General features: G+C 44.5%; 3 protein-coding genes across 5 annotated transcripts; all 3 read left to right on the top strand.

Moving 5' to 3' along the window:
- The first annotated feature begins 1,575 nt into the window (after nucleotides 1-1,575).
- Nucleotides 1,576-2,391, top strand: LOC121560250 (gastrula zinc finger protein XlCGF49.1-like). The gene has a single exon (XM_041873269.2). It carries the CDS (start codon nucleotides 1,595-1,597, stop codon nucleotides 2,060-2,062), a length of 468 nt encoding a protein of 155 aa, XP_041729203.2. The 5' UTR covers nucleotides 1,576-1,594; the 3' UTR covers nucleotides 2,063-2,391.
- A 9,147-nt stretch (nucleotides 2,392-11,538) lies between these two features.
- On the top strand, nucleotides 11,539-14,815 carry LOC121560259 (zinc finger protein 271-like). 2 transcript variants are annotated; one of them, XM_041873276.2, is made up of 3 exons: nucleotides 11,539-12,016; nucleotides 12,396-12,526; nucleotides 12,699-14,810. In XM_041873276.2, exons 1-3 carry the CDS (start codon nucleotides 11,758-11,760, stop codon nucleotides 13,974-13,976), a joined length of 1,668 nt encoding a protein of 555 aa, XP_041729210.2. In that variant the 5' UTR covers nucleotides 11,539-11,757; the 3' UTR covers nucleotides 13,977-14,810. The 2 variants fall into 2 exon arrangements, with proteins under 2 accessions (XP_041729210.2, XP_045070362.1); XM_045214427.1 differs by lacking the exon at nucleotides 11,539-12,016 and adding an exon at nucleotides 12,030-12,100 and having other exon boundaries at nucleotides 12,699-14,815.
- A 686-nt stretch (nucleotides 14,816-15,501) lies between these two features.
- LOC121560243 (zinc finger protein with KRAB and SCAN domains 8-like) lies at nucleotides 15,502-26,808 on the top strand. Of its 2 annotated transcripts, none has more exons than XM_045214430.1 (3): nucleotides 15,502-15,738; nucleotides 24,900-25,030; nucleotides 25,404-26,808. In XM_045214430.1, the coding sequence occupies exons 1-3, from the start codon at nucleotides 15,558-15,560 to the stop codon at nucleotides 26,583-26,585; spliced, it is 1,494 nt and encodes a 497-aa protein (XP_045070365.1). In that variant the 5' UTR covers nucleotides 15,502-15,557; the 3' UTR covers nucleotides 26,586-26,808. The 2 variants fall into 2 exon arrangements, with proteins under 2 accessions (XP_045070365.1, XP_045070367.1); XM_045214432.1 differs by lacking the exon at nucleotides 15,502-15,738 and adding an exon at nucleotides 22,953-23,136.
- Nucleotides 26,809-62,161: the final 35,353 nt, after the last annotated feature.

The raw sequence follows: 62,161 nt of genomic DNA, 5'->3' as shown, positions 1-62,161 counted from the left end.
AATAGCTAATCGCAATGAGGCATTGCCACCTTTGGACTCTCAACACACTCATCACTACCGTTTTTTAAAGGTAGACTGTCAACGTCTATCAAGGTGATATGCGCTCCAAAGGGATAACTTGAAATAACACAATGTAGGTTATTGAAATAATCAAAAGAAAATGTTTAATATTTATTAGCCTACTGGTTAAAACAATTTAGGCATATCATGTGAAATCATTGTCAAAAGCGCAAGAGATACTGTTGCAGGTAGGTCTAGATCATTTATGGGTTGATCATATACAAATATAAACACATTCTTTCAACAACTCCGAAGCAATTTCATGTCTATGGTGCAGGAACCACTGACTCACTGCCTTTTTCTATTATCAAGACACTTGCTGGTAACTCAACTAGTTAGGACAGCTCATGAGGTGTCCTAAATATCTGTAGACTAGGTAGGACCCTTATTACTAAAGAGGCTTCATGCATAGCTTTTATTTTTACCCATAAGAGTAGGAGTAAATTGTAGCTTCTCAGAACTTACGACCAATGTTCTACTCTGAGACACTTTGTGGATACGGGCCCTGGTCTTGATTAATTTTGTCTTAAGTGTGGGACCATGCTTTTCATTTATTAAACCATTAAAGAGTATCAAATAATAAAATAAACTAACATGTTTGCATAGTACTCATAGCAATCCCTCATTTCCCAATCAGAAGATGCTCCGTAGCAGGGTGCTCATATCAGATTTCTTGATCCAACATCCTCTCACTCTGTATCTCTTACAGTCAGTAGACATGGAGGATGGGAAGCCTGATCTGCTGCTAGTCAAAGAGGAGACAATAGAAGACGGACCAGAGAGCATTGACCTGCTGAGTGGACTAAAGATGGGGGAGCAAGGTAAGGGAGACATACATATAGCCTTCAATGGGAATAGTAATGCGCCTGGCTATTATTTTTTCAGAAAATGAAATCAATACAACTTATGTTTACATACAAAAACACACAATGTATGAACTTGACCAGGTAATTTACAAAAAAAAACTTCATATGTAGAGTTTTCTCTGCCATGATTTTTTAAGTCTATTTTGTAACTGTAAGTCGCTCTGGATAAGAGCGTCTGCTAAATGACTTAAATGTAAATGTAAATGTAACCTCTTCCTTCAGGTGGTTGGCTGGAGGTTAAAAGAGGAGACTGGGCGGTCATCTTGGATTCCCAGACCGGAGCAGCCAAGGGTCCAGGGGATGACATCACTGAGCAGGCCAGGGCCAGAGGCGACATAGTGGAGGTCAGTGGATGGGACAGCTTCCTTAATGCCGGGCTGGGGAACAACACTGTTAACCACAACCCGAAACACACAGTGGAACACAAAACAACAACCAAACTTAGTTTCCATGACAACAGACTGGGTGAGACCAGGGCGAGGCGTAGATTTGTTCTGCAGGGACAGGGAGCTGTCGGTGTGAGTCGGGAGAGAACAGACACAGACTCGGCTAGCGATGATCCGTCCTGCTCCTATAGTTGTGATTCAGAGAGACTGATGGCGCCTCAGGTTAACCCCCTAACAGGTGCTGCCTTCAGCCTGCCTTCTATAGGATCTATCAACTGGAACATGGACCCTGCGACAACACAGACACTCCCTGGCCTTCATCCTCCTCACACTCTCCTAAGGTTAAACCAGACCTCAGACAATGCCAGTAGTAGTAATTCTATCACTAGATCCAGTGGCAAAGAGAAGCGCTTCCCGTGTTCGTTCTGTGGAAAAGTCTTCAGTTTCCCCCAACAGGTGGAGATCCACCAGAGGATGCACACGGGGGAGAAACCGTTCGGCTGCAACTTGTGCCGGGCCAGTTTCTCCCACTCATCCAGCCTGAAGAGGCACCAGAGGGTCCACACGGGGGAGAAACCGTTTGGCTGCCACCTGTGCCGGGTCAGTTTCTCCCACACGTCCAGCCTGAAGAGGCACCTGAAGGTCCACACAGGAGAGAGGCCGTTCACCTGTACGCACTGTGAGAAGAGGTTCTCAGAGAGGAGCTACCTCAGGTTACACCAGCAGAAAATGCACACGGCCCATGTATAGAGTATAGTGACATGTAATGTAGTACTAGTTAGTTTATAGTTAATTATGTTTGTTTTGGATGTAGTAGGGAACTGGATGAGGTGAACTGAGGAAATAATGAGTATGGTGAAGCAGAGTAGATGATATTGTGATGGTGTCTGTAAAAATGCTTTACTGATGAAAAGTGACAACCTTGTCCTGTTGTTTGATGCTGGTGTTTATAATGAGGAAATGATAGTGCCTTAATTCATGTTTACTTGACATGAAATAGTGAAGCTGTATGCACAACTTTGGCCCTCCTGTAGCTCAGTTGGTAGAGCATGGCGCTTGCAATGCAAGGGTTGTGGGTTCGATTCCCATGGGGGGCCAGTATGAAAAATTTATGCACTCACTAATTGTAAGTCGCTCTGGATAATAGCGTCTGCTAAATGACTAAAATGTCAATTGGATCACTAAAAAATACAACTTTATAGTCCCCTGTAGCTCAGTTGGTAGAGCATGGCGCTTGCAACGCCAGGGTTGTGGGTGCGTTTCCCACGGGGGGCCAGTATGAAAATGTATGCACTCACTAACTGTAAGTCGCTCTGGATAAGAGCGTCTGCTAAATGACTAAAATGTAAATGTAATGTAATGACATTAAGTAGTGAAGCTGTGTGTAATGTTGAACCTTTTCCAAAGTATTCTCGAATTAATTTGATTTTAAAAAACTGATTTCAGATATTTTTGGTACAAAATTGGTAGCCTAAATTAAACAAATTAAGAGTCTACATTATAGTGAAGTTTTATTTGATTTTGAATAGCCTAGTAATAGGCTGACATTACCTTCAGCTACAGAATATTTCACCACCTTGCGTTTCCAGCTCCTCCCCTCTCTCCTTAATGCCTTTCTCCAGGGCGCAGATAGAAGGGCTGTCAACAGTTTAATGAAATACAGTATGTTTCGTTGTGAAAACATGTTACTATCGATGTTCCCGAACAGATTTCACTTGGTTTCCCAAATGAAGCACTGGGTAGCTGCAGGAACAGGGTTGGAGAGCCCATGGCATACAGAGTTTGGGCGGAATATCTATAACGTTGCGCGGCGACATAACCGAAGTAGTTTACCCGACATGGGACGAACCTGCAGGAAAGTGGCCTCCATTCGCTACTCGAGTGCGGATGATGTGTCTTTTTCCTCTTGCCCATTTGATAATGGCCCATTCTAAATCATTAGTGAAGATAAGATTAAATTGAGAATAGTCTGATGGGTGAAATAATGATCACTTGATGAGAGCTGGAGAGAAAAGGCATAAGCTTTTTTTGCAACTTTCTCAAATCATCAATAGCCTATAGTCGCATCATGCAGCCCATATATCTTTTGATTTCGAAGGCATTCTAAGGTTTGTATCATTCACAACTAAAGTTGCCAAATAACTGAAAATCTAGCATATAGGACCTGTTATGCTCAACATAGCCACTTCATATGCACACTCCTCTTGAATGGGAAAAACATCCTTTCTATTTTATTCAGCTAAGTTCAATTATAATCTTCTTACTATAAAATCATAATATAAAATAATGGCATGGGACTTATAAGCATATATTGTCAGCTAAATGAACAATCCTACAGCCTATGGAATGGTGCATAGCCATATAACAAATGACAGTGTACAGTAGGACTACTCACATTCTATTCTTCTGAAATACATTTTCTTTAAATCATGTTTCTTTAGACCTGCCTAAAATAAATCATGGCTTTATTGTGATGGTGTATATTCAATTGATTTATTATATATGTTCCAAAGTGCATCAGCAGCTTGTATGGTCTCACTAATTGTAAGTCGCTCTGGATAAGAAAGTCTGCTAAATGACTAAAATGTAAAATGTAATGCAGGCCTGGAGATGCTTAACATGTTTATGTTAATTAAGGTCAATTACCTTGAGACTGGCAGACTTTTGCATGACAATAACTAGCTGACAAAATGTCATGACTTCCACAGTCCTACTTGTCACATGTATCGTTTTGTGCAATAAAAGTACTGTACTTCAAGTTATGTGAGTGTATTACCATTTTGTTGAAATTAAATACAAAATTGACTATGTGCTGACTGGCTTGGTTATTTTTATATCATTGCAGGGACTGGGTTTCCCTTATTTCAGTCAAACCAAAACATTATACTTAATTGTTGAATCAACACATATGGATTTTTTTGATAATAAACTCCAATGGCTCCATATTGTTAGGTAATTGAATCACAGTGTTAGAGATGGGCTGGACTGTGGTTAACATTTTATAATATCATAATGTCATGTTTCTGTGTGTACAGCAAAGAGTTTCTTATATAAACTATGCTTTTCTGTTCAATATGTGTTTACAGTCTGCAGTCCATGAGGACCTGCTGATATCTGGGGTTGCTGGCGCGAAAGACTGGACCTCTGAGGCGGCTGGTCACAAACCCTGGCCCTGGATCAGAACCCTGGATCAGGAGCCATCACTCTACCTTCCCGAGTCGGAACCAGGACCAACCAACAAGGGACAGAGACTCCACCACTACACAGAACACAACCAGTGGACTGGTGGACTGAACAACCTCAGTCCTGGTGGTCATCAGAGAGACAGAGGCTCCAGTCAGGGATCCAGTCTGCAGCCCAGACCCTTCTCTTCACAGTCTCCGTGCAGGGCTGGAGCAGGGCCTGGGGCTGATCGAGATAGACCCTTCTCCTCCTATGATACAAACACCACAGTATCCATGATGAACAAAGCAAGTCACCCTGGGCTTCGGCCTTCACAGAGAGTGGTGGGAGAGCCCCCTGATGGTAGTCTAATAGGAAGTCTGTCTTCTCCTTCAGGGTCTCGTCTAATGCCTGGTGACTGGGTTCATAGAAGGCCTGGACCTGGGTCTAGCCGTCCTCAGTTACCTCATGGTTACCCCACCAATACAGACCGGGTCAGGATGGGCGTTCACCACGAGAGGCACCTAGCCTATAACACAGCACACAATCCCAACAACACCCAAACAATGGCTAGAGGTCAAGGAGGGAGCTCAAAGACTAACCACCTAATGGCGGTGGCTCCTGCTTCTACCACCTCTGGTGTCATTGGGTCACAACGTAAGAGGCCAAACATTAGGACAGACGCTGACAAGCCATATGCCTGCCCCACATGTGGGAAGCGCTTTGCTGAGGCAAGGTATGTGAAGCAGCACCAGACCATTCACACCAAGGAGAGGCCTTTCAAGTGCAAACTATGTTACAAGAGCTTCTCCTTCCTGAGTTACCTCATCAGACATAGGAGTGCCCACAATGGGGAGAAATCGTAGCAATTCTTTAGCTGAAATACACTGCTCAAAAAAAGAAAGGGAACACTTAAACAACACAATGTAACTCCAAGTCAATTACACTTCTGTGAAATCAAACTGTCCACTTAGGAAGCAACACTGATTGACAATAAATGTCACATGCTGTTGTGCAAATGGAATAGACAACAGGTGGAAATTATAGGCAATTAGCAAGACACCCCCAATAAAGGACTGGTTTTGCAGGTGGTGACCACAGACCACTTCTCAGTTCCTATGCTTCCTGGCTGATGTTTTGGTCACTTTTGAATGCTGGCGGTGCTTTCACTCTAGTGGTAGCATGAGACGGAGTCTACAACCCACACAAGTGGCTCAGGTAGTGCAGCTCATCCAGGATGGCACATCAATGCGAGCTGTGGCAAGAAGGTTTGCTGTGTCTGTCAGCGTAGTGTCCAGAGCATGGAGGCGCTACCAGGAGACAGGCCAGTAGTACATCAGGAGACGTGGAGGAGGCCGTAGGAGGGCAACAACCCAGCAGCAGGACTGCTACCTCCGCTTTTGTGCAAGGAGGAGCAGGAGGAGCACTGCCAGAGCCCTGCAAAATGACCTCCAGCAGGCCACAAATGTGCATGTGTCTGCTCAAACGGTCAGAAACAGACTCCATGAGGGTGGTATGAGGGCCCGACGTCCACAGGTGGGTGTTGTGCTTACAGCCCAACACTGTGCAGGACGTTTGGCATTTGCCAGAGAACACCAAGATTGGCAAATTCGCCACTGGCGCCCTGTGCTCTTCACAGATGAAAGCAGGTTCACACTGAGCACATGTGACAGACGTGACAGAGTCTGGAGACGCCGTGGAGAACATTCTGCTGCCTGCAACATCCTCCAGCATGACCGGTTTGGCGGTGGGTCAGTCATGGTGTGGGGTGGCATTTCTTTGGGGCCCTCCATGTGCTCGCCAGAGGTAGCCTGACTGCCATTAGGTACCGAGATGAGATCCTCAGACCCCTTGTGAGACCATATGCTGGTGCGGTTGGCCCTGGGTTCCTCCTAATGCAAGACAATGCTAGACCTCATGTGGCTGGAGTGTGTCAGCAGTTCCTGCAAGAGGAAGGCATTGATGCTATGGACTAGCCCGCCCGTTCCCCAGACCTGAATCCAATTGAGCACATCTGGGACATCATGTCTCGCTCAATCCACCAACGCCACATTGCACCACAGACTGTCCAGGAGTTGGCGGATGCTTTAGTCCAGGTCTGGGAGGAGATCCCTCAGGAGACCATCCGCCACCTCATCAGGAGCATGCCCAGGCGTTGTAGGGAGGTCATACAGGCACGTGGAGGCCACACACACTACTGAGCCTCATTTTGACTTGTTTTAAGGACATAACATCAAAGTTGGATCAACCTGTAGTGTGGTTTTCCACTTTAATTTTGAGGGTGACTCCAAATCCAGACCTCCATGGGTTGATACATTTGATTTCCATTGATAATTTGTGTGATTTTGTTGTCAGCACATTCAACTATGTAAAGAAAAAAGTATTTAATAAGATTATTTAATTCATTCAGATCTAGGATGTGTTACTTTAGTGTTCCCTTTATTTTTTTGAGCAGTGTATTATAGTTATCATGTGAAGTGTCCTGGGTTAAGAGTTTTTATTTTTTATTACCAAGTCCCTCAGTTGAACATCTGGGTACGCTAACATTCTCACATGATACAGACTTGTTGTTTGGTGTGCTGGTATAGCCGAAACACTGTCATTGAAGTCTAACACACACACACACATATAGGCCTTCCTAATTGACCTGGCCCAGGTATCCTGGATGGATATAGATCTCATTCCGTCAGTAGAGGATGCCTGGTTGTTCCTTAAAAGTAATTTCCTCTCAATCTTAAATAAACATGCCCCATTCAAAAAATACCGATATAGCCCCTGGTTCTCCTCAGACTTGACCAGCACAAAAACATCCTGTGGCGTACAGCATTAGCATCAAATAGCCCCCGCGATATGCAACTTTTCAGGGAAGTTAGGAACCAATATACACAAGCAGTCAGGAAAGCAAAGGCTAACTTTTTCAAACAGAAATTTGCATCCTGTAGCACTAACTCCAAAAAGTTTTGGGACACTAAAGTCCATGGAGAATAAGAGCACTTCCTCCCAGCTGCCCACTGCACTGAGGCTAGGAAACACTATCACCACCGATAAATCTACAATAATCGAGAATTTCAACAAGCATTTTGCTACAGCTGGCCATGCTTTCCATCTGGCTACCACTAACCCGGCCACCAACTCTGCACCCTCTGCTGCAACTTGCCCATGCCCCCCCCGCTTCTCCTTCACACAAATTCAGACAGCTGATGTTTTGAAAGCGCTGCAAAATCTGGACCCCTACAAATCAGCTGGGCTAGACAATCTGGACCCTTTCTTTCTAAAACTAGCCGCCGAAATTGTCGCTACCCCTATTACTAGTCTGTTCAACCTCTCTTTCATAACGTCTGAGATCCCCAGAGATTGGAAAGCTGCCGCGGTCATCCCCCCTCTTCAAAGGGGGTGACACTCTAGATCCAAATTGCTACAGACCTATATCCATCCTGCCCTGCCTTTCGAAAGTATTCGAAAGCCAAGTTAACAAACAGATAATCGACCATTTCGAATACCACCGTACCTTCTCCGCTATGCAATCCGGTTTCGAGCTGGTCACGGGTGCACTTCAGCCACGCTCAAGGTCCTAAATGATATTATAACCGCGATTGATAATAGACAGTACTGTGCAGCCGTCTTCATCGACCTGGCCAAGGCTTTCGACTCTGTCAACCACCGCATTCTTATTGGCAGACTAAATAGCCTTGGTTTCTCAAATGACTGCCTCGCCTGGTTCACCAACTACTTCTCAGATAGAGTTCAGTGTGTCAAATCGGAGGGCCTGTTGTCTGGACCTATGGCAGTCTCTATGGGGGTGCCACAGGGTTCAATTCTTGGGCCGACACTTTTCTCCGTGTATATCAATGATGTCGCTCTTGCTGCTGGTGACTCTCAGATCCACCTCTACGCAGACGACACCATTTTGTATACATCTGGCCCTTCATTGGACACTGTGTTAACAAACCTCCAAACGAGCTTCAATGCCATACAACAATCCTTCAGTAGCCTCCAACTGCTCTTAAACACTAGTAAAACTAAATGCATGCTTTTCAATCGAACGCTGCTGGCACCCGCCCACCCGACTAGAATCACCACTCTCGACGGGTCTGACCTAGAGTATGTGGACAACTACAAATACCTAGGTGTCTGGTTAGACTGTAAACTCTCCTTCCAGACTCACATAAAGAATCTCCAATCCAAAGTTAAATCTAGAATCGGCTTCCTATTTCGCAACAAAGCCTCCTTCACTCATGCTGCCAAACATGCCCTCGTAAAACTGACTATCCTACCGATCCTTGACTTCGGCGATGTCATTTACAAAATAGCCTCCAACACTCTACTCAGCAAATTGGATGTAGTCTATCACAGTGCCATCCGTTTTGTCTCCAAAGCCCCATACACTACCCACCACTGTGACCTGTACGCTCTTGTTGGCTGGTCCTCACTACATGTTCGTCGTCAAACCCACTGGCTCCAGGCCATCTATAAATCACTGCTAGGCAAATCCCCGCCTTATCTTAGCTCATTGGTCACCATAGCAGCACCCACCCGTAGTCTGCGCTCCAGCAGGTATATCTCACTGGTCATTCCCAAAGCCAACACCTCCTTTGGCCGCCATTCCTTCCAGTTCTCTGCTGCCAATGACTGGAACGAATTGCAAAAATCTCTGAAGCTGGAGACTCTTATCTCCCTCAATAACTTTAAGCATCAGTTGTCAGAGCACCTTACCGATCACTGCACCTGTACACAGCCCATCTGAAATTAGCCCACCCAACTACCTCATCCCTATATTGTTATTTATTTTGCTCTTTTGCACCCCAGTATCTCTATTTGCACATAATCTCTTGCACATCTAGCATTCCAGTGTTAATACTATTGTAATTATTCTGCACTATAGCCTATTTACTGCCTTACCTCCATAACTTGCTACATTTGCACACACTGTATATATATTTTCTGTTGTATTTCTGACTTTATGTTTTTTTACCCCATATGTAACTCTGTGTTGTTGTTTTTTTTTGTTATTGCACTACTATGCTTTATCTTGGCCAGGTCGCAGTTGTAAATGAGAACCTGTTCTCAACTGGCTTACCTGGTTAAATAAAGGTGAAATAAAAAAAATATATACACAGTGCATTTCGGAAAGTATTCAGACCCCTTGACTTTTTCCACATTTTGTTACGTTACAGCCTTATTATAAAATTGATTAAATAGTTTTTTCCCCTCAATCTACACACAATACCCCATAATGACAAAGCAAACAGATTGAGTTTTTTGCAAATGTAATCAAAATAATAAACTGAAATATCACATTTACATAAGTCTTCAGACTGTTTACTCAGTACTTTGTTGAGGCTCCTTTGGCAGCGATTACAGCCTCGAGTCTGATACTACAAGCTTGGCACACCTGTATTTGGGGAGTTTCTCCCATTCTTCTCTGCAGATCCTCTCCAGCTCTGTCAGGTTGGATGGGGAGCGTCGCTGCACAGCTATTTCCAGGTCTCTCCAGAGATGTTAGATCGGAGTCCGGGCTCTAGCTGGGCCTCTCAAGGACATTCAGAGACTTGTCCCAAAGCCACTCCTGCGTTGTCTTGGCTGTGTGTTTAGGGTCGTTGTCCTGTTGGAAGTTGAGCCTTCGCCCCAATCTAAGGTCCTGAGCACTCTGGAGCAGGTTTTCATCAAGAATCTCTCTGTACTTTGCTCTGTTCATCTTTCCCTCGACCCTGACTGATCTCCCAGTCCCTGCCGCTGAAAAGCATCCCTACAGCATGATGCTGCCACCACCATGCTTCACTGTGGGGATGGTATTGGCCAGGTGATGAGCGGTGCCTGGTTTCCTCCAGACGTGAAGCTTGGCATTCATTCCAAAGAGTTCAATCTTGGTTTCATCAGACCAGAGAATCTTGTTTCTCATGGTCTGAGTCCTTTAGGTGCCGAATCCTTTAGGTGCCTTTTGGCAAACTCCAAGCCAGCTGTCATGTGCCTTTTACTGAGGAGTGGCTTCCGTCTGGCCACTCTACCATAAAGGCCTTATTGGTGGAGTGCTGCAGAGATGGTTGTCCTTCTGGAAGGTTCTCCCATCTCCACAGAGGAACTCTGGAGCTCTGTCAGAGTGACCATCAGGTTCTTGGTCATCTCCCTGTAGGACCTTATATATACAGGTGTGTGCCTTTCCAAATCATGTCCATTCAATTGAATTTACCACAGGTGGACTCCAATCAAGTTGTAGAAACATCTCAAGGATGCTCAATGGAAACAGGATGCACCAGAGCTCAATTTCGAGTCTCATAGCAAAGGGGTTGAATACTTACATAAATAAGGTATCTGTTTTTTATTTTTAATACATTTGCAAAAATGTCTAAAAACCTGTTTTCACTTTGTCATTATGGGGTATTGTGTGTAGATTGATGAGGAAAATAATTAATTTAATCCATTTTAGAATAAGGCTGTAACGTAACAAAATGTGGAAAAAGTGAATGGGTTTGAATAGTTTCCAAATGCACAAATTCCCCCTTTGAATTTGGTTTTCCCTATGTTCTGGTCATAACAAACAATGTCCATCCCAACATTATTTGGCATAATCAGGTGGTACCTGTTCCTTTATGTACAAAAAAATAAGTGATCAAATCTGTTAATAAATTAGAAATGATGTTGTCCTTTTGATATGTTGACTTTTTATTTACTTGTTTATCATTTACAATTAAAATTGGCCTTAGTTTCATTCAATCCTATGAAAGGGTTTCCATTAGATTCCAAGGCCACAAAGTAAAAATTGGCTATATTTTAAAAATGAATGAAAACAAAAATGTGCTTTTTGGTCTTCATTTAAGGTTATGGGTTATGCATAAAGTTAGCAGTGTGGTTAAGGTTAGGTTTAAAATCAAATGTTAATTAGAGATATTGTAGAAATAGGCAGGGTTTAGACATAATTATGACTTTGGCTGTGGATGCTAGTGACAACCGCTTGAAAGATACTGATCATGAATCGGAGGTTTGACGTGTAAGGTAATAAGCCGTATTTCAAAGAACAGCGCGCACACCCTTCATTTAGCCACACCCTTCTATGACGCCCACCAATAACATCCTTTCTCTTCAGTGTAAACGGAAGTAAATTACGAAGAACAATTTCCATGTTAGCGTGTTTATTGTTGCTATTTAGACGTTTATTAACACCATGGCACTAAAAATATGACTCATTTAACTGCACAGAATCACATACTTACCCTATGTAGTCTTTAATACACGTTGGAGACAGGATTTGGTGATTAGATATTATCTAGTTAACCTAGCTGCTAACAATGGCTAACGGTATGGTTTTTCACACTCAAATAGCCTCCATCATGGAGGTGCTAGCGAATGCAGCAGTGGCAGAGATATGTAAACTCGTAGATGACGACTATGCCGTGTTTCGTTTGGAAATAACTCAAAGCCAGAAAGAAAACAGGGCATTGCGGAGGAAACTACAGCTATTGGAACTGAAGGTAGCACGGGAGCGCGTCCTCGCCATTCGTCCCAGTTGTGTCAAGATCCTCGACCGGTACAGAGGAATGGCAAGAGGTACATTCTGCAGAAGGCCGAGACTGCGTGTCCTGTCTCCCCTTTCTGCACGTGTTCAGATGTGTTACCCACAATTGGGTCTTGGTCAGTTTTGGGATAGTATGCAATAATCTCCCTGATTACTTAACTAGCTTGCGCAAAGACACAATCATATTCTAACCATATTATTCCATTCACTGCATTTCCTATTATTTACTCAATAAATAAAAAAAGTGATGCATGGAACATAATACAATACATCGATAAATAAATAGCATATCAAGAAGTTATGAGAAGTGTTACCTTAAATATTTGCCAATTCTAGACATTGTCAATAGTGTACAATATAGCATTGAGAGTACCTAACCTAACCCCTTCTTTCCCCCAATCATTCTCTCAGGTGAAGGACATCTCACTGGAGGCCACAGGTGCTTTGTCAAGCCAGCAGGACACAATACATGGGGAGATGACCAACCAATCACTGTTGATGAGGGGAGTGGAACCTCAACCCAGCATGTTATCATGATACAGGTTAGTGTAAAAAAATGCTACTTTGTTAATCAAATGTTGCCCATTTATTTCAGCAAGGCTCTCTTCAGCTATTCACTTGTGTACATGCACATCTACCATAGGAGAGCTTGTTTGACTTCCCTAAGACATTGTTATCCAATTTAGGTAATAACCTCCTCTCTTCTTGTGTCAGTCTGCAGATGCAGAGGCTGCAGGTCCTGGGGTCAAGCAGGAGAGGTCTGAAGGAGAGGAGGACCCAGGACACAGCAGAAACATCCAGACTGAAACGGCTGGAGTGCCCCCTGTAGCTACGGAGGACCCCACCACTGCCACAGCGCAGCCCAGGACCCAATGCAGCATGACGGAGGTCAGAGACAGACACAAGTCAGAGACAGACACAGAGACTTTAACTGTAACACACAGGCTCTTACACACAGAATCTGACAACAAGTCAGACCCAGAGCGACTGGGGCTGGGGCCACTGGGCTGTCCTCCTGCTCCCAGCTCAGAGTATTTACTTTACGGTAACCCGAGCCCAAGGACGGTTAATTCCCATCCGGACTCAGGTGACGCGTTAGAGATTGGAAATGATCCGTCTTGTTCTTACACTACAGAGATGGACCCAGGCAACATGCCCTTGGGTTTAGAGACACAGACTGATCTGTCTAGAGGGGACTGGAACCGGTACAGTAGTAATGTATACTCTGAAGGGTGCCTAGCTAAGAAAGGGGAGGTTATAGTCGTAGATGAGGTGACTGTGAAAGTGGAGGGTGACCCTCCTCCCACATGGAATGCAGATAGTCACCTAGGAGATGGACACTCACAGGGCAGAGATTTCTTAGATTACAGGGAAAGATTAGAGACAAATCAAAATGTTGCGACCCACTCCCCTTTACACTCGCTCAGGGATCACGACCCAATGTCAATGTCGATGGGGCATTCCGATTCACATGGCCGTGTCGTTTTCGATCAGGTATTGAACTCAAACGACAGGGCTAGAGCCCAGGTTCAGGGAGGGGGAGAAACATCAGGCGGTAGTAAAGAGAAACGGTTCCTCTGCATGTTCTGTAACAAAGGCTTCAGCTGCCCCCAGAAGGTGGAGATCCACCAGAGGGTCCACACAGGGGTGAAACCCTATAGCTGTACCCAGTGTCACATGTGCTTCGCCCAGGCTGGCAACCTGAAGAGGCACCAGAGGGTCCACACAGGGGTGAAACCCTTCAGCTGTACCCAATGTCCCATGTGCTTCGCCCAGGCTGGTGACCTGAAGAGGCACCAGAGGGTCCACACAGGGGAAAAACCCTACAGCTGTACCCAGTGTCCCATGCGCTTCGCCCAGGCTGGTCACTTGAAGATGCACCTGAAGGTCCACACTGGAGAGAGGCCGTTCGCATGTACACACTGCGGGAAGAGGTTCTCAGAGAGGAGCTACCTAAGGATACACCAGCAGAAAAAACATTCCACTCTATAACAGAAAGTAACCATTCCAATCGATAGCTTCTGACTTTTATATCCTACCCTGCATTAAAAACAAAGATTAATTTTAATTGTTGTCAATTGAAAAGACCCACAGATGCATTTGGAATAACGAGATTAACAGATTTCAGTGTTTAATATTCCGGAGTAAAATATTGCATCCAGACATTGTGTGATACACTGTATGACCTAAAGAGTATGTTACATAGTGTGTTTGTACGGTGTAGCCTATATGATGTTCATAAATGCCTGTTTCATTACTTCTATTCAAATTCTATTTTTTTCACCAGACACTTTGAGAAATTGAATGCAGTTTAGGTAATTCATGCAGATTTTTAGTTGAGAAATCTGTGTGGTTTTCATATGGTGTATTTAAAGACTTCCTCCAGTGATTTAACTTTTCCTGTTTTAAAGTGATATCCCAAGTATAAATACAAGTCTAAATGGTTTAAAAAATTAAACATTAGCGCAAAAGTGTTTTTTTAGACAACTGCAAACTTCAAGGAGTAGGGTATTCAATTAGTTGGTTTGATGGGAAGTTGTGATGTCATCGGCCTAGAGAACAAAAGAGGAAAGGCCCACCACTTGTGATGTCATGACTTACCTGGACCACCTATTGAGATGTGCCTTTTGTTAAGTAAATCAGGTGTTAAGAGGTGAAAAGGAGTCTGGAGTGCCACCTTAACACTTGTTCATGTTTAATAAACACAAAATGGGACTTTTCATTCTAAGACTTTCATTGAGACTCTCTTTAGTATACATCACCTCACCCTATTCTGCATACACTCGACAGTGCTTTGTAACCATTATAGAGTTACTAAATATACCTACACATACCCACACACTAACAAACACCTACTGTACACGTCACAATAGTTTAGTCAGGTTTGTCTGATAACGTTTTACTTATCATAGCTGACTTATTTTGTCAACCATAATGGGTTTAACAACAATGAAGTCATTCTGTAACTACAGTATAGGACTCAAACGTAGTGGGGATGGGTAAACACTCCATGTTGAAACTGTTTATTATCTGTGTGTACGTACCTGGGGGAGTGTATGTCTGTATAATCTGTATCACCTCTCTCTTCCAGGAGGAGGAGGGTCCAGAGGTGCTGCTGGTGAATGAGGAGGGGTGTGGGGAGGGTCTGGGGAACCCTGAGGGGCCCATGGTCATGGAGGACAACCAGACTACACCTCCTCCTGAACCCACAGAGGAACCAGCTGAGCAACACAGGACCACACACAGTCACACTGAGGTGAGCCACTGTAAACAATTATATGCATGGTATTAAGTCAGGTCCCATATCCACAAAGCAACAGAGTAGAAGTGCTGATCTAGGATCAGATTTGCCTTTTAGATCATAATAATAAAGACTATGTAGACAGGTGGGGAACTGATCCTTGATCAGCACTTCTACTCTGAGACTCTTTGCACATACGGGACCATGCTTTTGAATTATCAAACCATTAAAGAGTGTCAAGTAATCAAATCATCTATCACTTTTCCATAGTATCAAATCAACTAACATGGTTGCATAGTACTCATAGCAATCCCTCATTGCCCAATCAGAAGATGCGCCATAGCAGGGTGCTCATATCAGATTTCTTGATCCAACATCTTCTCACACTGTATCTCTTACAGTCAGTAGACATGGAGGATGGGAAGCCTGATCTGCTGCTGGCCAAAGAGGAGACAATAGAAGACGGACCAGAGAGCATTGACCTGCTGAGTGGACTAAAGATAGGGCAGCAAGGTAAGGGAGAAATACATATAGCCTACACACTGTAATAGAGCTTCAATGGGATGCCATCTTGGATTCCCAGACCGGTGCAGCCAAGGGCCCAGGGGACAACATCAGCTTGCAGGCCAGGACCAGAGGCGACATTGTGGAGGGGGGATGCTGTGGGATTACTTAAGATACTCTTTGAAGAGGTTTCAGATGTTTTCGGAAGATAGGCAGGGACTCTGCTGGCCTAGCTTCAGGGGGAAGCTGGATCAGGGCATAAAATACTCACTAAATGCGGGTAGATGTATGTATTGGTGGTTAAGAATGTCTATTTCACCAGCCACGTTGGCGGGTGGTCAATTTGCAGGGCTACAGTGCCAGCATTACTTTTACAAATAAAAAGAGTCAAATGTCAAGTATGAGCACATCTGCAACTTGTGAATTATAGCAGAAAAAATAATTTCTGCTGTTTTGTTTCATAGCTGCTAATCGCACAAAGAAATATGAATCCTATATCCCACCTTGCGCAGCAACACTGCCTGGCAGGGGAGCTTTGTGCACTGAGTGAAGTGCTGAGAGATTCATTTTTGGAGGCTCTGCACACAGGCATAAAAGTTGGTCTAATTTACTCAAAAGTCTACAAAGTGAGACTTTGTCCTCGTTTCTTGGCTATTTACATTGTTTTGTTCACAAGCTCGGTTGTTTTTCAACGATAGTTTGATTCTGCTGCTTCAACAGATAGTGAAGAGACACCCTAGTCAGGTCCCAAATCTCACACATGACATGACTCAAGTGGCCCCATTACCACGGTAACCTCCCACCCTTAAAGGGGCAGCTGAACATTTTGTCTCATCTGATATTTTGGTTAAAAGACTCAGGTCACAAAATGTTTTATGAAATTGAGCAATATACCACATTACTTCATACTAATACATTTCTGGCCATATGTGTTGATTCAAGAATTAAGTACAATGTTTTGGTTTGACTGAGAAAAGAGAAACTCAGTCACAAAGCATGGTCATCCGTTGTTGTAATAATGGGGAAACATATTTTGGCTGGTTAAAAAAATCAGAGTGCCTGGTAAATGTTTTCATCTACCTGCCACAGTGGCTGGTGGGCCAAAAAGTACATTTTAGGCCCTGAGCTGGTTCCACCATTGAGGTGCCAGGACAGAGAAGAGCTTGGACCAGGCTGAGCGGGAGCTGTACTCCTGTAGGGGTGGGAGGGCCAAGAGACCAGAGGGCCAAGAGACGGAGTGCTCAGGTTGGGGTGTAGGTTTGAGCATAGCCTGACGGTAGGGAGGGGCAGTTTCTCTTGCTGCTCAGTAGGGAAGCACCATGGTCTTGGACTGGAAGCCAGTGGAGTGTGCAGAGGAGTGGGGTGACATGGGAGAATTTGTGAAGGTTGAACACCAGGTGGGCTGGTTCTGGATAAGTTGCAGTGGTCTGATGGCACAAGCGGCGAGCCCCGGCAACTGAGTTGCAGTAGTCCAGACGGTGTCGAAGACAGTGGATAGATCAAGGACGATGAGAACAAAGGAGAGAGTCAGCTTTGGCAGTGCAGAGAGCCTCCATGACACAGAGGAGAGCAGTCTCGGTTGAGTAATCCTTCTTGAAGCCTGACTGGTTAGGGTCAAGAACATCACTCTGAGAGAGATAGCGAGAGAGTTCGTCAGTGACAGCACACTCAAGTGTTTTGGAAAGAAAAGAAAGAAGGGTTTCTTGAGGAGGGGACGACTGGCCATTTTGAAGTCAAGAGGGGACGCAGCCAGTGGTCAGAGAAGTTAGGAATGGGAGGTCTCCAGAGATGGTCTGGAGAAGGGAGGAGGGGATGGGGTTGAGCGTGCAGGTTGTCGGGTGGCCGGACCTCACTAGTCGCAGAATTTCATCTAGAGAGAGAGGGGAGAAAGAGGTCAAGGCGTAGGGTAGTTCTGTGTTAGTGGGACCAGTGGACTCAATAGGCTGAGTGAATGAGGAGAGGATGTCGTCAACTTTCTTTTCAAAGTTGTTGACAAAGTTGTCTGCAGAAAGGGAGGGGATGGAGGATTAAGGAGGGAGGAGCAGGTAGAAAATAGTTTCCTAGGGTTAGAGGCAGAAGCTTGAAATTTAGAGTGATATAAAGTGGCTTTAGCAGCGGATACAGAGGAAGAGGAGGTAGAGAGGAGGGAGTGAAAGTATGATAGGGCCTCCGGAAGTTTAGTTTTCCTCCATTTTCGCTCAGCTGCCCGCAGCCATTCTGTAAGCTCACAATGAGTCACTCAGTCACGGAGCAGGAGGGGAGGACCGAGCCGGCCGGAAGGAAAGGGGACAGTGCGAGTCATTAGATGCGGAAAGGGAGGAGAGTAGGGTCGAAGACGCAGAATCAGCAGACAGCAGACAGAAGGATTTAGCAGAAGGGAGAGTTGATAGGATAGAAGAGGAGAGAGAGTAGTGGGAGAGAGAGAGCAAAGATTGTGATGGCGCATTACCATCTGGGTAGGGACTGAGTGGCTAGGTTTGGAGGAGAGGGATACAGAAAAGGAAACAAAGTAGTAATCAGAGACCTGGAGGGAGGTCGCCGTGAGATTAGTAGGTCGAACATCCTCTAGTAAATATGAGGTCAAGCGTATTGTCTGCCTTTTGAGTGGGAGGGGAAAGGGTGAGGTCAAAAGAAGCAAGGAGGGGAAAGAAATTAATCGAAAGGCAGAAGTCGGGAGGTTGATGTCGCCCAATACAAAGAGCGGTGAGCCATCATCAGGAAATGAGCTTATCAAGGTGTCAAGCTCATTGAGGAACTCAAAGGGCACCTGGTGGGTGATTGATGACAACAATGTTAAGCTTGAGTGGACAAGTGACAGTGACAGCATGGAATTCAAATGAGGAGACAGAAAATCTCAATTTAGGAGAAATGAGCTGCCTTGTGCCACCACCGTGACGACCAGATGCTCTCAGACTATGAGAGAACACGTAGTCAGATGAAGAGAGAGCAGCTGGAGTTGCAGTGTTCTCTGTGGTGAACCATGTCTCCATCAGTTCCAAACGCTGCCGGAGACCAGGAATTCCACATGGGTTGTGCGTGCAGGGTACACTAAATTAGAATGGTTGCAGCCAAGGGGTGGGGAGAGTCTGTAAAGCCTACAAGGAGAGGAGCGAACTGGGATAGAACATACACACATAATCCTACAGCTGCCCCCAGTGTGAGAAGAGATTCTCCCACTAGCAACAGCTGACGATGCACCTGAAGGTCCACACGGGAGAAAGGCCGTTCGCATGTACACACTGCAAGAAGAGGTTCTCAGAGAGGAGCTACCTCAGGATACATCAGCAGAAAATGCACATGGTCCATGAATAGTGTATAGTGTGATATGTAGTACTATTTTTTTTATATATTATTTTTATTCTGTTGGATTTGGACTGAATGAGGTGAACTGAGGAAAGAATTGAGTATGATGAGGCAGAGTAGATGATATGGTGTCTGTAAAAATGCTTCACTGATGAAAAGTGACAACCTTGTCCAGTTCTTTTATGCTTTTGTTTTATAATGAGGAGATGATAGTGCCTTAATTAATGTTTATTGTTATAAAGTAGTGAAGCTGTGTGTAACGTAATGTTGAACCTTTTCCAAAGTATTCAAAAATTAATTTTATCAAAGTGAGGGTACCAGATTTACAGAAAATGTAAAGTGTTACCATAGTGAGAAAAGTTATTCTACTTGCCACATGTATCATTTTGTGCAATAAAAGTACTGTACTTTAAAGTTATGTGAGTGTATGACCATTTTGTTGAAATTAAATACAAAACTGAATCTGTGCTGACTGACTTGGTTATTTTTGTATAATTGCAGGGACTGAGTTTCTCTTATCTCAGTCAAACCAAAACATTGTACTTAATTCTTGAATCAACACATATGGCCAATTAATAAACTCCAATGGCTCCATATCGTTAGGATAAAAAGAAACGGAATAGAGCTAAGCACAGGCAAAATCCTAGAGGAACACCTGGTTCAGACACTGGGAGACAAATTTACCTTTCAGCAGGACAATAACCTACAACGCAGGGCCAAATATACACTGGAGTTGCTTAACAAGACAACATTGAATGTTCCTGAGTGGCCTAGTTACAGTTTTGACTTAAATCGGCTTTAAAATCTATAGCAAGACTTGAAAAGTGCTGTCTAGCAATGATCAACAACAACTTGACAGAGCTTGAAGAATTTGTTAAAGAATAATGTGCAAATATTGTATAATCCAGGTGTGCAAAGCTCTTAAGCCTGTTCACACTGCAGGCCTTAACACTCAAATCTGTTTTGGACTACTGACTGTCCAAACAGCAAGTTACAATTGACCAAATCGGATTTGTGTGTGTTCAGACAGCAGTCATTTGCTGACAAGGCAACACTAGTTGTCATAGTAACGACGGGTGTGTGTGCAGTGGTGTAGGCTGATTGGTGGTGGTGCTTGCTAAGGTGACAACAATGCTTGCCGTGGACATTTCCCAGTTGTTTGAAAGTTCAAAATCATAGGGCAAGAACACTTTTTTAAAGCCTCAAATGATAAGATGATCCAACTTTCAAAATTAGTCCTTTTTGGCTAGCCACAGCAGTCAACTAGCTAGTTAAATAGCTGTTTAGCTTTCTAGCACATTCACTCAATTGTTTGTAAACAATTAAGAAGCTAGTTAGCTAGCGTACCACATGTTTTAGTCAAACTGCCAGAGTAGCTAGCAAGCAACAAGATATGTCGAATAACAGTCTAAAAACCACTTGAAAATAATCCGATTTGACCGTTCAGACATGTCACATGGCCAGGAATCAGATTTGTATCTGACTTCAAACCACCTACGAAATGTAGGTTGAAATATCCGATTCCATGTGCTTTTTGGCTGTTCAGAATACAGGAAAAATAACAGATTCTAATCGGATATGCAAATAAATTAGATTTGATTCATTTCAAACTGCCAATGTGAGCACGGCTTCAGAGACTTACCCAGAAAGACTCACAGCTGTAATCGCTGCCAAAGGTGATTCTAACATGTATTGACTGAGGGATGATAATACTAATGTAAATGAGATATCTGTATTTCATTTTCAACCAATTGGAAAAAATTCTAAAAACATGTTTTCACTTTGTCATTATGGGTTATTTTGTGTAGATGGGTGATTTAATAAATGTTGAATTCAGGCTGTAACACAACAAAATGTGGAATAAGTCAAGAGGTATGAATACTTTCTGAAGGCACTGTATGTTCTGATAATGTAACCTCTACAAAATAAATGCTTTTCTTAAAGTTTCACATTGTTTTTATAAGTCAACATATTAAAAAAAAATTTCAACAATTACTATAAGAAAAATATAATATTTGTATATACATGTTCAGGTATGAGTTTATGGTTACGAATGGGCAGCACCTCCTACTGGACAGTTTATTTATCTACAGCTATGCCTTTGGTCTCCCATCCTGGGTTTTAACCAAGCCCAGCCCTGCTTAGCTTTGATATTTGTCACTGACAACTAGCAATGTAATGAGAATAATTGTTGAGAGATCTCCACTTAATAATGAAATAGAAACTGCTATGGAATAATTCCTCCTCCTCATCCTTCAGCTTGTCCCCTTCCTCTTCCTGCTACTCCTCGAGGCAGACTTTGCTTCTTTCTTCAATAAGTGTGAAGTTGCGTGCTTACATTTACATTTTAGTCATTTAGCAGACGCTCTTATCCAGAGCGACTTACAGTTAGTGAGTGCATACATTTTTCACACTGGCCCCCCGTGGGAAACGAACCCACAACCCTGGCGTTGCAAGCGCCATACTCTACCAACTGAGCTACAGGAGGGCCTTCAATGATGTCAGACAGTGGTATGCAAGTGCTTTGAAATGTATGTCCCACGTATGTGAGACCTTAGAAGGCTTAGCTTACATGTCTCTCGTATGTTTTTTTATACAATACAAGCAAAAGCTAGTTATTACTATGATCCAAGTGTTTTGAAATTAAAATGTCCCATGTACTGTATATCTCCCATATCTGTTATGTGTGTTATTGCTATGAATCCCCCATGACTGTAGCAAACATTGCCACTCAATAATTGACTTACTCAGTCACACACTGTTGGCTGCATTTATACTGATGTACGTCACCATGTCACCTTGTTCATCAATGCAACAACGACCAAAACATGCTTAAGTCAAGTCCCTCTTAACGGTTTCTGTTGTTAAAAACCCAGAGCTCACAAGCTTATCTATCATCTGTGGTATGGGATCTTTACAAACAGTCCATGACCTCAAGCTGTTTTCAGTAAATGTCCTGAAAGCTTCAGGTCTTGTGATGACTGGGGTGAAATAATAAACATAAACGAATGTGAACCTGTACTTGATATTCCAGACTGACTGGTCTCTACAAACTGAATCAGTGTAGGACATTTTAACGTCTGTTTAGGAGGGTAATTAACTTGTCATTTGAAACAGGTTTTTGTAAATCCCTGTTTTTAGAGACGGTAAACCTAGGCTAGAACAAGGACAGGGGTGTAATCATTAGTCCAAACAGTTGAGCAAGTAAAACGAGAGTTTCAATCGGACAAATTCACGTAGGTCCCCATTCTTTTCACAGTCTATGTAGGTCCCTCCCCGTTTCGTTCAATTTGCTTCCGTTTAAGAAACGTTTTGCAACAGAATCGGCATAATGAATATAATAAAATAAATGATAAATATATTTTAAAAAGTAATACGGCCCAGCTGAGTATTTACCTTACTGAGGTGATGTAGATGGAATAAAGTAATTCATTATATTCTACTATATTCTTGTTAACACACTGTTATTTCTAAACAAGTCTGCTCTGAGCTTGAAAGATACTGATCATAGATTTGACGTGTAATAAGCAGTACCGTAATTGAAACAGCGCGCATACCTTTTTCATTTAACTAAACCTTTGAACTATGACGACATCCAATAAGATCCTTAAACGGAAGTGAACAGTGACCAAGAACAATTTCTACATTTAGCGTTTTAGTTATTTAGACGTTTGTTAACGCCCGGGAACTCAAAATATGACTTCTTTAACTTCCCAGCATCACATACTTACCCCCAGATAGTGTTTAATTCGTGTTGGAGAAAGCACTTGTTGATATATGTTATCTAGGTAATGCTATTTAGCTAGCTGCTAACAATGGCTAACTGTAACGATATGGTTTTTCACACTCAAATAGCCTCCGTTATGGAGGTGCTAGCGAATGCAGCCGTGGCAGAGATCTGTAAACTCGTAGACGACGACTATGCAGTGTTCCGTTTAGAAATTTCTCAAAGCCAGAAAGAAAACAGGGGATTGCGGAGGAAACTACAGCTACTGGAACTGAAGGTGGCACGGGAGCGCGCAGAAAGGACAATGAGAGAGCGTGCCTTCGCCAGTCGTCCAAGTAGTGTCAATATCCTCGACCGATACAGAGGAATGGGAAGAGGTACATTTTGCAGAAGGCCGAGGCCGCGGGGGCTGTCGCCGTTTATATATAGCTCAGTGCCTGTCGCCCCGTTTCCCATGTGTTCAAATGTCTTACAAGAATTGGGTCTTGGTCAGTTTTTGGATAGTATGGAAAAATGGCCCAGATTACTTAGCTACCTATTTTACGCAAAGACACTATCGTATTCTAACACGCGACTTCTGGATGAAGAATGAAAGCAGTTAGGGCCACTGCCATGAAGAAACATTCATAGTTGTTGTAACCGGAACCATATATTTTGCGGTTGTCATAGTACGCTTACAATGTTTAGCTTGAACAGATATTTATATTATATTGTTTGTGATCTTTGTAAAATACCTATTTTGGATGCATCACTTGTTTGCTAGAATGCTAACGTTCAATGACCGGCTGTAGTAAAGTTAGCCAAAGAGCCATTTTACTGGTTGAAGTGTTTTTAAGTGTTATGCAGTTGATTTGTGATGACACAGCCATTATATTAAAGGTCCAATGCAGCCGTTTTTTATCTTAATATCAAATCATTTCTGGATAACAATTAGGTACCTTACTGTGATTGTTTTAAATTAAAATGGTAAAAATAAAATAAAGGTTCTTAGCAAAGAGCAATTCTGGAAATGAGTTGTTACTGGCAAAGAGGTTTGGAACTTTCTTTTCAGATTGGTCTATTAAAGGAAAAATACACCCAAAACCACTCATCCCTATAACTTAATGTGAGAACAATATTTTTTTGTGAACAAATAGGTTGGTAGCAATATGTGAAAATCGTGGACTACAAAACTTGCAACGCTCTCTCTATGGGCTGGCTAGCTAGGTAGCTAGCAAATGTAGCTACACACAATAATACCAAAGTCAATATTAGCATGTGGAGTAGGTAGTTAGCTGTAAAATCGCCTAAACAAACTGCACTATCAATTTAGGAGTCTACAATCTCACATTGTTAAACCTGCAGATCGATGTTCCTCAGAGTGGAGTCTGACATTCGCAACGGCACCATGCAATGCACCCTGGACTGAAGAGGCAGACAAATAGGAGAAATGTGTTAGACCCTCTGTTAAATTACAAATTCGAGAGAAGACAACCTCCCGCGTTATGACATTTGCCAGTATTGAAATCTGACATGTATGATAGAAGTTTTCGCGATCTAAAAGTCGTATTCCTATTATCTTCAAGTGTAGTCATACCGGCCGAATTTCTGCCTGCTTGAACGGCAATAGCTCAGATACATGAAAACATGAAATGACGCAGGGAATGGATAGAATATCGCTCAGAGATGCACAAAAACAATATAACATTCAAAATGGGTGAATCTTTACTTTAACTAATGTTACCAGGCAGGCCAAAATCCCATCCCACCAAAACAGGCTGAAAATGTCAGGCGCTCTTTTCAAACAGCTCTTACACTAAAAGGGCATTATCATAATTTTCACAATTTCACAGTACCATTCCAACTTCAGTGTGGAAATATATATAAAACACAGGAAAATATTGTTTTTGACTGCACTGGGCCTTTAAGCAGGACATTCATAGGAGCCTTAAAATCAATTTATACTCCAAAAGTAGTGTGAAATGCAATCATGAGAAACATGTAAATGTTTTTTTTTTCTTCTAGTTTTCTGAGAACTGCCCCGTGTTCTGTAATCAAATTGCACGCATCGCCCTTGTGTGGCAATGTTTGCAAACACAGAAAGAGGTCTATACCACAGTAGTTAACCTAACAACCTCTTTTCCCTCAATCACTCTCTCAGGTGAAGGACATCTCACTGGAGGCCACAGGAGCTTTGTGAAGCCAGCGGGACACAATACATGGAATGATGACCAACCAATTACTGTTGATGAGGGGAGTGGATCCTCAACCCAGCACGTTATCGTGATAGAGGTTAGTGAAGGGCTCTCCAACCCTGTTCCTGGAGAGCTACTGTCCTGTAGGTTTTCACTCCAACCCTAATCTAGTGCACCTGATTCTAATAATTAGCTGGTTGATAAACGGAATCAGGTTACTTACAACTGGGGTTGGAGTGAAAACCTACAGAAGGGTATCTTTCCAGGGACAAGGTTGGAGAGCCCTTGGTTAGTGTAATAGTGTTGCATTACAAATTACATTTACTTTGTAAATCAGATGTGGCCCGTTTATTTCAGAAAGGCTCTTGCTTACATGTACATCTGCCATAGGAGAGCTTGTGAGACTTCCCTAAGAAATTGTTATCCAATTCTACTCATGTACAGGTAATAACCTCCTCTCTTCTTGTCAGTCTGCAGATGCAGAGGCTGCAGGTCCTGGGATCAAGCTGGAGAGGTCTGAAGGAGAGGAGAACCCATGGCACAGCAGAGACATCCAGACTGTAGTCAAGGAGGACCCTACCACTGCCGCAGCGCAGCCCAGGACCCAACGCAGTGTCACCGAGGTCAGTGGAACGCTGAACGCCATCCTCAAGTCAAAGACAGACACCAAGACTTTAACTGTAACACACAGGCTCTTACACACAGGACCTGACCACATATCAGACCCAGGTTTGGGGAGACTGAGCTGTCCTCCTGCTCCCGGCTCTGACTATTTACCGGTATTTCACCAGAGCCAAAGGACTGTTCATTCCCGTGGGGATGGTGATGGTGACGCGTTAGACACTGGCGGTGATGATCCGTATTGTTCTTACACTACAGAGAAGGACCCTGGCAACATGCCCTTGGGTTTAGACACACAGAATGATCTGTCTATAGGGGACTGGAACCGGGATAGTAGTGGTGTATTCTCTGAAGGGTATTTAGATAAGAATGGGGAGGGTCTGGTCATAGATGAAGTGACTGTGAAATTGGAGGGCGACGTTCCTCCCACATGGAATGCAGATAATCACCTAGGAGAAGGACACTCGCAGGGCAGAGATTTCTTAGACTACAGGGAAAGCTTAGAGACAAATCCAAATGTTGCGACCCACTCCCCTTTACACATGCTCAGAGATCGCGACCCGGTGTCCACGTCGATGGGGTCTTCCGATTCACACGGCCATGTCTTTTTTGATCAGGTATTGAACTCAAACAACAGGGCTAAATCCCAAGCTCGGGGAGGGGCAGCAACATCAGGCAATAGTAAAGATAAACGATTCTTCTGCATGTTCTGTAACAAAGGCTTCAGCTGCCCCCAGAAGGTGGAGATCCACCAGAGGGTCCACACAGGGGAGAAACCATTCAGCTGCACCCAGTGCCACATGCGCTTCACAGAGGCTGGCACCCTGAAGAGGCACCAGAGGGTCCACACAGGGGAGAAACCTTACAGCTGCCCCCAGTGTGAGAAGAGGTTCTCCCGCCAGGACAAGCTGAAGAGGCACCTGAAGGTCCACACGGGAGAGAGGCCATTCGCCTGTACGCACTGCGGGAAGAGGTTCTCAGAGAGGAGCTACCTCAGAATACACCAGCAGAAAAACCATTCCACTCTATAACATACACAGTAACCATTCCATTTGATAGCTTCTGACGTTTACATCAAACCCTGCATTAAAGATAGACTTTCAATTTCCGCAACAACTACGAGCTTTGGAAGTGCAAGGACTAGACATTGTGGAATATACACAGAGTTTACAAAACATCAAGAACACCTGCTCTTTCCATGACATAGACTGACCAGGTGAAAGCTATGATCCCTTATTGATGTCACCTGTTAAATCCACTTCAATCAGTGTAGGTGAAGGAGAGGAGACAGGTTAAAGAAGGATTGTTAAGCCTTGAGACAATTGAGACATGGATTGTGTATATGTGCCATTCAGAGGGTGAATGGGCAAGACAAAATATTGAAGTGCCTTTGAACGGGGGTATGGTAGTAGGTGCCAGGCCCACCAGTTTGTGTCAAGAATTGCAACGCTGCTGGGTTTTTCACGCTCAACAGTTTCTTGTGTGTATCAAAAATGGTCCACCACCCAAATGACATTCAGCCAACTTGACACAACTGTGGGAAGCATTCGAGTCAACATGGGCCAGCATCCCTGTGGAACGCTTTCGACACCTTGTTGAGTCTGTGAAGGAAATATTACTTTGTGCATCTTATCTTTGGTGTCATGAACAATCCTTGGTTCCTGCCTGTGTCTGGTCAAGATATGAGGGGGGTGGGGGGGGCGTCATGACCCCCTCCGGAGGACCATCTGGCAGAACACCCAGAATATGTTCTTTAAGTTAAGATAGGAGACGGAGCCAGTCACATGTAGGAACCAATCCAATTAATCATGTTTATGTAGCCATATAAGGCTCTACGTAAGGAACGCCCTTTTAGAGCTCACTTCAGACCGGTACTTTATGCATCTAAGTTTGACTGTGACCTCTCCAGCTTGCTGACAATAAAGAGTGATTCATTTAATATAGACTTTGAGTGTCCTGTGTAAGAATTTCCACAACAATTTGGCGTCACGAATTTCCACCTGTGGAGCATCTCAGTGAAGGTCTGCGAGGGAGACACCGGTGCCGCATTCCCTAGTGGGAAAGTGTAAGGTAATTTCCCGTCTGACCAAAGACGACGTGGACCCGCCCAGATCAGACTTTTACTGAGAGCTGCCCGGGGGAAGATACCTGATACACGAACCTCTGAGGGAGATGTCTTCTGAATTTCAGTAAGTCCATTTAAATTAATCTGTGTTCTTTTATTTTCTATGATATAAAATACAATTAAAGCGAGTAACGCATAAAAGGTACCCATAGTCTTATAGAGAGAAGGCTATTCACCAGTTTTATGAGAAGACTAGAGCGATGGCGTAACGGTACCATGGAAAGCCCCGCTGACAGCTGTCTGTAGGCATTTATAAGTAATGTCTACATGGTCTGCAGCCACTGCAAATAACACTGTATTTTTGAATACGGGGTGTTATTTATATACACTGCTCAAAAAAATAAAGGGAACACTTAAACAACACAATGTAACTCCAAGTCAATCACACTTCTGTGAAATCAAACTGTCCACTTAGGAAGCAACACTGATTGACAAATTTCACATGCTGTTGTGCAAATGGAATAGACAACAGGTGGAAATTATAGGCAATTAGCAAGACACCCCCAATAAAGGACTGGTTTTGCAGGTGGTGACCACAGACCACTTCTCAGTTCCTATGCTTCCTGGCTGATGTTTTGGTCACTTTTGAATGCTGGCGGTGCTTTCACTCTAGTGGTAGCATGAGACGGAGTCTACAACCCACACAAGTGGCTCAGGTAGTGCAGCTCATCCAGGATGGCACATCAATGCGAGCTGTGGCAAGAAGGTTTGCTGTGTCTGTCAGCGTAGTGTCCAGAGCATGGAGGCGCTACCAGGAGACAGGCCAGTACATCAGGAGACGTGGAGGAGGCCGTAGGAGGGCAACAACCCAGTAGCAGGACTGCTACCTCCGCCTTTGTGCAAGGAGGAGCAGGAGGAGCACTGCCAGAGCCCTGCAAAATGACCTCCAGCAGGCCACAAATGTGCATGTGTCTGCTCAAACGGTCAGAAACAGTCTCCATGAGGGTGGTATGAGCGCCCGACGTCCACAGGTGGGGGTTGTGCTTGCAGCCCAACACCGTGCAGGACGTTTGGCATTTGCCAGAGAACACCAAGATTGGCAAATTCGCCACTGGCGCCCTGTGCTCTTCACAGATGAAAGCAGGTTCACACTGAGCACATGTGACAGACGTGACAGAGTCTGGAGACGCCGTGGAGAACGTTCTGCTGCCTGCAACATCCTCCAGCATGACCGGTTTGGAGGTGGGTCAGTCATGGTGTGGGGTGGCATTTCTTTGGGGCCCTCCATGTGCTCGCCAGAGGTAGCCTGACTGCCATTAGACATTTTACATTTACGTCATTTAGCAGACGCTCTTATCCAGAGCGACTTACAAATTGGTGCATTCACCTTATAGCCAGTGGGATAACCACTTTACAATGTGTTTTTCTTTTTTTTCTTTTTTTTTGGGGGGGGGGGGGGGGTGGGGTAAGGGGAGGGGTAGACGGATTACTTTATCCTATCCCAGGTATTCCTTAAAGAGGTGGGGTTTCAAATGTCTCCGGAAGGTGGTGAGTGACTCCGCTGTCCTGGCGTCGTGAGGGAGCTTGTTCCACCATTGGGGTGCCAGAGCAGCGAACAGTTTTGACTGGGCTGAGCGGGAACTATGCTTCCGCAGAGGAAGGGGAGCCAGCAGGCCAGAGGTGGATGAACGCAATGCCCTCGTTTGGGTGTAGGGACTGATCAGAGCCTGAAGGTACGGAGGTGCCGTTCCCCTCACAGCTCCATAGGCAAGCACCATGGTCTTGTAACAGATGCGAGCTTCAACTGGAAGCCAGTGGAGTGTGCGGAGGAGGGGGGTGACGTGAGAGAACTTGGGAAGGTTGAACACCAGACGGGCTGCGGCATTCTGGATGAGTTGTAGGGGTTTAATGGCACAGGCAGGGAGCCCAGCCAACAGCGAGTTGCAGTAATCCAGACGGGAGATGACAAGTGCCTGGATTAGGACCTGTGCCGCTTCCTGTGTAAGGCAGGGTCGTACTCTCCGAATGTTGTAGAACATGAACCTACAGGATCGGGTCACCGCCTTGATGTTAGCGGAGAACGACAGGGTGTTGTCCAGGGTCACGCCAAGGCTCTTCGCACTCTGGGAGGAGGACACAACGGAGTTGTCAACCGTGATGGCGAGATCATGGAACGGGCAGTCCTTCCCCGGGAGGAAGAGCAGCTCCGTCTTGCCAGGGTTCAGCTTGAGGTGGTGATCCGTCATCCATACTGATATGTCTGCCAGACATGCAGAGATGCGATTCGCCACCTGGTTATCAGAAGGGGGAAAGGAGAAGATTAGTTGTGCTCCCTCAATTTGTAAGTCGCTCTGGATAAGAGCGTCTGCTAAATGACGTAAATGTAAAATGTAAAAGTAGGTCAAGCACGTGCAGCCAATGAGCTACTTTGTTTTGCCCGCGATATTTATTACGGCTTCTACTTTTAACATTATGTGCTTTGGCACCCTCATTGCCCCAATATGTCTCTGTCAAAAAAGAGAAAAGTGGACGCAGAGAGCAGAGTGTTCCAAGAAAAATGGTCATCCTATTTAATCACGGAATTGAATGGGAAAGCTGTATGTTTGGTGTGTTCACAGCATGTTGCAGTGCTGAAAGAATATAACCTTCGTCGCCACAATGTGAGTCTTCATGCCGACAAATATGACAACTTTCAAGGACAGCGGAGATGAGAGAAGGTGAATGAACTGTTGGCGGGTCTGAAGAAACAGCAGTCTGTGTTTACTCACAGCCGAGACATCAGTGACGCTGCAGTGAAAGCTAGCTACCTCATTGCTAATGAAATCGCAGTGGCTTCAAAACCATTTAGTGAGGGTGAATTTGTAAAAACATGCATGATGAAGGCAGCAGAGATTGTGTGCCCTGAAAAGCACCAGGCTTTTGCAAATATCAGCCTGACAAGAAACACAGTTGCAGACAGGATTTCCGATCTTTCAGTGGATTTGGACAGCCAGTTGAAGCAAAAAGTAAAGTCATTTATTGCGTTTTCGGTTGCAATTGATGAAAGCACGGACATTACAGATGTTGCACAACTGGCCATTTTCATCCGCGGAGTTGATGACACATTGACCGTCACCGAGGAGTTCGTGGAGTTGGTGCCGATGACAGATACAACGACAGCAGCTGATATTTTTACTGCACTCGTCGGGCGCGCTGGACAGGGTCGGAGTGGACTGGTCCCGCGCTGTCAGCCTGGCTACAGATGGTGCGCCCTCAATGATCGGGAAAAAAGCAGGCGTTGTGACAAAGTTCAGAGAGAAAGTGCAATCTGCAAATGGAGGATGTGATTTTTTGACTTTTCACTGTATTTTGCACCAGGAGGCTTTGTGTTGCAAGTCATTAAAGATGGATAACGTCATGAAGGTGGTCATCCAAACTGTTAATTTCATCCGATCCAGAAGCCTGAATCACCGTCAGTTTGACAGCCTTCTCACAGAGAAAGACCACATCTATGGCCTGCCATACCACACTGAGGTAAGATGGTTAAGCCGAGGTGCTGTGCTGAGGCGTTTCTTTGATTTACGAGAAGAAATTGAACAGTTCATGGAAGAAAAGGGCAAACCAGTGTTAGAATTTCATTCCGCAGAATGGATGCAGGACCTTGCATTTATGGTGGATGTTACAGAGCACCTGAATAACTTGAACAAACAGCTGCAAGGGCGCAACAAAGTTGTCACGCAGTATTATGACAGCATACGTTCTTTCAAGTTGAAGCTGTCATTGTGGGAGACGCAACTTGCCGGTGGTGATGCAGCTCACTTCCCCTGTCTGAAAAATGTGTGCGCGACCCAACATGTGGCAGACATGAAGCGGTTCAAAGATAAAATAACGGGACTGTTACGGGAGTTTGAGCAACGCTTTCAGATTTATGTTTATATGTTTTTATGTTGATGTGCTATTGTTTTTAATTTTATTTTATTTTATTTGTATATTTAACCTATTCTTGACTCTGTGGTTCATGCACTTGTTTGGGGAACAGGATTTCATTATTTTTATCTACATTTCTGCCTGAGAAATGACACCCTGATATAGTTCTGTGATCTGTGAAACAGTTCTGTTAATCACTGAGGCATTGTGTGTTTGTGTTCTTTGTCCTCAGAACTTTCAAATAACTTGAGGTGTTTTATGATTAATAGTGATGTTGTGCTTTTGGTCACTGTCCTCAGGCTCCAGCTTTATGTTGTATGTTGATCGTATTAAAACAAAGAAAACAATCTGAAGTTGTTGTTTTTAAGTTATATATACCATGATTTTTCCGGTCCGGCCCACTTGGGAATAGATTTTCCTCCATGTGGCCCCTGAGCTAAAATGAGTTTGACACCCCTGCTCTAGAGCATCCCGTTTATCTATAGCGCTGCATTTCGTCCCCCTCTGACCATGGATAGGGTTGGGAGCATTCCTGAGTTCACTTATGGTCCCACTAAGGTAATCTTAGGAGATATTCCTTTTGGCATACTGTAAATGCCTGTGCATAATGTACCTAATAAAGCATAATTATTTTAATTATCTTCAAAGGAATTCTGTAGAAGCAGCCTTTATTTACAGACTCTGCAGGCCTGCTGGGAGGAAGTATATTACAATAAACAGGTAAGATTCATCCCACAAAAACAGTAACCACTGAAAAAAAGAGAGAGATTTAATCCCAAAACAAGAGTTTTATTTCAAGACAGTTTAGAGAAGATGGTCATAAGATCACTTGCAAATTGTGAGACATGAGCAGTTGTGAAATGTTGCGAGAAGCCCTTCTGAAAGCACATTATATGGTCTTTAGTGGCACGGTCTCACACCTTACCTCATCTTGCAGAAGAAGCTCATGGTCCACTATCTGCTGCTCCAGAGTCGAGGCCAGGTCTCGCCCCATGTCACCATGGAGCACATGAGCGACTGGCTGGTGTCTCAGGGCAAAAAATCCCTTAGGGAGAGGTGAGTACCACGTCAGCTCTCACCTTCACTGCCATTCTCTGTCACCAGCAGCACTCCAGGAGGTGTGGGTAAAATAAACAACAAAAAATAGGAAGCCAGGAAAGTTGAAATGCTTTGTGTTTTATTTGAAGGGTGTGGAAGGAAACCCTGGAGGAGGGGAACGAACTCGCTCGGCTGGTAAGAGAATGAGAGTTAGAGACTTAGACTATCAGTCAGTGAGCTCTTTTCTAGCCTTTCAACAACTAGTTAGTACAGCAGAATATATCTGTTGTGAAATTACACTAATGGGACTTCCTGTTTCCTACGGCAGACCTGGGAAGTAAACACCTGCCTAAAAATGATTGACATGGAGCACGAGGCTGTCTGCAAGCTCCGCCGCTCTATGCACCCCACCTCTCCAGCTGGCGCTGACATGTGAGTTCAATGTACTGCCCTGCATACAGCTTGCTCCATTCATCTACACATCTGGAGCTATGCAGAAAGAAACTAGGGCAGTGTTCTCTGTGTGAACATTGCACATCGTTTAGCTTTCTCTGCTGCTTTTTGTTGATTTCAGTGACCCTAAGGTCCACAGCATCGTGGAGAGAGCTGTGAGGAGCATTCTGGACAAGCTGTCCAATAAGCCCTGTAGCAACCTGCTCAGCCCATCCCAGGTGGTGGTGGAGCTGGTGCCCAGGATCCTCCTGGCCCTGTGGCTTCAGCCAGAGGAAGGCCATTCAGATCACCCCATCCTCCTAAGCGGGATGGCTGTGAGTATGGTGGTGGCCGTAGGGGAGAAGCTCTCCAGCATGTTGAAGGCCTCTTCTCCTCACACCCCTTTCTCCCGTGCTGCTGCTTTTGACTCTGTGAGGTCGATCCTCGGGAGAATCAGCCAGTCCTTCTCCCTGGATGACCTCACAACCCCCTTTTTTTATGAGCTCTGTCTGTGCCTTTGTGGCGGACGAGGTGAAAAGCTACTTCCAGCCTACTGCAGACACCCTGCCAGTCCCCCCTGTCCTAGTGGTGGCCGTCTTCGCCACACTACCAGCTGACATCCAAGCAGGTGAGTAGCACTCATAGAGAGCACTCTGACAGATGCCTTTTGTCATGACATCCTGGTGCCTTGTAGTAGTAAAGCCAATCAGGATTTTAATTGTCACCCCAAACACAGATGCAGACCTGGCTTCTTCGCACCTGGAGGTTGTGGACATCACCCCTAACAAAGAGGCTCACCTGGCTTCTTCCCACCTGGAGCTTGTGGACATCACCCCTAACACAGAGTTAGACCCGGCTTCTTCCTATCAGAAGGTTGTGGAAACCACCCCTAACACAGAGGCAGACCGGGCTTCTTCCCACCTGGAGGTTGTGGACATCCCCCCTAACACAGAGGCAGACCCGGCTTCTTCTCACCTGGAGGTTGTGGACATCACCCTTTACACAGAGGCAGACCCGGCTTCTATCCACCTAGAGGTTGTGGACATCACCCCTAACACAGAGGCAGACCCGGCTTCTATCCACCTAGAGGTTGCGGACATCACACCTAACACAGAGGCAGACCTGGCTTATTCCCACCTGGAGGTTGTTTACAAAACCCGTAGCACAGAGGCAGACCCGGTATCTTACCACCTGGAGGTCGAGGACATCACTCCTAACACAGAGGCAGACCTGGCTTCTTTCCACCTAGTTGTTGTGGACATCACTTTTGACACAGAGGCAGACCCGGCTTATTCCCAGCTGGAGGTTGTGGAAGTCACCCCTAATATAGAGGTAGAACCTGTCTCTTCCCACTTGGAAGTTGTGGACATCACACCTTACACAGAGGCAGACCCGGCTTCTTCCTATCAGAAGGTTGTGGAAACCACCCCTAACACAGAGGCAGACCGGGCTTCTTCCCACCTGAAGGTTGTGGACATCCCCCCTAACACAGAGGCAGACCCGGCTTCTACCCACCTGAAGGTTGTGGACATCACCCCTAACACAGAGGCAGACCCGGCTTGTTCTCAGCTGGAGGTTTTGGACCTCTCCCCTAACACAAATGCATACCCGGCTTCTTCACTCTTGGAGGTTGTGGACGTCACAATTGAAGAAAAGCCTCTCATGGTGGCCGTCTCCGCCACTCTGCCATCCAAGCAGGTGAGTAAGACTTATAGAAAGCACTCTGACAGGTGCCATTTGTCATGATAACATGTAAAGTGTTGGTCCCATGTTTCATGAGCTGAAATAAAAGATCCCATTCAACTGGCCAGTGTTCAGAACCTACGGTTTGCATTTATTTACGTTCTGTCCCGCTTTTGTCCTTTTCCAGAGGATGTTGCTGTGGTCACCCTGGACGTCACCCCACACATCACCAAGGACGTGACCCTGGATGTTCCATGCAGGGCGAGGAAAGGGGCAGTCCGGCGTTTTTTTTGCAGGCTTTGGAGGGCAGTGTGCTGCTGCGCTTGCCACAAGGAAGAGGAGGAACAATATTAACTATTCATTAGACCAGAAACAGGATTGAACCATAGACCATTAAATTCTTTGCATTATAGTTGCCTTCAATTCTGATTTTCTTCTGTTTAATTCTTAATTAATTTCAGAACATTTCTCTAAACTTTGTGGAGTAGGTTGTATAAATAAGTGGGAAACATCCCAATCCCAATTTTAATGCTTTTAATAATTTACCTATGACATTTCTTTTAGATGTATTATTTGACGAAAAAGTGGAGGGCGCTCAACCAACGTTGAGTCGAGGTGCAACCAAAAACCTTAATCATAATCTAAAAGGAAAAGCGCAACTCTTTCTCACTATTAAAAATGCATTGTTTTATTCAAGCAAGGTTAAAAGATTAACGTTTAGGCCTAGTCTATGACGATATGCAAGTTGTGTTTGCCCAGTTAAAGGGGGACCCAGACTCACCCTGGTTCTTGAGGGTTGCAGACACTGAATAATTATCATTTGAAATAAATGGCACTTTTCAAGTCTTGACTAAATATCTTTAATGAATATGAATTAAACATTTTATTTCATTTTTTTATTTAACCTTTATTTAACCAGATAGGCCAGTTTAGAACAAGTTCTCATTTACAACTGCGACCTGGCCAAGATAAAGCAAAGTAGTGCGATAAAAACAACAACAACAACACAGAGTTACACATGAGATAAACAAAACATACAGTCAATAACACAATAGAAAATCTATATACAGTGTTTGCAAATGTAATAAGTTATGGAGGTAAGGCAATAAATAGGCCATAGTGCAAAATAATTACAATTTAGTATTAACACTGGAGTGATAGATGTGCAGAAGATGATGTACAAATAGAGATACTGCGGTGCAAATGAGCAAAATAAATAACAATATGGGGATGAGGTAGTTGGGTGGGCTAATTACAGATGGGCTGTGTACAGGTGCAGTGATCGGTAAGCTGCTCTGACAACTGATGCTTAAAGTTAGTGAGGGAGATAAGAGTCTCCAGCTTCAGAGATTTTTGCAGTTCTTTCCAGTCATTAGCAGCAGAGAACTGGAAGGAATGGTGGCCAAAGGAGGGGTGATATACCTGCTGGAGCGCATACCACGGGTGGGTGTTGCTATGGTGACCAATGACTTCAGATAAGGCTGGGATTGATGACCTGGAGCCAGTGGGATTGGCGACGAATATGTAGTGAGGGCCAACCAACGAAAGCGTACAGGTCACAATGGTGGGTAGTATATGGGGCTTTGGTGACAAAACGGATGGCACTGTGATAGACTACATCCAATTTGCTGAGTAGAGTGTTGGAGGCTATTTTGTAAATGACATCGCCGAAGTCAAGGATCGGTAGGATAGTCAGTTTTACGAGGGCATGTTTGGCAGCATGAGTGAAGGAGGCTTTGTTGTGAAATAAGAAGTCGATTCTAGATTTAACATTGGATTGGAGATGCTTAATGTGAGTCTGGAAGGAGAATTTACGGTCTAACCAGACACCTAGGTATTTGTAGTTGTCCACATATTCTAAGTTAGACCCGCCGAGAGTAGAGATTCTAGTTGGGCGGGCTGGTGCATGCAGCGTTCGATTGAAGAGCATGCATTTCGTTTTAATAGCGTTTAAGAGCAGTTGGAGGCTACGGAAGGAGTGTTGTATGGCATTGAAGCTCGTTTGGAGGTTTGTTAACACAGTGTCCAATGAAGGGCCAGATGTATACAAAATGGTGTCGTCTGCGTAGAGGTGGATCTGAGAGTCACCAGCAGCAAGAGCGACATCATTGATAAACACAGAGGACAGAGTCGGCCGAGAATTGAACCCTGTGGCACCCCCATAGAGACTGCCAGAGGTCCAGACAACAGGCCCTTCGATTTGACTCATTGAACTCTATCTGAGAAGTAGTTGTTTGAGAAACCAAGGCTATTTAGTCTGCCAATAAGAATGCAGTGATTGACAGAGTCGAAAGCCTTGGCCAGGTCGATAAAAGACAGTACTGTCTTTTATCGATCGCGGTTATAATATCGTTTAGGACATTGAGCGTGGCTGAGGTGCACCCATGACCAGCTCGGAAACCAGATTGCATAGCGGAGAAGGTACGGTGCGATTCGAAATGGTCGGTGATCTGTTTGTTAACTTGGCTTTCAAATACTTTCGAAAGACAGGGCAGGATGGATATAGGTCTGTAACAGTTTGGTTCTAGAGTGTCACCCCCTTTGAAGAGGGGGATGACTGCGGCAGCTTTCCAATCTCTGGGGATCTCAGATGATACGAAAGAGAGATTGAACAGGCTAGTAACAGGGGTTGCTACAATTTCGGCAGCTAATTTTAGAAAGAAAGGGTCCAGATTGTCTAGCCCAGCTGATTTGTAGGGGTCCATATTTTGGGGGGGGGGGGGTTCATGAGCAAGTTGCAGAGCTGGTGGTCGGGGTAGGGATAGCCAGGTGGACAGCATGGCCAGCCGTAGCAAAATTCTTATTGAATTTCTCGATTATCGTAGATTTATCGGTGGTGACAGTGTTTCCTAGCCTCAGTGCAGTGGGTAGCTGGGAGGAGGTGCTCTTATTCTCCATGGACTTTACAGTGTCCCAATTTTTTTTGGAGTTAGTGCTACAGGATGCACATTTCTGTTTGAAAAAGCTAGCCTTTGCTTTCCTAACTGATTGTGTATATTTGTTCCTGACTTCCCTGAAAAGTTGCATATCGCGGGTGCTGTTCGATGCTAATGCAGTACGCCACAGGATGTTTTTGTGCCTGTCAAGGGCAGTCAAGTCTGGGATGAACCAGGGGCTATATCTGTTCTTAGTTCAGAATTGTTTGAATGGGGCATGCTTATTTAAGATGGAGAGGAAAGCACTTTTAAAGAACAACCAGGCATCCTCTACTGACGGAATGAGGTCAACTACAATTGACTTGAGGATCAGAGCAGGAAGGCTGACTGGCTAGCCCTGAAGGCCCTCTGCCTCTACCTCTGTGTGGTTCATCTCAGCCAAGAGGTTGTATGGGTTGTCTGTCTCTCACTGGGTGTGAATCACTATCACTATGACCTCTCGCTCCGCCTGCCCGTTGGCCTGATCACAGGAGCAGGGGTGATGGCATCCAGGGTAACCTCTTCCTCTCCTGTATCTAACGCATCTTTCTGGCTGTGAGTTCGACTGAGGTCACTCGTTCTCTCTCCCAGGGTGTTGGATAGTTTCTCCTCCTCTGTGTCTTGTGTATTTTCTAAATTGTAGAATAATAGTGAAGACATCAAAACTATTAAATAACACATATGGCATCATGTAGTAACCAAAAACGTGTTACACATATCAAAATATGTTTGAGATGTGAGATTCTTCAAAGTAGCCACCCTTTGCCTTGATCACAGCTTTGTACATACAGAATAATACGAAATGTTCTGAGACCAGGTTGCGCTTTCACCTCCCTCGGTAAGAGGGGAATAAGGCAACCTCAGAGTTACATTCAAGGATACTTTATTGACACACACGGATGAAATGGACATGGAAAGGTAGTGGAATGATATTGGTCCTGTAATGGACAGATAACAGGGCTAATGAATATGCACAATAATTGATAGCACAAGTAGAGCAACAACACTATTAACAAAGGAAGGGCTGTATTAATGGCATAATGCTACCTGCAGAGTATTACACAACACAGTAAACACAGAGAGGCAACTTACAATAGGCAATGGTAGTAACTATAAAGAACAACAAGCAAGAATGATATACATGTTACAAACTCACTTTGTGCACGTACACTATCCCACGGTATCTCTGTGCATTCAAATTGTCATCGATAAAATGCAATTGGGTTCATTGTCCGTAGCTTATGCCTGCCCATACCATAACCCCACTGCCACCATGGGGCATTCAAAACGTTGACGTCAGCAAACAGCTCGCCCATATGCTGCTTTACAAGTGGTCTGAAGTCGTGAGGCCAGTTAGAAGTACTGCCAAATTCTCTAAAGCCGCCTTGGATTATGGTTGAGAAATTAACATAAACTTATCTGGCAACAGCTCTGGTGGACATTCCGGCAGTCAGTAAGCCAATTGCACGCTGCCTCATAACTTGAAACATCTGTGGCATTGTGTTGTGTGACAAAACTGCACATTTTAGAGTGGCCTTTTATTGTCCTCAGCACAAGGTGCACCTGTGTAATTATCATGCTGTTTAATCAGTTTCTTGATATGCCACATTTGTCAGGTGGATGGATTATCTTGGCAAAGGAGAAATGCTCGCTTACAGGGATGTAAACAAATTTGTGCACACAATTTGAGAGAAATAAGCTTTTTGTGCGAACGAAATAGTTCACGCTTTTATTTCAGCTCATGAAACATGGGACCAACACTTTACATATTGCGTTAATATTTTTGTTCAGTGTAGTTATTAGGTTGGGAGAATGGGATCCTATCTGGGCTAGCTAAAGCCAACTTCATGGTTAGTAGTATGACAGAGAAAAAATAACAAGACAAATTTAAACATCACAAATCTGAGGGGGCAGGTGACCCTGTGCCCCCTTTGGGCATGACGTCTCTGCTGTCAACCACATCATTCTGTCTCCGTGAATATTCAAAACAGACACATTCATTCAGGTCTGGTACTGTTCCTACCATATAGATCAGGGATGGACAATTCCTGTCCTTGGGGGCCGGAGTGGTGTCACACTTTTTCCGCACACTCTAGGAGCTCAGATGCAGTAATTTAATACCCTAATAACCAAAGTTTCGACAGACAAGCTGTCTTCATCAGGGTATCCTGACGTTGGTTATTAAGTTATTAAATTATTGCATCTGAGCTCCTAGAGTGTGCGGCTCTCCTTTTCTTTTTCAAGTGTTCTACTCCGATAGCCAGCACCTCGCCTAAATAGGTGTGCGTTTCTTTCGCCTCCATATTAATCTGGTACTGGTCCTACCATATAGATCAGGGATGGACAATTCCAGTCCTTGGGGGTCGGAGTGGTGTCACACTTTTTCCCCATCCCTAGCAAACACAGCTGATTAAACTTATTGCATTCTAAACTGAAGCCCATGAGTACTTGATTATTAGAGTCAAATGTGTTAGCTGGGGCTGGGGAACAAGTGTAACACCAATCAGGTCCCGGGGACTGGAGTTGCCCATCCCTGATATAGATGCTCTGTTTGCACACATTGAGGGATGTGGTGACAGTGGAGACAAGGGAACACACATAAACAGCTTTGTCCTTTTAGAAGGTCGTCATAATCCTTACATAAATATGATGTGTATGCAAGAAATGCAGAGCCACTTCCAAAAACATATTGACAGAGGCTAGTATCTAGTCGTCAACCACTTTGAAAAGAAGGTTGACGACATTCGATCCTCGTTTGTTAAGTCTAATGACACTGCTGGTCCTACTCACACTGCCCTACCCTATGCTTTGACTTCTTTCTCCCCTCTCTCTCCAGATAAAATCCTGCGACTTGTGACTGCAGGCCGCCCAACAACCTGCCCGCTTGACCCCATCCCCTCCTCTCTTCTCCAGACCATCTCCGGTGACCTTCTCCCCTACCTCACCTCGCTGATCAACTCATCCTTGACCGCTGGCCATGTCCCTTCCGTCTTCAAGAGAGCGAGAGTTGCTCCCCTTCTCAAGAAACCAACACTCGATCCCACTGATGTCAACAACTACAGACCAGTATCCCTTCTTTCCTTTCTTTCCAAAACTATTGAGCGTGCCGTCTTTAGCCAACTCTCTTGCTATCTCTCTCAGAATGACCTTCTTGATCCAAACCAGTCAGGTTTCAGGACTGGTCATTCAACTGAGACTGCTCTTCTCTGTGTCACGGAGGCTCTCCGCACTGCTAAAGCTAACTCTCTCTCCTCTGCTCTTGTCCTTCTAGACCTGTCTGCTGCCTTTGATACTGTGAACCATCAGATCCTCCTCTCCACCCTCTCCGAGCTGGGCATCTCCGGCGCGGCTCACTCCTGGATTGCGTCCTACCTGACCGGTCGCTCCTACCAAGTGGCGTGGCGAGAAGCTGTCTCCGCACCACGTGCTCTCACCACTGGTGTCCCCAGGGCTCAGTCCTAGGCCCTCTCCTTTTCTCCCTATACACCAAGTCACTTGGCTCTGTCATATCCTCACATGGCCTCTCCTATCATTGCTACGCTGACGATACACAACTAATCTTCTCCTTTCCCCCTTCTGATAACCAGGTGGCGAATCGCATCTCTGCATGTCTGGCAGACATATCAGTATGGATGACGGATCACCACCTCAAGCTGAACCCTGGCAAGACGGAGCTGCTCTTCCTCCCGGGGAAGGACTGCCCGTTCCATGATCTCGCCATCACGGTTGACAACTCCGCTGTGTCCTCCTCCCAGAGTGCGAAGAGCCTAGGCGTGACCCTGGACAACACCCTGTCGTTCTCCGCCAACATCAAGGCGGTGACCCGCTCCTGCAGGTTCATGCTCTACAACATTCGGAGAGTACGACCCTGCCTTACACAGGAAGCGGCACAGGTCCTAATCCAGGCACTTGTCATCTCCCGTCTGGACTACTGCAACTCGCTGTTGGCTGGCCTCCCTGCCTGTGCCATTAAACCCCTACAACTCATCCAGAATGCCGCAGCCCGTCTGGTGTTCAACCTTCCCAAGTTCTCTCACGTCACCCCCCTCCTCCGCACACTCCACTGGCTTCCAGTTGAAGCTCGCATCCGCTACAAGACCATGGTGCTTGCCTATGGAGCAGTGAGGGGAACGGCACCTCTGTACCTTCGGGCTCTGATCAGTCCCTACACCCAAACGAGGGCATTGCGTTCATCCACCTCTGGCCTGCTGGCTCCCTTCCTCTGCGGAAGCATAGTTCCCGCTCAGCCCAGTCAAAACTGTTCGCTGCTCTGGCACCCCAATGGTGGAACAAGCTCCCTCACGACGCCAGGACAGCGGAGTCACTCACCACCTTCCGGAGACATTTGAAACCCCACCTCTTTAAGGAATACCTGGGATAGGATAAAGTAATCCTTCTACACCCCCCAAATTGTAAAGTGGTTATCCCACTGGCTATAGGGTGAACGCACCAATTGGTGAGTCGCTCTGGATAAGAGCGTCTGCTAAATGACGTAAATGTGCCCTTGAGCAAGGCACTTAACCCTAATTGCTCCTGTAAGTCGCTCTGGATAAGAGCGTCTGCTAAATGACTAAAATGTAAATGTAGTAATCTAATCAATTAATTTTCAACCACTTTGTTATGGCAAGCCTAAATAATCTCAGGAGTAAAAATGTGCTTAACAAGTCACATAATCAGTTAGATGGACTCACTATGTGTCCAATAATAGTGAATTTCAAACGACTACATAATCTCTGTACCCCACACATACAATTATCTATAAGGTCCCTCAGTCCAGCAGTGAATTTGAAACATAGATTCAACCACAAAGACCAGGGAGGTTTTCCAATGCCTCGCAAAGTAGGGCACCTTTTAGTAGATGGGTACAATTAAAGCAGACATTGAATATTCCTTTGAGCATGGTGAAGGTATTAATTATGCTTTGGATGGTGTATTAATACACCCAGTCACTACAAAAATACAGGCGTCCTTCCTAACTCAGCTGCCGGAGAGGAAGGAAAACTATCAGGGATTTCACCATGAGGCCAATGGTGGCTTTAAAACAGTTAGAAAGTTTCATGGCTTTGATAGGAGAAAACTGAGGATGAATCATCAACATTGTAGTTACTCCACAATACTAACCTAATTGACAGAGTATGCACTCACTAACTGTAAGTCGCTCTGGATAAGAGCGTCTGCTAAATGACTAAAATGTAAATGTAAAAGAAGGAAACCTGTACATGCATTGTGTTTGCAATAAGGCACTAAAGTAAAACTGCAAATAATGTGGCAAAGAAATTAACTTTATGTCCTGAATACAAAGTGTAATGTTTGGGGCAAATCCAACACAACACATCACTGAGTACCACTCTTCATATTTCCAAGCATGGTGGTGGCTGCATCATGTTATGGGTATGCATGTCATTGGCAAGGACTAGATACTTTTTTAGGATGAAAAGAAACGGAATAGAGCTAAGTACAGTCAGAATCCTAGAGGAAAACCTGGTTCAGTCTGCTTTCCAACAGACACTGGGAGACAAATTCCCTCTTCAGCAGGACAATAACCTAAAACACAAGGCCAAATATTCACTGGAGTTGCTTACCAAGATGACATTGAATGTTCCTGAGTGGCTTAGTTACAGTTTTGACTTAATTCGGCTTGAAAACTTATGGCAAAAAAAAAAAAATGGCTGTCTATATAATGTATATTGCATATATTTTACAATCCAGTTGTGCAAAGCTCTTGGAGACTTACCCAGAAAGACACAGCTTTAATCGACTCAGGGGTGTGGATACTTATGTAAATGTGATATTTCTGTATTTCATTTCCAATACATTTGCAAAAATTTCAAAAACGTGTTTTCACTTTGTCATTATGGGGTATTGTATGTAGCTGCGTGAGAGAAAATATTATAATTGAATCCATTTTGAATTCAGGCTGTAAGAAAACAACATGTGGAATAAGTTAAGGGGTATGAATACTTTCTGAATGCACTGTATATCTGCAAGAAAATGATAAATATGTGAATGTTTGAAAGGGGGTCATATAAACATTGCCTTATTTATATTTTTACAGACAATATTAAGTGAATTCTGTCTGAAATAGTCATGCTATAATGGGCATAGTTTCTCAGACCAAATTTCCATTCTGGCTGAAACAAAGCAATCTGATCATGCTCCAGTCAAATACAGCTATAGGGAATGCCTATACATTGTCCAATCTCCTTCCACACATTGATTTCATTCTTCGCATCTTTATTCAGAAACAAACAAACTTGAAATTAAGTGCTGTTTCAGTGTCTTGTTGCAGGTTGTGCAATGTTCAAAAGTGTGTGTGATATTAGCATTAACTTGTGTGTGTGGTGTCAAGTGTGGATGGTCCTATGTATGCAAATAGCCGAGATTGGATATTTCAGCACCATGGACAGCAGCGACATTGGGATAGCGAGATCTGTAATTCAGCAACACATGACACTGGATAGCGGCTGTCTCAGGTGAACTTGGCATTGGGAAAATCCCATCTAATAGGAAACGAGGCATAGAAGGCAAAAAGACTGAAGGAGAAGACTCCCACAGGAACTCTATGCTTAACTGTTCTGCCACATTCATTTCAAATGTTACATTTTTCGATTTGTAAATAAAAGGGAACACATCTGCAAATAATGTAAACTGACTTTTCTAACTACACTGTACAGCTTTAGTGTGTCTGTGCGTCATAGGTACAACTGCAAGCAATTCGCTTCTCAAATCCTTCTCAAATGTCTGTTTAATGTGAGAAACTAAATTAAAAACAACCGTTAGACTATTACAATGCGTACTGTCATGAATTATTACTATTCCCAACAAGACAACGAAGTGATGGTCTTTACCCGCCATGGAGACTTATAAAGGCTACTTCCCCCCCACCAAAAGTTCCCAAGCTGAGCGATATTGTTTACTACATCATTATGCATATGAGCGTGGTTCGTTCTGCGTTGTGTACTTTTAATTAGGACACTGCCACAACTGGAATTCTGATGGTTGGATAATTTTTATTCGACCTAAACACGAAGAGACAAAAAAAAGATGTTAGCCCTTGGTGCAGCCACAGCTCTCGGGCACCTTGCTAGTTGAAGGTCAGGCAAAAGAGAACAGGTGCTGCATGCACACATTCAGTGCCTAACAACACACTATACAATACAAGTAAAATGATATACAACATAATTCTGACAAAATAAAAGACATACCTGTACACGAAGAGACAACACACAATAGGTTAGCCCTTGGTGCAGCCACAGCTCTCGGGCACCTGCGTGAGCACATAGAAACTCACTCAAACACTGACCCAAATACTCCCGAGTTACAATAGGTACCCAAATTAGCGAGCTTGGTGAAAGTTGTTAACATAAATCTTTATATTGTCCACATTGTAACAAAACCTATAGTTGCGTAACAGCACTTTGTGTAACTTTACCACAGTTTTATATTGACAAATTACGGCGCCAAGGACAACATACCTTGCTAGTTGAAGGTCAGGCAAAAGAGAACAATAAGAGGGTACATAAATACAGATAACCCGCGATGGACCAAACCAAAATATACAAAACTTTTACAATTAGGTGTATTTACAATATATATATATAAAAATGTTTGTACACCAAAAAATAACATTAGCTATGCAGCTGTAATTAAATAAAAACCACATTGAATTATTATTATTATTAACTTATTAACATCCCCTCTTGACCTGGCCTACTTGAACTGTCCTTGTGTGCAACTTGGTGCATAATCTAGGGGAACAACATCACACTACTACATTCACCCCTACTGTTTTACACTAGATTATAAACACAAAACAAAACACATTACCTCGAAGGTAACAAAGCAAAGAAAGAAAAAAACATTTCACACCCACAGGGCGACAGAGTAACCCAGTGTAGTCCCTTAATTCTAGACCCACAAATGGTCGATCAGCTGGAAAGCTATCCCGTGAAGGATTAGGAAAAATAAGAGGTAGCTAATCCCTTATTCAACCCTATACAAAAAATGCCAAATACATTTTATGCTGATGAACTACACACAAAGTTACATGAATTGTCAAAAATATTAGACAAACCCACAAATCACTCTAAGACCCAGTTAGATTACCACATACACACAACAAAGAAAAGGTAGGCAATATCCTACCGTCACTGAGAAACCAAGAATTGTTTCATTTCCTGTGTAGACATAGTTTGGATTAGCCTATTCACTGGCTTAATAAATCTTCCTAGTCTAGTCCGAACACCCTCACCCAAAAACCTAGCAGGAATGTCACGGACAGCACCAACCGTGCTCAAAGGTCTAACCTCAGGTTGGGGAGTACTACAGATCGGCATATCCGGAGCCAGCACACTTTCAATTTCCGACTCAACACTAGTAGTGTCAGACGACTGATCAGAATCCTGGTAGATTGTCACAGACCAGACTGACAAAGCATCTTCAACCAAGTTAACAACATCAGGCACAGCACCATCCCAGCTGAGTGGAGTTTCACTATCAGAATTCTTGTAGGCTTTGGGGATCTCAGCCCCGAAACCTGAAGGATCTGGAGAAGGTCTGTATGGAGGAGCGGGCCAAAATCCCTGCTGCAGTGTGTGCAAACCTGGTCAAGACCTACAGGAAACGTATGATCTCTGTAATTGCAAACAAAGGTTTCTGTACCAAATAATAAGTTCTGCTTTTCTGATGTATCAAATACTTATGTCATGCAATAAAATGCAAATTAATTACTTAAAAATCATACAATGTGATTTTCTGGATTTTTGTTTTACATTCCGTCTCTCACAGTTGAAGTGTACGTATGATAAAAATTACAGACCTCTACATGCTTTGTAAGTAGGAAAACCTGCAAAATCGGCAGTGTATCAAATACTTGTTCTCCCCACTGTATGTACTGGATATCATTTTTATTTTACATTTTTAGTCATTTAGCAGACGCTCTTATCCAGAGCGACTTACAGTTAGTGAGTGCATACATCATTTTTATTTTTCATACTGGCCCCCCGTGGGAATCGAACCCACAACCCTGGCATTGCAAACGCCATGCTCTACCAACTGAGCAACATCCCTGCCGGCCATTCCCTCCCCTACCCTGGACAACGCTGGGCCAATTGTGCGGCGCCCCATGGGTCTCCCGGTCGCGGCCGGCTACGACAGAGCCTGGATTCGAACCAGAATCTCTAGTGGCACAGCTAGCACTGCGATGCAGTGCCTTAGACCACTGCGCCACTCAAAGGGTGCCAGCTTTGCAACCCATCTCTGCTCGCATGCATCGTCTCGGCTTTGTAAGAATATATTTGAGTGGATTGTTGTCGGTCCACACAGTAAACTTATGCCCTCGCAGCCAATGGCTGAATTTATCATGAATGGCCCATTTCATGGCTAGAAATTCCAGCCGGTGAGCAGGATACTTGGATTGTGCATGATTAAGAGATTTACTAGCAAAAGCTATCGGCCTGGCTATGTCCTTCCCATCTTGCACTTGTGATAGTACAGCTCCCAAACCACTAGTAGATGCATCCACGGAAAGTAGAAATGGCTGAGAAAAATCTGGATGAACCAGCAGTGCCTGGTCAACTAGTGCTGATTTCAAAGCTTCAAAAGCGAGTCGACATTCGGCAGTCCAGTCTGCAGCAGTGAGCCTGCGAGGGGGACCAGGCCTCTTCCTACCCTTGCCTCTCCTAGGCTTCTTCTGACCTGTAGTTAGCTGAAACAATGGCCTAGCAACCATGGAACAATTCTCAATGTAGTGCTGATAGTATACTACCATACCAAGGAAATAACCTATTTTGATAGGAGACGGTGTGACACCATCAGCTTCCATTATCTCACTCTCAGTCACATTCAAAATGGTTTGAACTTTAGCAGGGTCAGTGGCTACACCCTCCTGAGAAATGATGTGGCCCAAAAACTTTACAGACCTCCTCAGAAACTTGCACTTAGACGGAGACAGTTTAAGGTTGTGCTCCTGCAACCGCTGAAAAACCATCTCAAGTCTCTGCAGACTCTCTTCCTCCGTCTTAGCAAAAACCATCAGATCATCCAAGTAACAAAGGAGACTTAGAACGTTTTGGTCACCAAAGATGGTCAGCATCATTCTCATAAAAGTAGCCGGGCTGTTGCAGAGGCCCTGAGGTAACCGATTGTACTCGTGCAGACCTAAAGGGGAGGAAAAGGCAGTGTATTTCTTGTCCTCTTCATGCAGTGGCACGTTGTAATACCCTGACGTCAAATCCATTGTGCTGAAGAAGGCATTACCTCCCAGCGCGGGCAGTACTTCAGCCTGATGAGGCAGGGGATGAGCATCCTTTACTGTGCGGGCATTTAACCACCTGAAGTCAGTACATAGGCGCAAGTCCCCATTCTTTTTCCATACCAGCACCAATAGTGAGGCATACTCGCTGCTGGATTTTCTGACGATTTCCTTTTCCTCCATATCATCCAGTGTTTCCCTGAGTTTTTGGTAATGAGCTGGAGACAGCCTACGATAAGGTCATCGAAATGGGCGGTCATCAGTCAGCCGTATGCGAAGGCAGAACTCCTTTGCCTCGCCACAATCTAGGCTATGTCTAGAGAACACTGTGTCATACTTCCCAATTAAGTTGACAAGTTTATCTTTCCAGAACTGTGAAACTGGACACTCCTCAACAGACAGGCCTTGCAGTCCAAGATTCCTCAGTGTACTGTTGCCATTATCTACGCTGCCACCAACTGAACTCTTAGCTGTCAGACTGCCATGTGATCTGTCACATTGAGCCTTTGCCACATTCTGATGAGCTGCTTGCTGCTTGACATCATTAAAATACTCCAATGCAATGCAAGGGTACACATCCGCCACTTTAGCATTTCGTCTCAGGGTAACTGGCGATGTTGTTGGATTCACAATCTTCACAGGGAGCCATCCATCCCCCCACAGAGGCGTAACTACTCTCCCCACTAGTATGTGTCGATTCACACAACGAGACGTGCTGGGCTCGACAACAACAGTACTGTCCACAGAGAGTTTTGTCTTTGGGGGTAGGCGGCCCCACAACAGATGCTCACTCATGGGTTGGAGCGTTACTGCTCTCTTCAACTTAATGGTGCCCACTTTATCTGGGATGGAGTCTCCTCTCCATCTCTCCAGATTTGACATCACACTGGCTAGAGGAACCTGGTGTACCCGCCACCCGCCAGTAGCTGTCATTTGATTTGAACTGTCTAATCAGAGACTTCAACACATTAGTGCCCACAATAAGTTCATCAACCTGCCCATCAACAATAAGCACTGGGACTACATAACAGAAGCCATAAAGTTGAATTTTTAAGTCACACATGCCCACTGGGCTAGTTTGTTCCCTCCACAACCCACCAGGATGATGTCTGAAGGAGCTAGAAAGTTCCCCTCTACCACTCCTGCCTCCCTCAACCGAGGTACAATATCTGCGCGCAGAGTAGTAGCCATGGACCCACTATCTAACATCCCCTTCAGCTCAACTTTATCCTGTACTAGCACAGTGGTGTAAAACAAACTGTCATTCTGAGTAATTCTCATTGTGTTCTGAAAAATGACTGTGTTGTTCTTGGGTACTGACTCACAAAAGTAAGAATAAACAGATTGGATATCATCATCAGTGGAGGAAAAATAAGAATGCCCCACATTGCCCTCCTCAGAACGGAGGCTTTCTAGTTTTCCTGAGACCTGCCAGTCTGTCCACATCCAGGGTTCTGTCGCTGCCCAGCCTCACTACAGTCAAAGCTCATGTGGCCCGGAGAAAAGCACTTGACGCACAGCTGGTGCATCTGACAGTGAGCTTTGGTCCAGTGATTAGTGCTTCCACAGACAGCGCACTCATGCTGACGTTTGTGGAACTGTTTACGGGGCCCTCTACATTTAACATGTTTAAGTCATTTAGCAGACGCTCTTATCCAGAGCGACTTACAGTTAGTGCATACGTAATTTTTTTTTTTCCATACCCCCCGTGGGAATCGAACCCACAACCCTGGCGTTGCAAACACCATGCTCTACGAACTGAGCCGGCCATTCCCTCCACTACCCTAGGCGACGCTGGTCCAATTGTGCGCCGCCCCATGGGTCTCCCGGTCGCGGCCGGCTACGACAGAGCCTGGATTCGAACCAGGATCTCTAGTGGCACAGCTAGCACTGCGATGTAGTGCCTTAGACCACTGCGCCACTCACAGACTGAGTATTGCTGAGTATTGCTGACCAGAGCCTTCTCTAACAAAGTCAAAACTTTCTTTAATGTCCCACCCTCAGATACAGATGGTGCCTGGTCTGGTTCACGGCCACATTGAGAAAAAGATGACACATTAGGTATTTTCACAGGACCCACTCCCTCCTGAGGGCAGTCAAAAACGGCAGCCACCTGCTGTGAAAGTTGTGTTCTACATGCTTTACGTTCCCTTAACAGTTCATCCAACCGATCCTGTAACTCACTGGCTGTCCAGTCACGAATGGGTTTGCTCTTGAACACTTGGGCCAACTCTTTATCAGGACAGTTGCGTACAAACATGACTGCCAACTCTGAGCACTGATTGGGTAAGGTCCTGCCCTCACTCACAAGGTACTGTTCGGCTGCCTCTGCAGCTTTGTTAAGCCTAATCCAGAAATCTATTGGACCCTCATTAGCATATGGTTTGATTGAATAGAAATCAGCTAATGGCATACCTGAGCAGACAGTATCCCCAAAGTGTTGCTTGAAAACACTGAACACCGCCTTAACATCTGTGACAACAAGGTTGCTACGCTTCCAGACTTTGGTCACATCCCGTGCCCTCCCCATGAGCCTAGACATCACCTCCCCAACATTCCCAGACCCAGTGTAACCCCTCTTCTCTAGGTAGACTTCCATTAACTCCTCCCACTCCAGGACAGAGTACTTATCTAAGCCATCACCCCTAAAAAGAGGTGGAGCACTAACATCTGACTTCACAACCAGATTCAGCTTGGACGCATCAATAAAGGTTGACCCACACTGCTCAGGCAGGGGAAACTGCTGGGGTTGGTGAGGGGGACGGGCAGGAGAAAGACTTGAAACCCCAGGCTGCAGTAAACTCGCTCTGATAGATTCTCCTATCTCTGAACCAATCTGCTTAATAAGGTCACTAAGCTGACTCGGAGGCGTCCCATTATCACCGAGTACTGTGGATGATGGTACATCAAAAGACAGAGGTGGGATACCCTGGTCAGGTGGAACAAACAGCCTACCCCTCCCAGTGCTTGCAATCTCAGGACTAGCAAACGCTCTACTCCCAGGAGCTGACTGTACAATTGGTGTAAATGGAAGGACACCCCTCCCTCTACCCACACTAAAATCCCCAGCATAACACGTCTTATGGATTTGAGAATCTTCCATGGCTCAACAGAGCACTAAAATACAATGTAATTTAGTGCATTCAAATACCAAAAAAATAAATGCAATAAACAAATTCATCCAAAACATACAAATAAGCACGAATACCTGTATCTAATGAATATGCTACATTCACTTTCACTGTTTACAGTATATATTCACTTACAGTAAGCCATCAACAAATTCACATGCGCAGGTCGTGCACCTCATCCACATGCACAGCTCCGGCGGTCGGCTTGAGCTGACCAGTCGGCAGGTCACGTAATTAGGACACTGCCACAACTGGAATTCTGATGGTTGGATAATTTTTATTCGACCTGCACACGAAGAGACAACACACAATATGTTAGCTCTTGGTGCAGCCACAGCTCTCGGGCACCTTGCTAGTTGAAGGTCAGGCAAAGAGAACAGGTGCTGCATGCACACATTCAGTGCCTAACAACACACTATACAATACAAGTAAAATGATATACAACATAATTCTGACAAAATAAAAGACATACCTGCACACCACGAGACAACACACAATAGGTTAGCCCTTGGTGCAGCCACAGCTCTCGGGCACCTGCGTGAGCACATAGAAACTCACTCAAACACTGCCCCAAATACTCCCGAGTTACAATAGGTACCCTAATTAGCGAGCTCGGTGAAAGTTGTTAACATACATCTTTATATTGTCCACATTGTAACAAAACCTGTAGTTGCGTAACAGCACTTTGTGTAACTTTACCACAGTTTTATATTGACAAATTACGGCGCCAAGGACAACATACCTTGCTAGTTGAAGGTCAGGCAAAAGAGAACAATAAGAGGGTACATAAATACAGATAACCCGCGATGGACCAAACCAAAATATACACAACTTTTACAATTAGGTGTATTTGCAATATAGATACATAAAAATGTTTGTACACCAAAAAATAACATTAGCTATGCAGCTGTAATTAAATAAAGAAACCACATTGAATTATTATTATTATTAACTTATTAACATCCCCTCTTGACCTGGCCTACTTGAACTGTCCTTGTGTGCAATTTGGTGCATAATCTAGGGGAACAACATCACACTACTACACATATAATTCAAGTCATACCTTTATTGTCATTCATGCTCTTATTTTTAACCTAGTAGTTTTGCAAAAGTGTAACCTGCGTCAATTTTAGGAAATATTGGAATAACGTGCTTAAGAGGAGCCCTGACACGCACAACAGGATAACACAACTACCACATTTTCAATTGACAATCATTGATTTAAATGGATGTGGTCAATAGATTTGTATAGGCATATATACTAATTTAATTTAACTTGTAAGCCAAGGTTGGATTAGTAGGTCTATGCAACATGCACCTGGATAACCGCGTCATGAATCGGAACGGGCTCCAACGTCCTCATATACACATTATGACAAAATAAAGATCTTTAATATTTCACGAAATAAAGACATAGAAGAAAACAGGTTCTAGAAACTCAATTTCTCCATGGCAATAGAATGTAAACATGTAAATTGCGCCAAACATATCCAAATATCGCCTACAACTCAATTCTCAGCGCAGCATATTGGACGACTCCACAGGCATTGATCATTCGCGACTTTAAGTCATTCCTGTTATCTCTAGAGCATCCCGTATATTTATAGCGCTGCATTTCGTCCCCCTCTGACCATGGATAGGGTTGGGAGCATTCCTGAGTTCACTTATGGTCCCACTAAGGTAATCTTAGGAGATATTCATTTTGGCATACTGTAAATGCCTGTGCATAATGTACCTAATAAAGCATAATTATTTTAATTATCTTCAAAGGAATTCTGTAGAAGCAGCCTTTATTTTCAGACTCTGCAGGCCTGCTGGGAGGAAGCATATTACAATAAACAGGTAAGATTCATCCCACAAAAACAGTAACCACAGAAAAAAAGAGATAGATTTAATACCAAAACAAGAGTTTTATTTCAAGACAGTTTAGAGAAGATGGTCATAAGAGTTTTTAATATCACTTGCAAATTGTGAGACATGAGCAGTTGTGAAATGTTGCGAGAGGCCCTTCTGAAAGCACATTATATGGTCTTTAGTGGCACGGTCTCACACCTTACCTCATCTTGCAGAAGAAGCTCATGGTACACTATCTGCTGCTCCAGAGTCGAGGCCAGGTCTCGCCCCATGTCACCATGGAGCACATGAGCGACTGGCTGGTGTCTCAGGGCAAAAAATCCCTTAGGGAGAGGTGAGTACCACGTCAGCTCTCACCTTCACTGCCATTCTCTGTCACCAGCAGCACTCCAGGAGGTGTGGGTAAAATAAACAACAGATAAATAGGAAGCCAGGAAAGTTGAAATGCTTTGTGTTTTATTTGAAGGGTGTGGAAGGAAACCCTGGAGGAGGGGAACGAACTCGCTCGGCTGGTAAGAGAATGAGAGTTAGAGACTTAGACTATCAGTCAGTGAGCTCCTTTCTAGCCTTTCAACAACTAGTCAGTACAGCAGAATATATCTGTTGTGAAATTACACTAATGGGACTTCCTGTTTCCTACGGCAGACCTGGGAAGTAAACACCTGCCTAAAAATGATTGACATGGAGCACAAGGCTGTCTGCAAGCTCCGCCGCTCTATGCACACCACCTCTCCAGCTGGCGCTGACATGTGAGTTCCATGTACTGCCCTGCATACAGCTTGCTCCATTCATCTACACATCTGGAGCTATGCAGAAAATAACTAGGGCAGTGTTCTCTGTGTGAACATTGCACATCGTTTAGCTTTCTCTGCTGCTTTTTGTTGATTTCAGCGACCCCAAGGTCCACATCATCGTGGAGAGAGCTGTGAGGAGCATTCTGGACAAGCTGTCCAATAAGCCCTGTAGCAACCTGCTCAGCCCATCCCAGGTGGTGGTGGAGCTGGTGCCCAGGATCCTCCTGGCCCTGTGGCTTCAGCCAGAGGAAGGCCATTCAGATCACCCCATCCTCCTAAGCGGTTATGGCTGTGAGTATGGTGGTGGCCGTAGGGGAAAAGCTCTCCAACACGTTGAAGGCCTCTTCTCCTCACACCCTTTCTCCCGGGCTGCTGCTTTTGACTCTGTGAGGTCGATCCTCGGGAGAATCAGCCAGTCCTTCTCCCTGGATGACCTCAAAACCCCTTTTTTTATGAGCTCTGTCTGTGCCTTTGTGGCGGACGAGGTGAAAAGCTACTTCCAGCCTACTGCAGACACCCTGCGAGTTCCCCCTGTCCTAGTGGTGGCCTTCTCCGCCACACTACCAGCTGATATCCAAGCAGGTGAGTAGCACTCATAGAAAGCACTCTGACAGATGCCTTTTGTCATGACATCCTGGTGCCTTGTAGTAGTAGAGCCAATCAGGATTTTAATTGTCACCCCTAACACAGATGCAGACCAGGCTTCTTCCCACCTGGAGGTTGTGGAAATCCCCCATAACACAGAGGCAGACCCAGCTTCTTCCCACCCGGAGGTTGTGGACATCACCCCTAACACAGAGAAAGACCCGGCTTCTGCCCACCTGGAGGTTGAGGGATTCACCCCTAACACAGAGTTTGACCCAGCTTCTCCCCACCTAGATGTTGTTGACATCACCCGTAGCAGAGAGGAAGACCCGGCTTCTTCCCACATAGTGGTTTTGGACATCACCCCTAACACAGAGGCACACCTGGCTTCTTCCCACCTGGAGGTTGCTGACAAAACCCGTAGCACAGAGGCAGACCCGGTATCTTCCCACCTGGAAGTTGAGGACATCACCCCTAACACAGAGGCACACCTGGCTTCTTCCCATCAGGAGCTTGTGGACATCACCCCAAACACAGAGGCAGACCCGGCTTCTTCCCACCTAGAGATTGCGGACATCAACCCTAACAAAGAGGCACACCTGGCTTCTTCCCACCTGGAGGTTGTGAACGTCACCCCTAACACAGAGGCTGAGACAGCTTCTACCCACCTGAAGTTTGTGGACATCACCCCTAACACAGAGTCAGACCCTGCTTCTTCCCACCGTATGGTTGTTGACATCACCCCTAACACAGAGGCAGACCCGGCTTCTTCTCACCTGGAGGTTGTGGACATCACCCCTAACAAAGAGGCACACCTTGCTTCTTCCCACCTGGAGGTTGTGGACATCACCCCTAACAAAGAGGCACACCTGGCTTCTTCCCACAAGGAGCTTGTGGACATCACCCCTAACACAGAGGCTGAGACGGCTTCTACCCACCTGAAGTTTGTGGTCATCACCCCTAACACAGAGTTAGACCCGGCTTCTTCCTATCAGGAGGTTGTGGAAACCACCCCTAACACAGAGACAGACCCGGCTTCTTCCCACCTGGAGCTTGTGGACATCACCCCAAACACAGAGGCAGACCCGGCTTCTTCCCACCTAGAGATTGCGGACATCAATTCTAACAAAGAAGCACACCTGGCTTCTCCCCACCTGGAGGTTGTGAACATCACCCCTAACAAAGAGGCAGACCCGGCTTCTTCCCACCTGAAGGTTGTGGACATCAACCCTAACACAGAGGCAGAGCCAGCTTCTTCCCACCTAGAGGTTGTGGACATCACCCCAAACACAGAGGCAGATCCTGCTTCTTCCCACCTGGAGCTTGTGGACCTCACCCCTAACACAGATGCATACCCTGCTTCTTCACTCTTGGAGGTTGTGGACGTCACACCTGAAGAAAAGCCTCTCATGGTGGCCGTCTACGCCACTCTGCCATCTGACATCCAAGCAGGTGAGTAAGACTTATAGAAAGCACTCTGACAGGTGCCGTTCATCATGATAACATGTAAAGTGTTGGTCCCATGTTTCATGAGCTGAAATAAAAGATCCCATTCAACTGGCCAGTGTTTAGAACCTACGGTTTGCATTTATTTACATTCTGTCCCGCTTTTGTCCCTTTCCAGAGGATGTTGCTGTGGTCACCCTGGACGTCACCCCACACGTCACCAAGGACGTGACCCTGGATGTTCCATGCAGGGCGAGGAAAGGGGCAGTCCAGCGTTTTTTTGCAGGCTTTGGAGGGCAGTGTGCTGCTGCGCTTGCCACAAGGAAGAGGAGGAACAATATTAATTATTCATTAGACCAGAAACAGGATTGAACCATAGACCATTAAATTCTTTGCATTATAGTTGCCTTCAATTCTGATTTTCTTCTGTTTAATTCTTAATTAATTTCAGAACATTTCTCTAAACTTTGTGGAGTAGGTTGTATAAATAAGTGGGAAACATCCCAATCCCAATTTTAATGCTTTTAATAATTAACTTATTACATTTTTTTTAGATGTATTATTTGACAAAAAAGTGGAGGGCGCGACAAAAAAACTTTAATCATCATACAAAACTCTTGCTCACTATTAAAAATGCATTGTTTTATTTAAGCAAGGTTAAAAGATTAACGTTTCGGCCTAGTCTATGACGATATGCAAGTTGTGTTTGCCCAGTTAAAGGGGGACCCAGACTCACCCTGGTTCTTGAGGGTTGCAGACACTGAATAATTATCATTTGAAATAAATGGCACTTTTCAAGTCTTGACTAAAAATCTTTAATGAATATGAATTTAAATACAATTGACTTGAGGATCAGAGCAGGCAGGCTGACTGGCTTGCCCTGAAGGCCCTCTGCCTCTACCTCTGTGTGGTTAATCTCAGCCAAGAGGTTGTATGGGTTGTCTGTCTCTCTCTGGGTGTGAATCACTATCACTATGACCTCTCGCTCCGCCTGCCCGTTGGCCTGATTAGAAGGCTTCCCCTCTCATTCCTTGTTCACAGGAGCAGGGGTGATGGCATCCGGGGTAACCTCCTCCTCTCCTGTATCTAACCCATCTTTCTGGCTGTGAGTTCGACTGAGGTCACTCGTTCTCTCTCCCAGGGTGTTGGATAGTTTCTCCTCCTCTGTGTCTTGTGTATTTTCTACATTGTAGAATAATAGTGAAGACATCAAAACTATTAAATAACACATATGGCATCATGTAGTAACCAAAAACGTGTTACACATATCAAAATATATTTCAGATTTGAGATTCTTCAAAGTAGCCACCCTTTGCCTTGATCACAGCTTTGTACATACAGAATAATACGAAATGTTCTGAGACCAGGTTGCGCTTTCACCTCCCCCGGTAAGAGGGGAATAAGGCAACCTCAGAGTTACATTCAAGGATACTTTATTGACACACACGGATGAAATGGACATGGAAAGGTAGTGGAATGATAGTGGTCCTGTAATGGACAGATAACAGGGGTAATGAATATGCACAATAACGGATAGCACAAGTAGAGCAACAACGCTATTAACAAAGGAAGGGCTGTATTAATGGCATAATGCTACCTGCGGAGTATTACACAACACAGTAAAACACAGAGAGGCAACTTACAATAGGCAATGGTAGTAAATATAAAGAACAACAAGTAAGAATGATATACATGTTACAAACTCACTTTGTGCACGTACACTATCCCACGGTATCTCTGTGCATTCAAATTGTCATCGATAAAATGCAATTGTGTTCATTGTCCGTAGCTTATGCCTGCCCATACCATAACCCCACTGCCACCATGGAGCATTCACAACATTGACATCAGCCAACAGCTCGCCCATACGCTGCTTTACAAGTGGTCTGAAGTCGTGAGGCCAGTTAGAAGTACTGCCAAATTATTCACTAAAGCCGCCTTGGCTTATGGTTGAGAAATTAACATAAACGTATCTGTTAACAGCTCTGGTGGACATTCCTGCAGTCCGTAAGCCAATTGCACGCTGCCTCAAAACTTGAAACATCTGTGCATTGTGTTGTGTGACAAAACTGCACATTTTAGAGTGGCATTTTATTGTCCTCAGCACAATGTGCACCTGTGTAATTATCATGCTGTTTAATCAGCTTCTTGATATGCCATATTTGTCAGGTGGATGGATTATCTTGGCAAAGGAGAAATGCTCGCTTACAGGGATGTAAACAAATTTGTGTACACAATTTGAGAGAAATAAGCTTTTTGTGCGAATGGAACATTTCTGGGATTTTTATTTCAGCTCATGAAACATGGGACCAACACTTTACATGTTGCGTTTATATTTTTGTTCAGTGTAGTTATTAGGTTGGGAGATTGGGATCCTATCTGGGCTAGCTAAAGCCATCTTCATGGTTAGTAGTATGACAGAGAAAATATAACAAGACAAATTTAAACATCACAAATCTGAGGGGGCAAGTGACCCTGTGCCCCCTTTGGGCATGACGTCTCTGCTATCAACCACATCATTCTGTCTCCGTGAATATTCAAAACAGACACATTCATTCAGGTCTGGTACTGGTCCTACCATATAGATCAGGGATGGACAATTCCAGTCCTTGGGGGTCGGAGGGTGTCACACTTTTTCCCCATCCCTAGCAAACACAGATGATTAAACTTATTGCATTCTAAACTGAAACCCATGAGTACTTGATTATTAGAGTCAAACGTGTTAGCTGGGGCTGGGGAAAAAGTGTAACACCAATCAGGTCCCGAGGACTGGAGTTGCCCATCCCTAATATAGATGCTCTGTTTGCACGCATCGAGGGATGTGGTGAGTGACAGTGGAGACAAGGGAGCACACAGAAACAGCTTTGTCCTTTTAGAAAGTCGTCATAATCCTTAAATAAATATGATATGTATGCAAGAAATGCAGAGCCACTTCCAAAAACATATTGACAGAGTCTAGTATCTAGTAATCTAATCAATTAGTTTTCAACCCCTTTGTTATGGCAAGCCTAAATAAGCTCAGGAGTAAAAATGTGCTTAACAAGTCACATAATCAGTTAGATGGACTCACTATGTGTGCAATAATAGTGATTTTTGAACGACTACATAATCTCTGTACCCCACACATGCAATCATCTATCAGGTCCCTCAGTCGAGCAGTGAATTTCAAACATAGATTCAACCATGAAGACCAGGGAGGTTTTCCAATGCCTCGCAAAGAAGGGCACCTTTTGGTAGATGGGTACAAAAAAAGCAGACATTGAATATTCCTTTGAGCATGGTGAAGGTATTAATTACGCTTTGGATGGTGTATCAATACACCCAGTCACCACAAAAATACAGGTGTCCATCCTAACTCAGCTGCCAGAGAGGAAGGAAAACGCTCAGGGATTTCACCATGAGGCCAATGGTGACTTTAAAACAGCTGCTTTGATAGGAGAAAACTGAGGATGAATCATCAACATTGTAGTTACTCCACAATACTAACCTAATTGACAGAGTATGCACTCACTAACTGTAAGTCACTCTGGATAAGAGCGTCTGCTAAATGACTAAAATGTAAATGTAAAAGAAGGAAACCTGAATCCTGCCCTGAATACAAAGCGTAATGTTTGGGGCAAATCCAACACAACACATCACTGAGTACCACTCTTCATATTTCCAAGCATGGTGGTGGCTGCATCATGTTATGGGTATGCATGTCATTGGCAAGGACTAGATACTTTTTTAGGATAAAAATAAACGGCATAGAGCTAAGTACAGGCAGATTCCTAGAGGAAAACCTGGTTCAGTCTGCTTTCCAACAGACACTGGGAGACAAATTCCCTCTTCAGCAGGACAATAACCTAAAACACAAGGCCAAATATTCACTGGAGTTGCTTACCAAGACGACATTGAATGTTTCTGAGTGGCTTAGTTACAGTTTTGACTTAATTCGGCTTGAAAACCTATGGCAAAAAAAAAGTGGCTGTCTATATAATGTATATTGCATATATTTTACAATCCAGTTGTGCAAAGCTCTTGGAGATTTACCCAGAAAGACACAGCTTTAATCGACTCAGGGGTGGGAATACTTATGTAAATGAGATATTTCTGTATGTAATTTCCAATACATTTGCAAAAATTTCAAAAGCGTGTTTTCACTTTGTCATTATGGGGTATTGTGTGTAGCTGCGTGAGAGAAAATATTATAATTGAATCCATTTTGAATTCAGGCTGTAAGAAAACAACATGTGGAATAAGTTAAGGGGTATGAATACTTTCTGAATGCACTGTATATCTGCAAGAAAGTGATAAATAAGTGACTGTTTGAAAGGGGGTCATATAAACATTGCCTTATTTATATTTTTACATATAACATAAAGTTAATTCTGTCTGAAATAGTCATGCTATAATGGGCGTCGTTTCTCAGACCAAATTTCCATTCTGGCTCAAACAAAGCAATCTGATCATGCTCCAGTCAAAAACAGCTATAGGGAATGCCTATACATTGTCCAATCTCCTTCCACACATTGATTTCATCTTTATTCAGAAAAAAACAAACTTGAAATTAAGTGTTGTTTCAGTGTCTTGTTGCAGGTTGTGCAATGTTCAAAAGTGTGTGAGAGAAAAAGCATTAACTTGTGTGTGTGGTGTCAAGTGTGGATGGTCCTATGTATGCAAATAGCCGAGATTGGATATTTCAGCACCATGGACAGCAGCGACATTGGGATAGCGAGATCTGTAATTCAGCAACACATGACACTGGATAGTGGCTGTCTCAGGTGAAGTTGGCATTGGGAAAATCCCATCTAATGGGAAACGAGGCATAGGAGGCAAAAAGACTGAAGGAGAAGACTCCCAAAAAGAACTCTTGGCTTAACTGTTCTGCCACATTCATTTCAAATGTTACATTTTTCGATTTGTAAATAAAAGGGAACACATCTGCAAATAATGTAAACTGACTTTTCTAACTACACTGTACAGCTTTAGTGTGTCTGTGCATCATAGGTACAACTGCAAGCAATTCGCTTCTCAAATCCTTCTCAAATGTCTGTTTAATGTGAGAAATAAAATGAAAAACAACTGTTAGACTATTACAATGCGTACTGTCATGAATTATTACTATTCCCAACAAGACAACGAAGTGATGGTCTTTACCCGCCATGGAGACTTATAAAGGCTACTTCCCCCCCACCAAAAGTTCCCACGCAGAGCGATATTGTTTCTACATCATTATGCATATAATTCAAGTCATACCTTTATTGTCATTCATGCTCTTATTTTTAACCGAGTAGCTTTGCAAAACTGTAACCTGCGTCAATTCAGAGCTAGGAAATATTGAAATAATGTGCTTAAGAGGACCACACCCGTCGCTATGGGCGGGCCATAGGGGGGCCGGGCCCGCCCCCAAATGCTTGGCACCCCCCACTTGAGGCACAGATCTCTTAAAAAGTGAGGTGGAACTTTCTGAGGTGGAAGTTGGGAGAGTTATATTTCAGTGAAACGTAAGTGAAGGAGGCCCCGCTCTCTCGCTTTCCCAGATGTTTAGTTCATTTCATTCCGATCTCCTTTGCATTATTGTAGCCATTTTCTGTAGCCTGTCAACTATGCGTCTGTCTATCCCTGTTCTCTCCTCTCTGCACAGGCTATACAAACGCCTCACACCGCGTGGCTGCTGCCACTCTAACCTGGTGGTCCCTGCGCACACGACCCACGTGGAGTTCCAGGTCTCCGGCAGCATCTGGAACTGCCGTTCTGCGGCCAACAAGGCAGAGTTCATCTCAGCCTATGCTACCCTCCAGTCCCTCGACTTCTTGGCGCTGACGGAAACATGGATTACCACTGAAAACACTGCTACTCCTACTGCTAACTCCTCGTCTGACCATGTGTTCTTGCATACCCCGAGAGCATCTGGTCAGCGGGGTGGTGGCACAGGAATCCTCATCTCTGCCAAGTGGACATTCTCTCTTTTTCCCCTGACCCATCTGTCTATCTCCTCATTTGAATTCCATGCTGTCACAGTCACTAGCCCATTCAAGCTTAACATCCTTATCATTTATCGCCTTCCAGGTTCCCTTGGAGAGTTCATCAATGAGCTTGACGCCTTGATAAGTTCCTTTCCTGAGGATGGCTCACCCCTCACAGTTCTGGGTGACTTTAACCTCCCTACGTCAACCTTTGACGCATTTCTCTCTGCCTCCTTCTTTCCACTCCTCTCCTCTTTTGACCTCACCCTCTCACCGTCCCCCTACTCACAAGGCAGGCAATACGCTTGACCTCATCTTTACTAGATGCTGTTCTTCTACTAATCTCACTGCAACTCCCCTCCATGTCTCCGACCACTACTTTGTATCCTTTTCTCTCTCGCTCTCCTCCAACACTACTCACTCTGCCCCTACTCAGATGGTAATGCGCCGTCGCAACCTTCGCTCTCTCTCTCCCGCTACTCTCTCCTCCTCCATCCTATCATCTCTTCCCTCTGCTCAATCCTTCTCCCTCCAATCTCCTGATTCTGCCTCCTCAAC

The sequence above is a fragment of the Coregonus clupeaformis genome, unplaced genomic scaffold, assembly GCF_020615455.1.
Source record: "Coregonus clupeaformis isolate EN_2021a unplaced genomic scaffold, ASM2061545v1 scaf0257, whole genome shotgun sequence".
Lineage (NCBI taxonomy): Eukaryota > Metazoa > Chordata > Actinopteri > Salmoniformes > Salmonidae > Coregonus > Coregonus clupeaformis.
The sequence above is the reverse complement of the archived record's forward strand: the minus strand, read 5'-3'. Positions and strand labels throughout refer to the sequence as shown.

Coding starts and splice junctions, on each gene's coding strand:
- LOC121560250 (XM_041873269.2), top strand. CDS start 1,595: ATGGACCCTGCGACAACACAGACACTCCCTGGCCTTCATCCTCCTCAC.
- LOC121560259 (XM_041873276.2), top strand. CDS start 11,758: ATGGCTAACGGTATGGTTTTTCACACTCAAATAGCCTCCATCATGGAG. Junction 12,017..12,395: donor GTACAGAGGAATGGCAAGAG/GTACATTCTGCA, acceptor TCATTCTCTCAG/GTGAAGGACATCTCACTGGA. Junction 12,527..12,698: donor AGCATGTTATCATGATACAG/GTTAGTGTAAAA, acceptor TTCTTGTGTCAG/TCTGCAGATGCAGAGGCTGC.
- LOC121560243 (XM_045214430.1), top strand. CDS start 15,558: ATGCGCCATAGCAGGGTGCTCATATCAGATTTCTTGATCCAACATCTT. Junction 15,739..24,899: donor ACTAAAGATAGGGCAGCAAG/GTAAGGGAGAAA, acceptor TCACTCTCTCAG/GTGAAGGACATCTCACTGGA. Junction 25,031..25,403: donor AGCACGTTATCGTGATAGAG/GTTAGTGAAGGG, acceptor TCTTCTTGTCAG/TCTGCAGATGCAGAGGCTGC.